The sequence below is a fragment of the Ictidomys tridecemlineatus genome, unplaced genomic scaffold (assembly GCF_052094955.1).
Source record: "Ictidomys tridecemlineatus isolate mIctTri1 unplaced genomic scaffold, mIctTri1.hap1 Scaffold_277, whole genome shotgun sequence".
Lineage (NCBI taxonomy): Eukaryota > Metazoa > Chordata > Mammalia > Rodentia > Sciuridae > Ictidomys > Ictidomys tridecemlineatus.
Genome location: NW_027522362.1, coordinates 189,741 through 261,829, shown reverse-complemented (window position 1 = coordinate 261,829; position 72,089 = coordinate 189,741). Strand labels below are relative to the sequence as shown.

The 72,089-nt window shown below is 35.8% G+C and overlaps 1 long non-coding RNA gene across 2 annotated transcripts; it reads left to right on the top strand.

Annotated features, from left to right (window-relative positions):
* The first annotated feature begins 28,598 nt into the window (after positions 1-28,598).
* Positions 28,599-64,575, top strand: LOC144373164 (uncharacterized). Of its 2 annotated transcripts, XR_013432912.1 has the most exons (4): positions 28,599-28,700; positions 55,616-55,746; positions 60,055-60,120; positions 64,167-64,575. It is a non-coding gene; the product is annotated as an uncharacterized LOC144373164 (long non-coding RNA). The 2 variants fall into 2 exon arrangements; XR_013432911.1 differs by lacking the exon at positions 28,599-28,700 and having other exon boundaries at positions 54,960-55,746.
* Positions 64,576-72,089: the final 7,514 nt, after the last annotated feature.

Sequence of the window (72,089 nt, the reverse complement as noted above, 5' to 3'; positions counted from 1 at the left end):
CCTCTCTCCTCCCTCCCTTCCTCCTTTCCTCCCTTCCCTCTCTCTCTCTCTCTCTCTCTCTTTAGAACTCTCTCTTTCTTTCATTTTTGGCACTGGGGAATGAACACAGGGGTGCTCTACCACTGAGCCATATCCCCAATCCTTTTTATTTCTCATTTTGAGACAGAATCTTGCTACATGTCCCAGTCCAGCCCCAAACTTGTGATCCTCCTGCCTGGACTTCCCAAGTGGCTTGTATCAGAGATGCATGCCCCTGTGCCCAGCTAGCTCATTTTTGTTATAAAGTTCCCAAACTTCAGTTATTTTATTAGAGTAGTAAAAAATGAACCAAAAAAATATAAAATCTTTTTTAAAGTATTTTTCTTATGATAAAAGTTACTTGTGGCAGGCTGTGCTGGCCACAGATATTCACTCTCGCCCCAGCCTTGACCAGGTGGGAGGCATATATATGCACAAACAGCTGTATTAAGGTTTGGTCATGAATTTGCTCTAATCCAAGGATTGCTAGTGGGCTTGCCTTACCACCTGCTCAGCCGGGTTTCCTAATGCAGTGCTGCCCCCAGCCTCTGCTGCCCCCCTGGTGTGACTATACAACACACATCGCATCACAAAGACACCTTTCCACTTGTGCTCCAGAGTTATGAGCACATGGAAAAGGATGAGAAAGAGCCAAGAATGGCCAAGCAGCCGCCCAGAGTGACAGCAGGTGAAAAGTGCAGAGGGGTGGGGTGTTGGGTGGGTTGCAGGGAACCAGCACACCGTGGGTGCCTGGAGATGCTCTGCCAGAGAATTCTGCACCTGGACCACATTATTTTGACATTTACCAAACAACTTTGGCAGTTTTCCATTGGTTTACAATGAGCAAACTTCCAAGAAAAGTCCTAGAACCCTCATTTCTTTCCTTCCAGAAAGATAAAGGCTATTAATGTTGCTTACAAGTCACTGGGTGTCTCCATAGGGACACATGGGGGTGACTTCATGCTATGCTTCTGAATAGCCAAATCATCTGCCCCTTCATCTGCCCCTTGTTCTGCCCCTTCATGAGCTTGCAGTGAATCAGGCAACTGAGAAGCTCTTTAACTCTTTCTTTCTCTTCTTGTTTTTTGGGGGATTGGAGGGGTACCAGGGATTGAACCCAGCAGCACTCAGCCACTGAGCCACAACCCCAGCTCTACTTTGTATTTTATTTAGAGACAGGGTCTCACTGATTTGCTTAACACCTCACTAAATTGCTGAGGCTGGCTTTGAACTCCCGATCTTCCTGCCTCAGACTCCGGAGCCCCTGGGATTACAGACAAATGTAAATATCAGCAATGCATTTTGGATACTAACTTACCAATATTTTTGCCCTGATTTTGCATTCACTTTTTCCTTAGGTCTGCTCATTTGCTCACTCTGGCCTTGATCTATTATTTTGGAAGCTAAATATTTCCATAAGCCTCTTTGAAAAAAAATATTAAAAATTGACAGATTACAAAGGAAGACTTACAGTGATCACATTTTCACTACAGAGAAGGAATAAGGGGAAAAGATGGCTCTCCGTTCACATAAGCCACTGCTCCATGATCTGCTACAACAGCCAGTCTGAAACTCTGGCTGCACCAGTGTCAGGTGAGAATCCTCGACCCCGCTCTGGGGCTGGCAGAGTCGGAACTACAGCCCATGCTGCGTGGTTCCCAGGCACAAGCCCACGTAGTGTGAAGCTTGTAGAAAGTGCCACCCAATCTACTCCAGTATTTCTCATGATAGAACCCAGGAAGCCAGCAAGGAACAAAACACGGTTGTCACTTGAAACCTATTTCAGACACAAAGACAAGGCTCTTTGAAGGAACAGAGGGTACACCAAAAATATCCAACTAGGTACAAAGGAAAATATAATAAACTTTAAGTAGCTGGTAACTACTTACAAAGTACAATGTTTTGTTTTTTTAATATGGTTTTTAGTTGTGAATGAACACAATTCCTTTATTTATTTATTTAATTTTATATGGTGCTGAGGATCAAACCCAATGCCTCACATGTGCAAGGCAAGTGTTCTACCACTGAGGCCCAGCCCCAGCCCAAAGTATAAGTGTTTTTTCCATTGGAGTTTTGCATAGGACATATTTTAGATTTCATAAATATTCCCCTCATTTATTTTTAAAAAGAAAAAAAATGATTCAGTGGCTTGTTAAGAGATCACACAATTTTTGGAAATTTTGATTCAAAGGAGCTGCAAACTTTACCCAAGCATGTGGATGACTTTGGGCCTCTTCTTAACTGATGAGGATAATGGGATTTTTATCAGTTACAGCTGCCTATTCCCCACTTATTCTGGGAGTCAGAATCTTAAGAGGAAGTATCATGTTAATTTAAAAGTGTGCACATTTTAGGAATTAAAAGCACATTATTTGGGCTGGGGATGTGGCTCAAGCTGTAGCGTGCTGGCCTGGCATGTGTGCAGCCCAGGTTCAATCCTCAGCACCACATACAAACAAAGATGTTGTGTCCGCCGAAAACTAAAAAATAAATATTAGAAAATTCTCTCTCTCTCTCTCTCTCTCTCTCTCTCTCTCTCTTAAAAAAAGCACATTATTTGCATATTTTGAGGTCAAGAAACTAAATTTCAGGACCCATTTATATCACACATTTGCTTTGCATATTTGGATCATGTCCTTCACATTTCTGGACTTGTGCTCAGCTGTTGGACTAGATATTATTATCCAGGAACCAGTCTCTACACATACCAGTCTCTATCCAATGCCTCTTAGTGAGGGTTCTGATGCTTTATATTCAGTGTATTCTGTGGTTCTCTCATTTTCACTTCACATGCAGCACGGTTTCCAAGTACTTTATTCACACTCAACCTCCAATTTTTTTTATCCTGTTTGTCATTTAAATTGAATTGTCACTATGACAAAAACTCTAGGTATCAAAATTTAGATTACATCTTTATTTATATTCTTGGGATTGGTTTCTCAAAGTGGAATTGCTATGTAAATGGTATATAAATATACAAATCTTCTAATTCCTTACCAAATCACCTTCCAGAAACATGACATGAGATGTCACTCCTACTAGAGTCTGTTTAAGAAATTTAGTCCACAAGCATTAGGAAGTGTTTTCATTTCAAGATTTTAAACAATTTGATGAAATAGAAAGTTATTTTATTTGAAATTTTCATTTCTTTGGTTTCTAAGGAGGCCCTTCTTGTAAACACACTTTGTGAACAATTTTATATCTCTTTAATTGTCTTTGGAGTTTTCAAAGCATATAATTTTAATTGATAGGTAGTTGATATGAGTCACTGACATATATACATACGTTCAGATGTATTGAAATATTTCCTGTTAGTCATTTGTCATCTTTGCTAATACAGCTTCATTTTTTACCTTTTATTTGATGCAGAACATAAACAGTATAAGTGGCACAAATATTAAGTACATAACCTGATAAATTCTCACCAAATAAAGATGTAAACCAAATTAGCACACCATTATAATCATTATTTGGTCCAGAAAATACAATGTTACCATCAATCCTGAGAGTACTGTCATTCTCCCCCCCACACACACACGGGATAACATCTATTCATTATTCTCAGGCCAATCAATATTACTAGTATTGCAGATTTTAAGTTTCCTATATAGAAAAATACACAGTGTGTGCTCATTTATGTTGAGAGCTTGTGCTCAGTGCTGTACCTGAAAGTCCACTGTTGTTGCAAGTAGCAGTGGCTGCAGCTTATCACACCTTATGATGGAGAGGACTGCAACACTGGAGAACTGTCACGTGCAGAAGAGGTGGCTACCTATTTCCTGCAAATGGTAGAATTTCACAGTTTTTAGCAGGCTCACTGAAGCACATCTTATGGAAGCACTATAATTTGAGCTTTTGCATTTGCATTTATGATCAGTCACAAGTTAATTTTCAGATACCCCATAAGGAGATACAATACAGGTAACACCACTTATTGACTAGCACATATTTTCCCCATTGAATCACATGATATGATCTCTTAAAATACAACCAAATTATTGACTAGCACATATTTTCCCCATTGAATCACATGATATGATCTCTTAAAATACAACCAAATAACCACGTAAGTCTGAGTCTTCCTCTGCACTCTCATTTGGTCCACTCATCTTTTCTCACACCAATGTTCTTAAACTGTTTTCATGCTAGAGATTCTTAAAATCCAGTGGGGTTTATCTGCCAAGTTTTCTCTTCCTCATGATGGTCTTGCTATTCCTGGACCACTACGTTGTTGGTTGTGAGCTGATTTTCAATGTATCACATACAGATGGATTGTCATGTGTGCATGAATCTGAGGCAATGCAGACGGAATGACCTAAATGAAGGAGAAACACTTTCAGCGGAGTGCTGAAGAGGGTGGTGCTTAGTGCAGAGAGGGTGGCCATGTCAATTTTTAAAAAGCTGTATGTTTAAGAAACATGCATTAAATTTGAAATAAAAATAGTTAAAAAAAAGCAACTACAATTCCTTTTCTAAGAATATACTCTCCAAGATGTAACTTTTATTTTAAAATTGCTATGTAGAAAGCTCTACTTTGTCTTCTCTATTTCTGGCATATAAGTTCCTATAAGTGATTAGCCCTATTTCACAGCATACAGGAATAGACCATAAATGACTACACAGTTGTGATTATGTACCAAACATGCCATGGTACTCTTTGGCAAGAGACACATAAATGTTAATCATCAGATTTAGTTTGCCAAGTGGACATTAAAATAGAATCACATATCTGTGGGTTAGATAGCATGGCCACAGTCTCCCTGGGGTGGTGGAGGTGAACGTGGCCGCCAGTCCCCTTTGCCAAGGTTTATTTATTTATCAGTTGCTGCTCTGGCAGTCAGCAAAGAAATTGGCATAAAATGAGCAAATGGAGATAAATATTCCAAATTTCAAGTCTCTTGCATTTTTAATGAAATTAAAACACCTGGGAAAAAAACACCCTGAAAGGAATAATGGGCAAACAGGCTGGCTGTGTTCCAGGAGAATGCGTGCCAGGACGCACAAGCCAGTTGGCCCACCTGTCCACGGAGCTGTCTCCTCTGTTCTTGCTGCCTGGCTGGCTGGCTTGGCACCCTCACCTCTTCCCGGAGCTGACTGATCTTGTCTGTTGGTCAAGCCCATCCAGAATGGAACCAACCAAAGAACACTTAAATATTCCTGGTTCTTGGTGAGTATGGGCGTTACACACATTTCAGTTTAAATAACTGTAAAATAGCTCAGAAAAAAAAATGCTAAAACTCTGCAATGAATTGGCCGTTCCAAGTAGAGGTGGAGAAGAAAGGGAGGCAGAGATGACAGTCAGATACGTCAATGAGATAAATAAGGCAGAGCTCTTCTGAAGGCACTTGAATGCTGAAAGCAAGTACGCCATTTAATTATTGCCTATGTGCCTGAATGGAAAACGATTATTTGGGGGCTTTAACAAATTTAGAAAACATAGCAGTTGGGAACCCTAAATGGAATACAATCAAGATAATGTAGCCTGGTAAAGCTCTGAAGCCGAGTTTCACCTCTGTATTTCACTGTTACATTGCTGATTCCCACAAACGACACTAACTGCATAAATATGTCCTCAGGACTCTGCAGTAAAGACTGAGATGTCTGGGAAGTGGACAGGTTATAGCTCACAAATGGAAACAAAGTGGGATCCTCTCCCATTCCGTTAGGCTATCCTTCCAGGACAGTTTGAATTCCCCAAATAAAGGAAGTGATTTCTTAAGACAAAAAGAAAAAACAACAAAGAACTATGTGAACCCTTTTCCAGAATTCTGGTTCTGCTCATTATCATTCTTGCCAGCATCTTTGACTTTTAGGAAATGAAGATGGGAAAAAGAATTTCACGAGCCTGCTCATACAGCTTTCTGTAGGAAGAGTATCGGACAGTAGATTGATGGCACCTAAACCAGGGACTTGCTTTGAAACGTGAAGCTGTGACTCTTCCCTTGGGCTTTTACAAAGAGGTTGAGAACTGGCAGATTTGTAACCAGGTGCATACAGTGACCCCTAGTTGGGTCCCTTCCTGCCATGTCCAGGATTATGGAATATCGTTCAGATCCCCTGTTTAAAAAATTGATGGACATTTCCAGACACACAGGGTTCTCAACAAGCAACACCTCTAGTTTCAAAGAAAATCCCTGCTACTTTTTAAGGAATAATCAATCCCTGAATTAAATCCTCTTGGCACAAGATTCTCAAAATCTGTTCTTCTTGACTAGTTTGGAGAGTCAATTGGTAAATAAATAAAAGAAGGTGATGAGTAAGAAGAAAACAATCTAATAACTGCCCCTGATATCACTGCAGTAAATTCCTTCTTTCTGGTCATTATATAGCAGGTAAACTGAAAAAATAAAATAAAATAAATTTAAGGTAATTAGGTACTTAAGAAATCAAAGCCTGGCTGGGGATATAGCAATGATAGAGCACTTGCCTGGCATGCACAAGGTCCTGGATTCTACCCCCAGTATTGCAAAAACAAACAAACAAACAAAGTCTTTCATGAACCTCTGCTACATAATATGAATAGAAGGAACTGATGAATTTGCCAGTGCTTCTCAAAGTCAATCAAGTAATTCATTTATAATACTTTTCTAATATTTGTGAATTTAAAAATAATGGGCAAAAATTGTTTGTAGACTGTAAAATATGATGTTTCAAGTATGTGTATGTTATGGAATGGCCAAACCAAACTAATAAACAGAAGTGGTGCCTCACGTACTTGTGATAGTCTTCTGTGGTGTAAACAGAAAAACTACTTTCTTAGCATTTTAAAAAATAAAATACCTTGTTATTGGCTGTAATTGTCATGTTGTACAACAGTTCTCTTGAACTTATTCTTCCTATCTGAAATGTGGTGTTCTTTGACCAACTTCTTCCTTACTGCAATCCTACCCTCAGTCCTGCTCACCAGTCTTGGAATCTAAGAGTTCAACTTTTCAGATTCCACATCTGAGTGAGATCCTGCACCTGGCGTCCTTAACCTGACACAAAGTCCTGCAGGTCCCTCCGCGTTATCACAAGACAGTCTTTCCTTCTGAAGGCTGAGGGTGTCATTCTGTGTGTGTGTGCGCGACTTTTTCTTACTCAGGCATCTGTATGTGCATGTCACAAACTGCATCCTTCTGCCTTCAGGCTCTACTCTGTCTTTGATGTTTGGCAGTTTGACTCTAAAGTGTTGGTACAGTTTTCTTGGGATCAAATCTGTGTTTCATCTTCCTGTGCCTGATTTTTACATCTTTGCCCAGATTCAGAAAATTTTCTTCTTTTATTTCTTTAGAGAAGCCTTTTATTATTTTGTTTTTTTTCTTTTTCATAGATTCCTATAATTTGAATATATTTTTTTTCATGTTGTTCCATAAATACCATTATTTATCATTCATTTATATGCAAACTTGTCTAGGCCAAAATTCATATATATTTGGCCATTTTTGTTTGGATGCTTCTGTGTAAGCATTTTCTAACATTTTAATTAGTAGAATTTAGGTGAAGAAGATGATCTCCCATAAGGTGAAAGGGACTTGAGCAATTAGTTGACACTCTTAAGAAAAAAACAAACTCTGAGGAAGCGGGAACTCGGATCGTAGATCAACTCTGTATTGCAACATCAGCAATGTCAGCTCACAAGCTTGCAGTCCTACCCCGAGAATTTCACACTTTACAGCTTCCAAAATTGAGTGGATTAATTATTTAAAACACTCTCTCTCTCTCTCTCTCTCTCTCTCTCTCTCTCTCTCTCTCTCTCTCTCTCTCTCTCCCCAAACTATTCTACAGATTTCGGTCCAGTTTTTGCAAAAATCTTGCCTAAACACATACATGCATATGCATAAATGGGATCCTATGCAAATTAACAATCTTACTTGAAGTTTAAGTAGAATAAGAATAAATAACAAGGAAAGGGTGTTTTTCTTTATTTGTATCAAGAATTAAGGTAATGGGATGATAGAACAGGGATAGGCAGATGGAGAAATAGAGTTTCAAAATCAATAAACCCTAAACTAAAATTAGACGATATAACATAGCTAAGATGGCAAATGAGTAGGGAAAAGTTGACAATTCACACAGAAAAAATAAAGTTGCACTGCAACTTATGCCAAAATTAACGTTTGGTACATTAAAAATCTACTTTCAAAAGAGCTTTGTAAAAATATTTTCAGTTGTAGATGGACACAATACCCTTATTACTATTTTTTTTAATGTGGCGTAGCCACCCAGTGCTTCTCTCTTGCTAGGCAAGCACTCTACCACCGAGCCACACCCCCAGCCCTAAAAAGAGCACTTTTAAGGACATTACAGATGTGTGCCTTCATGGCTGTGATAGAGAAGGATACCCTAAATAAAGATTGATAAAGTTATCATATGAAAAGTTTTGACCATAAATTGAACTGCAAACTATCTTTCAACGAGCCTGGTTTTTAACCAGGAAAAATGTCCAGTGTACCTGATAAATCATACACCAACCTGGAGGACCTGGAGCTGAAGCAGGAGGAACTGAAGAGCACAGGGAGGCAGAGCCCACACCCTCCTCAGGACGGGGAAGCCCTTCTTACCCGCAGCAGGCCTTTGGGGCGCAGCCAGGCCTGAGCTGGCTGAAGGGAACACGACTTTTAAAATAGAGGTAAGAGAGATGTTCTGTAACATAATGAGCCAGCTTTCAAAATCCTGACATTGAAAAGGAAGCTGTGTCCCTGCCCCTGCTGCCATTAAGAGCTTGTGAAGGAGACAGAAAGAGCAAGTTTAATGAGTGTGGCTATGGAGAAAGGCAGGTCTGCCCAGTTCCTGCAGTCCTCTTCCACCTGCTAATTGCTGAACCCTGTTGGGAACCTGATTCCCAGAGACAGGGCTTCCTCTGAGTTAGGAGAAAGGACTCTGTCATCACAAGGAGGTAACACACATCTCCACGCTTAGTGGTTCATAAGTCAACTGAAGGTACATTTGCTAATCAGCACAAGAGTCTATTCTTCTAAAAGCACATATTGATTGTGACAGAGTATTAGGAAATTCAGCAGCTGTCCCACTTAAAAAATCATAAATACAGGTTCAAGGGGATTCATTTTTTCAATGTTTGCTATCCATGTTTTTGGCTGTTAAGCTGATCCCAGGCTTATAGCAATGCACCTACATCCTAAAATTTTGGCTAAATCATTTTCTTTCCTTTCGTGCCATATCCCAGAAGCATCCCTGGGTTCTAAACCAGGTGCCAGATTGCAGAGCTGAGATGTGGAAGACAAGGCTGTTTAGACCTGATCAGTTCTGCTTTGTTAGGCACAGAATCTTCCCTTAGAGAATTTAGCAGAAGTAAACAGTGTGTTGGCAAAAAGCCAAAGGTAGACGTACCCAAAAGGGAATCGTTGAGACACATTTACATGGTTATGAGTTTAGTTGCTGTTTTATTGTTTTGGTTCAATTATAAGAAATTAATTGGAAATTATTGGAAGCTGTTACTAGAAACATTAATATTGTTCAGGAATTTGTTACATGCTACTCCTATTCTCTTCTGGTCTCCATTTGTGTAGAATATCTTTTTTTATCTTTATATATTCAATTTGTGCCTGTAAATTAAAGAGAGTGTCTTAGAGAGAGCCTATCATTATGTCTTACTTTTTAAATCCATTAGATCCCTTTATATCTGTTCAGCGAGAATTTAGTTCAGTTATATTTAAAGTAATTACTGAAAAGTAAAGATTCAACACTGACATTTTTAGTGGTTTGCTAATTATTTTCCAGTTCCTTTCTTCCCATCTTCTTTTGGCATATTCCTTTCTAATAACATGATTTTTTTTGTAGTAGTGTGCTTTGACAATTTTTTCTTTTACTTTTCTGTATTTTCTATAGATTTTGCTTTTGTGTCTACCATGGATTTTATATAAAATGTATTCTAGTGTAGGCAATGTATTTTAAGTTGATAAGAACTTTTCTTCAAAATTGTTTGCAAAATTTAGACTTTTGTTCTCCTCTCCATCTTTTATATTTTTGGTATCACAATTTACTTCTTTTTAATTGTATATTAATTGACAAATCATTTTAGCTAAAATTATTTTAATACTTTTATATTTTGACCTTTTTAATAAAGTTAAAAGTGATTTATAAATTACCATTATAGTATGAGAATATTCTGATTTTGAGAATATTCTCACAATGACTTGGGAGCATATCACTAATTACTGTCCTGTTTCAGACTGAATTTTTTCTTTATCATTTCTTTTAGTCAGGTTTAATGAACACAAACTTCCTCAGCTTTTGTTTGTCTAAAAGTCATTATCTTTCCTTTACTTTGAATGGACAACTTTTCAGGACAAAATATTTTTAGTTATATGTTTTTTTCTTTGACAGTTTGAGCATATTATTATCTTTCCTGGCCTATGAGGTTTCTATTAAAAAATACTTATATTCAAGTGATGGTTCCTCTTTTCCTTGTTGCTTTAAGAAATCTCTCATTGGTTTTGACTTTCAACAACTAGATTATAATTTATTTTACTGAAGTCTTCTTCCAGTTGGGCCTGTGTGGAAAGTTTTTAGCCTTAAATGTCTGAATATTTCCAGGATTTGGAAGTTTTCAATTTTAGTCAATGCTTTATTATAAGTTTTATTTTCTCTTCTTCTAAGATTCCCATAATGCATACATTATTTCTCTTGATGATATCCCATAAAAACTATACACTTTATTTGGTTTTTATCATTTTTTTTATCTTTGACTTGATAATTGCAAAAGACCTGCCTTCATGTTCACAAATTCTTTCTTCTGCTTGTTCAAATCTTTTGTTGAATCACTCTATTGAGATTTTTATTTCATTCACTATATATAGTATAGTTTAAGATCTGGTATTGTTATGCCTCTTCCTTCACTCTTCTTGCTAAGGATTGATTGCTTTGTCGATCCTGGTTCTCTTATTTTTACAAATGAATTTCATGATTATTTTTTTGATTTCTGTAAGGAATTAAATTTAGATTTTAATTGGAATCACATTGAAACTGTAGAGTACTTTGGGTAGTAATAGCCATTTTGACAATATTAACACTGTCTATACAAGAGTGGGAGATCTTGCCATCTTCTAATTCTTCTTCAATTTTTTTGTTAGTGTTCTGTAGTTTTCATTATAGAAGTCTTTCACTTTTTTGTTAAGTTGATTCCCAAGTATTTTACATATTTTTTGAGACTACTGCAAAAGGAATAGTTTTCCTAGTTTCTGTTTCAGGGGATTTGCCACTGATGTATAGAAATGCATTTGATTTATGGGTATTGATTTTGTATCTTTCTACTTTGTTGAATTCATTTATTAATTCTAGAAGTTTTGTGGTTGAATTTTTTGGATGCTCTAAGTATAGAATTATGTTGTGGGCAAATAATGATAGTTTGAGTTCTTTTTTTCCTATTCATACCCCTTAAATTTCCTTCATCTTTCCAATTGCTTTGGTTAGAGTTTTAAGGACTATATTGAATAGAAGTGGTGAAAGAGCATGCCCCTATTTTGTTTCAGTTTTTAGAGGGAATGCTTCTGATTTTTCCCCCATTTAAAATGAGGTTGGCCTTGGGTTTAGCATAGATAACTTTAAAAATGCTGAGGTATGTTCTGACTGTCCCTAGTTTTTCTAGTGTTTTGAACATAAAAGGGTGCTGTATTTTGTCAAATGCTGAATCTGAATCAATTGTTATAATTATATAATTCTTATTTTTAAGTCTATTGATGTGATGAATTATATTTATTGACTTTCATATGTTGAGTCAAGCTTACATCTTGGAATGAACCCCATTTGATCATAGTGCCATATTTTTTATTATATGCTTTTGTATGCCATTTGCCAAAGATTTGTTGAGAATTTTTGTAACTATGTTCATCAAGAATCAATAAATGGGCTAAGGAGCTGAACAGACACTTCGCAGAAGAAGATATACAATCAATCAACAAATATAGGAAAAATGCTCAACATCTCTAGTGATTAGACAAATGCAAATCAAAACTACTCTAAGATTTAATCTCACTCCAGTCAGAATGGCAGTTATTAAGAATATATGCATCAGTGAATGTTGGTGAGGATGTAGGGGAAAAGGCACACTCATACATTGCTGGTGGGACTGCAAATTGGCACAAACAATCTGGAAAGCAGTATGAAGATTCCTTGGAAATCTGGGAATGGAACCACCATTTTATCCAGCTGTCCCTCTCCTCAGTCTATCTCCAAAGGACTTAAAAACAGAATACTACAGTGACTCAGCCAGTGCAATGTTTATAGCAGCACAATTCACAATTGTTAAACTGTGGAATCAACCTAAATGCCCTTTAGCTGATTAATGGATACAAAAATTGTGATATATATGCACAACGGGATATTACTCAGCATTAGAAGAGAACAGAATCATGGCATTTGCAGGTAAATAGATGGAGTTGAGAATATCATGCTAAGCAAAATAAGCCAATCTAAAAAAAAAACCCAGGGATTAAATATTTTCTCTGATAAGTGGGTGCTAATCCATAGTGTGGGGGAGGACATGGGATGAGTGGAGGAATTTTGGATGGGGCAACAGGGAGGGAGAAGGGGTAAAGGGGTAATAAAGATGGTGAAATGAGATGGATATCATTACCTTAGGTACATATATGATTGAACAGAGTGACTCTATTTCATGTGTAACTAGAGAAGTGAAAAATTCTGCTCCATTTGTGAACAGTGAATCGAAGAGCTTTCTACTATTATGTATAACTGATTAGAACTAATTAAAAAAACCAGTTACCACAAATCAAATATAAGGAAATTTAGTGTATACAGATTAAGTAATAATATTCATCTTTGTCTGCCTGTTATCATTCTGTTCATAAGGCAGCACATTAGGAATTCAAGTCTGGATTTTAAATGTATATGGATGTTGTATTGATAGTAGCCAGCCATTTTTTTTTCTGAATCTATTCCCCATAAGATGCATTTCAGTACTCTGTATTATTTTTATTTTTTCTGAAAGACAAATATAATTTAGACTTTGTGACAGAGAAAAAAACACCAACATGACATAAGCAATTCCATGATTTTGAGAGGTCAGAGATTTCATGGTGTTTTCCTAGTAATCTAGATGTTTCCACGTGCACACACACACGTATACACACATGCACACAAATTTCAGTTAGGTAATAAAAATGTTTCAGAGAATAAACAATACAAACCAAGAAGTCCCTACTGAATGAATTAGATAAAAATACCTTAGGGAATATATTAAATTATATCTCTCTTCAAATAATATCTCTTAAATGAATAATATTAGCATAATTTTTAACAGTTTTAAATGCATTACCTAATTTAGTCTAATAAAATCACAATGAGAGGTTATTGGCTACATTAATTTCCCAACTATCTAGATAAGAAAACTGAAACTCTTCATGATAAGTATTTCTAGTAATAAAATTAGGGGTAGACTCAGGATTCAAATCCAGGCAGTGTGATTGTATAAGCTATGCTATTGTCCTCTCTATGCCTCTCAGTATACTTAATCATTTATATAACTTTACAGAAACTCTTGTACATTATTTCAGATGTATTTTAGGTGGCAGCAACTCTACTTTTTCTTTTTATGTTGCACTCCTAAAACATTATACAAATATCAAGGTCATGGAAAAAGTTTCTAAATTCTATAAAAAGAGCTGAAGTGTCCACTACAAAAAAAAAAAGTCTTAAAATTCTGTCTCATTTTTTTCTGCCATATGGACTCATTCATCTCTTCAATACATGTTCATGTTAAGAAAACATATTTTTTTCTCCAGTTTGCACACTACATTTCATAGAAATGGCATAAATATTGCTTTTCCTTAAAAATATCACATCAATAATTAAACAATTTGCCCCAAAAAAAGACATCTCGAATTTCTTTAGAACTTTCAAATCCTTCTAATAAAATATTGAATTATTGTTCCTGTGGAATCTTTTCCCAATGTTATGTAGTCTTTTTAAAATTTATTTTTAACGTTATCATAGAATTAACATTTATTCTCTTGGCAGCCAAGCTTCTTTAAAGATAGCTTTATTATTAGTTTGTTATTTAAGTCTCTCAGAACTTTGTGTTCAGGAATACTTATTTGGGTACTGTGAATGTGTCAGAAAAGTTGCTTTTATGCATAATAACCCTTTAATATTTTAAAAATTGTAGTCATGCATTGTTAATTCAATTTGTAAAATTTTAGTGAGATATAGCTTCCAAACCATATCATTTATCAACAAAACATGCACATTAGTATATTCTGAGTTTTTATCTGTCACTACAATAAATTTCAAAACATTTTAATTATACCAATAGGAAACTTTGCAACCTTTAGTCATCATTCCCTAAGTTCTTTCCCACTCAGCCTAGGACAATGATTAACCTCCTTTTTGTCTCTAAAGATTTGCTTAGACTAAATATTTTATATAATAAAAATCATACAATAAGTGGTCTTTTCCTACTGAGTTCTGTCACATAGCATAATGTTTTCAAGGTTCACCCATGTTGTAGTGTATATCAGTGCTTCATTTCTTTTCTTTTCATTCTGGAATTATATATATATATATATATATATATATATATATATATATATATATATAATTCTGCTTAGCCTTTTTCTGCATGATGGGCACTTAAGTTGTTTTCATTTTTGGCTACCATGGATAATACCCATCTTAACATCTATGAAAAAATCTTGTGAGGCTATATAGTTTATGTCATATATATGTACACACACACACATATGTATATATCGGGGGAAGGGGGGAGAGAAAAAGAGAGAGAGAGAGAGAGAGAGAGAGAGAGAGGAAAGTAGTATGGCTGGATCCTATGGTACTTCTAGTTTTAACCATTTAAGGAGATGCCAAATAGCTTTTAAAGCAGCTGACTGCTTTTACATTCCCATCAGCCATATATAAATATTCCAATTAGTCTACCTCCTTGTTAACACATATTATTTTCTGTCTGTTTTATTCTAACAATTTCAGCAGGTGTGAAATAATATCTTGTGGTTTAATTTGGATTCATCTGTTGTCTAACAAAAAAAATCTTTTTATTTTTTTAATTGGCCACAGATATCTTCTTTGGAGAATTATATATTCAGATATCTTGGTAATTTAAAAAATGGTATTATTTGTCTACTATTGAATTGTAATATTAACTACATATTCTACATATGTCTCTTATTAGGTAAAGGACATATAAAAGTTTTTCAATTTTATAAACTGTATTTTCATTTTATTTAGCATACCTTTTAAAGTGCAAAAATTTTAATTTTTTGTGGTGGGTATTGGAGATTGATTTTGGGGCACTAGACCACTGAGACACATCTCCAGCCCTATTTTGTAATTTTATTTACAGACAGAGTCTCACTGAGTTGCCTAGCACCTTGTTTTTACTGAGGCTGGCTTTGAACTTGCAATCCTCCTGTCTCACCCTCCAGAGCCACCGGGATTACAAGCGTGTGCCACTGCAAAGATTTTAAGTTTAATGTTATCAGTTTATGTTCTTTGCTGTTTGTCTTCTTTGGCCATTCTTAATTAAAACACCTGGACATTTACACCTATGTTTTGCTCTAAAATAGATTTAGCTTTTACATTTAAATGTTTGATCTATTTTGAGTTAAATTCTATATATGCTCTGAACAGTGTCCATCTTCATTCTTTTGCTGTAGGCATCAACTTGCCTCAGAAATTGATGAAAATACAATGTTTGTTGAAAATACAATTCTTTTTCCATTGAGTTACTTTGGTACTTTCTTAAAAATCAATTGATAATAAATGTAAAGGCTTATTTCTGAACTTTAAGCTAAATTCCATTGATTTTTTTTAATCTAAATTTCAGGCTGGAACCATACTGTCTTGAATACTGTAGCTTTGTAGAAATTTTTGAAAGAAAGTGTGTGTTTTCCAAATATTTGTCATATTTTTCAAGACTGACTTGGTATTCTGGGTCTGCTAAATTTCCTATGGATCTTAAGAATGTCTTTTTAATTTCTGCAAAGAACATGGGATTTTGATAAGTATTGTTATGGTTTGAAATGAGGTGTCCCCTGAAAATCTCACCTGTTAGACAAGCAGGAATGTTCAGAAGTTGGTTAAATTATGAGAATGTAGCTTAATCAGTGGATTAATCCATGTGATGCATTAATAATTTGAGTGAACTACCACTGTGTGGTAAATGTAGGCAGGTGGGACATGGGTGGAAAGAGTTGGTTGGGGGTGGGGCATGACCTGGGGGATCTGATCTTATTCCCAGATCAACTCTTTCTGTCCCCTGGCTGCTATGAGCTGAGCTGCTTTCCTCTGCCACACCCTTGTGCCATGATTTGCTGCCTCAGCTCACGCCTAGTGCACTGGAATGGGGTGAACTGAATCTTCAGAATTGAGAACCCCCATAAGACGCATTTCTCTTCTCTTAATTGTACATGTCAGGTATTTTGGTTATAAAGACAAATAGCTGACTAACCGAGATGTTGTGCTAAAGCTGTGGGACAATTTTGAGAGTAATGCCTTCTCGAAAATGTTAGTGTTCTGACCTTTCACATGGAGTGTCAATCTGTTTATTTAGGTTTCCTTTATTTCCCCAACTTCTATAATGATTGGAATATACGTTTTGCACTTATTTTGTTAATATTTTCAAGGCATACTAATTTTCATTCTATTGTAAGTGAAATTGTTTTCTTAATTTTCGGTTTGTGCATTCTTACTGCACAGAGATGCAATTTAATTTAGTGTATTGATCTGCATGCTGTAATTACAATGAACTCATTTATTAGCACTGATCATTTTTAAATTTCTTTTCTTTTGATTCCTTGTCTAATTGCCAAGCTAAAACTTTCATTACAGTTTTGAATGAAAATTAAGGAACTGAAATTTTTGGGTTTTTTTCTTGACATTGGAGGGAAAGGATTTAGTCTTTCATCATTAATTCTGGTATTGGATGTGATTTTTTCATAGATCCTCTTTGTAAGAGAAAACAAATTTCTACTCTTCCTAATTTGTTAAAAGTTTTTACTATGAATGAATGCTGAATTTTCTATAATAATATTTCTAAATCAATTGAAATGATAACATATTTTTCTGTTTATTTTATTGACATTGTATGTTATATCAGTTTGATTTTAGACACTAAATTAACATTGCATTTCTAAAATGAATCATAATTTAATTACATCTTTTAATTACATTGTTTATGATGTTTTATATTGTCCCTTTTATGTTGCAGCATTGAATTGGTTATTATTTTGTTGAAGGATTTTTACATCTTTATTTGTAAGATGTATTGCTCTACAATATTTTGCCTTTTGTGATGCTTTTTAAAATTTTGGTATCAAGGTAATTCTGACTTCATGAAATGAACTAGGAATTGTTTTATCCTCTTAAATTTTTTAAGAGTTTGTGAAGAATTACATTAATTTGTCTTTGTAATGTTTAATAGAATTTACAATGAAGTATAATTTATTTTACAAAAGCATTTTTTTGCAGATACTACCTTCAGTAAATGACCAAGTTTAATATTATCCATAACAAATACCAATATCTATTACCCCAAATGATAATAACATCACATTGGTGTTTTTGTACATGTATATGTATAAATATACATTTAAATGTATAAATAGAAGGTCATCGTAAGAAAACATTAAATATACCCAATCAGAAAAACATGTATAGTAGAACTGATTATTTTTCTTCATAATTGCCAAGATAATGGAGAAGACAAATTGGGAAGCACAGATGTGATATGACTCCTGTAATCCAAGTTACTTGGGAGGCCGAGGCCCAAGGACTGTAAGTTCCACCTAGCCTGAGCAAGTAGTGAGTCCCTGTCTCAAAATAAAACTAAAATCAACTTTGGATGGCTCTTAATATTTTTTCTATTCATTTTCAGTTTGTTTACATCTGTTTTGGTTTTGATTTAATTTACTTTTTTTAAACTGAATCTTTAAAAAAATACTTTTATTCTATTCATTCATTTGTATATGTTGCTGGGGATCCAACCCAGGGTCTCACATGTGCTAGGCAAGCACTCTACCCCTGAGCTAAAGCCCCAATCCCTAATTTACTTTGTTTTGATATGATTTATTTTGGTTTTGATGTACCATCTAGGAGGAATATGGATAGGCAGATTATTCAAGAAAATCAGAATAATGATCTATTTTTTTTCTATGGAATCTTTCTACTTACCCATCGACTTTATTTTTGTTACCTCTCATTGGATGAGTAGTATAAACTTGTTTCCTGAATCCCACAAAATATGTGATAGTCTTGTCCATGAAGCCTTTCCTCAATTATTTCCTCATATGTTAATTGCTACCAGTTCCATGATCTTTTGCACTTATATTTGAATCTTTCCCGTTTTCATTGTAATTAGTATTTCTACAGGCTATGAATTTCTGGGAAATGGAGATAAGCACTTTATTTCTCTCTCTTTTCATCCAATGTTCCTAGTCCCTAACACACTGCAGGGCACTTATTCAGAGGTACTAATTCCTGATTGATTTGCTATCTTAAAGGAATAATATGCTTGACTTTCTAGAAAGTTGGATTATTGATTTCTATGACTTCCAAGACAAAAAAATATATAATTCTAAATTCCAATTACAAAAATAAAATAATGTTCTTGTTTCTGTATAATACTGATAGATTCTACTCTTGGGAAATTGAATCAATACGTCATCACGTGTTTAGGTAAAAGTTTTTCTTTCCAAAATGCTTTTGTAGCTCAGACAAAAAGTACATACAAATCAAAAGTAGGAGGAATTAATAAGTTGAAGTATATTCATACAGTATAACATAATATGGCAATGGATATGTATGAATTACTTCTAAGAATGTATAAATATGGCTGAATCTAAAACAAAACACTGAGTGGAACAAAAATATTATAGGATATTTTTGGTATGATATGATTTACATATAGTAAATTATAAAACCATACACTAAAATTTATGCTTAATGTGTAAATATGCATTTGCAAATATGTTTTATATGTAATAAAAGCATGATGATACATAGCAATTTCTTGACTTTAATTATATTTAGAAGACAGGGAAATGAGATAAGTTATATTGAAGAGGAAGGAAAATAAATAGATTTTGTTGTTAAAAAGTCAAAGAAATGCATAAAATGCTTTGTGAAATCATTTGATTAATCTGTATCTTAGATGTGTGACATAAATTGTACTCTTTTCTGTATTCCTGGATATCTACAACAGCCTATACTTTAAAAATATATAAACAAATATGTACCAATACATATAACTATGTATATACATATGAAAAAATATGCATCTACACGTAGGGATATGTGCAAACACTCATATATTACTAAAAATTATATATAGTAAATTTGCCTTAAACTGAAGAAGTAAATAAGGACCCAGATTATGATATGGCTTAAAATGAATAATGTAAAAGATCATCTTAATATACTCATAAATGGAATTATATTTTCCAACTGGCCCTGTTAAGTCAGAATTTGTTTAAAAAATCACCATTCTTAGGTTCACCATGTAGATGTATATACTGTATAACAAATAATTTGGTTTTTTTATAATTCTAAGTTATATTAATAAACTGCTTTGTAGTTTTTTTTAATGATAGAGAAATATATTTCCCGATTACATGCCACCATATAAAAATACTTTGCTGGGATTTCAAACTAGGTCTTTATAAAATTTACATATATAAAATTAACCTAGGATTTTCTTTTTAAAAACTGAAAAGTCTTTCATTTAAAGACTGAAGAATATTTTATTCTGCATATATACCACATTTTTATAAGTTTGACTACTTAATGAGGGTATTGTGAATAATGCTGTGATAAACATGGGAGTGTGAATGTCCTTTCTGTTTTCTGGTATCATTTCTTCTGGTTATTTCCAGAAGTGGATCATATAGTTTATATGTTTTCAATATTTTCAGGAAATTTCATAGTATTTTCCATAGTAGTTGAACACATTTACATTACCACCTGCAGTGTGGGTTTCATTTTCTCTGCATTCTCACTAGCATGGGAAACATTTTTTATTTTTGATAATAGCCTCAGTTGATTATGAGGAAATATCTCTTTACAATTTTTATTTACATTTATTTGATGATTAGTATGTTTTTTTGTACATGGACTGAGATAAGAGTATACTTTTAGTCTTTCATATGTAGATATCTATTTTTCCTAACACTTTTATTAAATGTTTATTCCTTGTATCTTCTTTGCACATTTGTCCAAAAAAAGTTGACAATTGTTTTCTTCTATTTGCTCTGCATATTGTTCATTCGTTTCAACAATATTAACAAGGCAGATTTTTTAAAAATCCAATTTCTCTAGATGTATGGATTTATTTCTAGAATCCTGTTTCTATTTCATTTGTCTATATATTTATTCTCCTGCAAGTGTCATTTTATTTTGATATCTGTATGTAGAAAGATGTCTATGTAGAAAGATTTTAAATCAGTAAAAGAGTCTTTCAACAGTTTTTTCTTTTTAAGTATTATTTTGGCTATTCAAGTTCCCTCTCAATGCCATATTCATTTCCTATTTGTACAACTTTTATTTATTTTGCTTGACTAATTACTCTGACAAGATATTCCAGTAATGATAAAAGCAAGCATCCTTCTCTTTTTCATATTATTATAAAAAATATTTTTAGTGTCTCAAAGCTGAGCAAAATATTTACCTAGGATTTTCCTAAGTTTCTTTTTTGTCATTTTAAGAAACCCTTACTAGTTTTCTGAGTATTTTTAGCACAAAAAGAATTTGCTTTTGTTAAGTAAATTTTCTATGTCAATTACAATAATCATGGTGTGTGTGTGTGTGTGTGTGTGTGTGTGTGTGTCCTATCCTCTAATCAATTGATGTTCTTATGTTGACCACTGTTGTATTACTGAGATAAATTCTATTTGGACATAGAATGTATTACTTGTATATGATATGGGAAGAGGTTTTATGGTATTCTGTGTGAGGATGTTTGCATGTCTTTTAAAAGGGATATTTGACTATAATTTTATTTTCTTTCAATCCTTTGTTTTTAATATCAGATTAAATGATATTAAATTTAATGTCATTTCTTCTTTAGTCACTTTTGGTAATTTGTGTGTTTCTAGGATTTTATACATCTTATCAAAGGTGATCTTGTTTTGACTTAGAATTCCTCATATTTTTCTTCTTCTTTGTGAAGTAGATATTGTTGTTATTTACTTCACAGAGGAGGAAACAAGGAGAGGGAGGTGGTAAGTTACATGAAGTAATACAACTAACAAGTAGTAAAGATTCAGTTATAGCACCTGACTTTTCTTCTGGTTGTACACAAATTATATTTACACCATTCGTGTCTTCATACATGTACTTAGGGAAATGATATCCATCTCATTCTACCATCATTTTTTTATATCCTTTGTCTCCTCTCTTGCCCTGATATTATTTTTTAGTTGTAATTCTATTACTATTAGGTTAATAGTAAAATTTCCAATTTTATTTCTATTTTAGTTGTCTTCTTTCTTTTTTTTATCAGTCTAGCTAATTGCTTAGGGTTTTTCATCTTTCCAAAGAACTGACTTTTTTAAAAAAAAATATTTATTTATTAGTTATTGGCGGACACAACATCTTTGTTTGTATGTGGTGCTGGAGGATCGAACCCGGGCCGCATGCATGCCAGGCGAGCACGCTTCCACTTGAGCCACATCTCCAGCCCTTGTTTGTTTTTTAATAATAAATTTTTAATTTGTTTCTTTTTGCTTTGGTATACATATATATAGACATATCTTGTAGATATTGTTGGCTTGGTTCCAGACCACTGCAATAAAGGAAATAGTACAACAAAGCAAGTCACACAATATTTTTTTCCTGTGCATAGACGACTCATATTAGCAGTGTAATATTGTGTATTAAGTGTTCAAAAGCATTATTTCTAATAGAACAATGCACGTGCCTTATTTGAAAAGTACTTTATTGCAAAAAATGCTAAAGTTCATCTAAATCTTCATAGTCCAAAACCATTTTAATAGTGGACTGATAAAGTAAATGAGAAGCTGTTCCTCTTGTCCTTCTAATGTTTTTTTGTTTGTTTGTTTTTGTTTTTCCCCCCTCAGCTTTTGTGGATTGAAAGAATGCTTCAGCTTCACCCTTAGATTCTAGTATTTTCACAAAGCTCTTCTTGATTATGAATAGTTGTAGTTGGTCTTTCTGAAAAGGAGACAAACTGCAGAATCCATTTCCTCTATGTTTCTGACATGCAAAGAACTCATCTGTTAAGTCTTTCTGTCTTTGTATACGCTATTTATCTGTATTCTCTTCTTTAATATTGCCTTCTTTTTCTAGCTTTGAGCTTACTTTATTGTTCTGCTCTAATTCCTTCAGGTGTAAAGTTAAGTTATTGATTTTGATCTCTCTCTCTCTCTTTTTAATATGACATTTACTGTGACCCAGTTTTTCTTATCAATGCTTTGTTACATCCTCTAAATTATAAAACATTGTGTTTTACTTCCATCCCTTTGTAAGAATTGTATATTTTCCCTTTTGTTTTAATTTCTTTTTGGACTCATTGGTTGTTGAAAAGTGTTATGTTTAATATCCTCACATTCATGAATTTTATGGATTTTCTTCTGCTTTTTTTTGTTTCCCCTAGCTTTATTTCTTTGTGATTAGAGAAGCCATTTGGCATAATCTTCCTGTTTTTAAATGTATTGAGACTGCTTTTGTGGCCTAATGTATTGAGACTGCTTTTGTGTCCTTAGAAAATGTGCACTTGAAGAAAATAGGTTATTTTATTGTTGTGGTTAATTTATATATATTAGATCCTAGAGGTTCATTTGTGCTTCAAATCCTCTATTGCCTTAGTGATCTCCCATCAAGGTAATATCTCCATCATTGAACATGGATTAGTGAAGAAGTCACCAACAATTATTATTTTAGAATTATTTCTCTCTTTAAATTTGTCAATGTTTGCTTTACATATTTGGGGATTCTGTTGTTTGATACACATTTGTTCATCCTTGTTATATCTGCTTGATGAATTAACATTTTTTAATGAATATGTAATATTCTTCTTAGTATTTTAATGGTTTTCAATTAGTTTATGTTGTGTTATAATAAAATCATTTTCCTTCTCTCTCTCTCTCTCTCTCTCTCTCTCTCTCTCTCTGTGTGTGTGTGTGTGTGTGTGTGTGTACATATATATGTGTATATGGTTTTTGGTGTACCAGGCACTGAACCCAGGGAGGCAAATGCTACCATGTCCAGTTGTCCATTCTTCTAATTCTACCATCCTTTTCATATAGCCTTTTTTGTGTCTTTGGGTCCAAACTAAGTCTGTTATAGATAGATAATATTTGGATAATAGTTTTTGTGATTTTTGATTAACATGTTTTACTTAATAATATTAATGGGGATCAGTGTGATATCACATGAGCTACTTATCAAATCCAATCTGCCTTCATTGAACCACCTCCTCTTCCCATTCTCTAATAATTGTTATTCTAAATTTAGGTCTTTTTTTTCAGCTTTCACATGAACTTGATTTTTAAAAAGTGCAATGTGACTTTTGATTGGATAGCTTAAACCATTTATATTTGAGGAATTATTGATGAGAAAGTATTTATGCCATTTTTAAAATTTTGCTAGGTCTATATGATTTTGTCTCCCATTTTCTCCATTTTTTGCCTTCTTTAATGATTTGCTGATTTTTTAAAATATTGCTCCATTTTTACTCCTCTCCTTTCTTTTTGTGCGTATTTTTAGATGTTAGTAGTAGTCAGAGGGATTTCAGTTAAGTATATTAAATTCACAGAAAACCCAATTTGAATTGATTTTAGTTTGCATTCAAGGTATGTAAGCAATATGTTCCTATATAACTTCTAAGATTATAATTTATAATATGATTTACAATTTTGAGTTTTTAAAAATCATGTAAGACATAATTAAAAATTATGTTGCAGAACATAAATATAATGTTATTGACTTTGATTTTATCTGTGACCTTTATTGGTGGTATTTGTTCCTTATATGGCTTCAGGCTACTATCTAATGTCCCTTTATTTTAGCCTGAAAGATTCCCTGTAATTCTTATAAAATATTCTAGTGGGAACGAAATCTTTAAGGTTTTATCTGGAAATGTTTTAATTTCTCCTTCATTTTTAAACAAAAATTTGCCAGATATAAAATTCTTTGTTGATAACATTTTGTTTATATTTGTTGGTACATGTTTTCCTCCAAAACTTTAATGTGTTATCTTCTGTTTTCTTGTCTTTATTTATTCATTCATTTGATAAAAGTTTGTTGTTAAATCTTACTGAGGGGAGTGCCTTATCTACTCAGTTGCCTCTGTCTTGCTGCTTTTAAAATTCCATTTTTGGCTTTGTCTGTTGGATGTTTGATTATAAAATATCTGTCTGTGGACCATTTTATACTTTTTCTGTTTGGAGTTCATTGATATTTTTAGATCTATAGATCCATGTCTTTGATCCAATTTGGAATTAATTGGTGATTATTTTCAAATATTCTTTCTGCCATCTTTTCTTCTCCTTTTCCTTCTCCTTCGATTTCCATTACACAGATAGTGCTTTGCTTGATGGTGTCTCATAGGTCCCTCAGACTTTACTTTTTTTTTTAAATTTTTGTTTTCCTTCTGGTTCTCAGGCTGAGCAATTTTAATTGCCTTATTTGTAAATTTGTAAATTTATAGAAACAAAATAAAAAACAACGACAACAAAATTGAAAGACATTTTTCAGGGTTCTTAGATGCACACTGCTGAAATATTTCTTTAATATTTAGCCAGGCCATTTACAACAGATTCAGCCTTCACTTCCTACGTGCATTGAGCCTAGAGCTCAACATATTATGAAAGCTTAGTGTGTTCTCTAGTCTGTCATGAGAAACTGACCTGTCCTTGGCATGGACATGGCATTCTAAATTCTCCATTTGACATGGGAATTTTTAAATTCCTTAATGTTAAAAATGAACTCTCCCCCCACCTCCAGCTTTTTGATCAGGCTGCAGGGAGTTATTGAATGTCTCAATGATAATATTTTCCTCTCCTCAGGAATCTGTGGGATGTTCATTGTCATTACAATGTCCTTGAGCAAGGACTAGCTTTGTGTGTGTGTGTGTGTGTGTGTGTGTGTGTGTGTGCTCTGAGTGAATTCCAAGGAAGGCACAATAGAGATTGAGCACTTGCAACAGTCCTTTAGACAGCCACAGAACAATAGAATAAACATGCACAACATTTGCAGATAAGTCATCTAATTTCCTCCAGAAACATGGATGGTCTTCTTGCTAGAAACTCAGGTTGGCTTCTTCAATGTCATGACTGAGATGAGAAACATGTACATTGGATAAAGACAAGTAAAAATGCTTCAAAGATTTCTTATAATTTTCAAGTTGTCTTTTTCTTAATTCAATAGTGACTTTGTTCCTTTAAACTTTTGAGTACTTTCCAAAATTTTGACAAAATTGGCTTTTGTAGTGATTATTTTTTAATATTTCTATAGAAGAGAATGTGTGAAGAGTTGTGTATTCTGCAATTTTGCTCAGTAAATTACCTACTTACCGTTTTTTTTCCTCCAGTGTCATTCTGTATATTTCATGACTGCTTTAGGTTCATGTGCATTTGTATTATAATGTTTCAACTTGTTAGTGAGTTTTATCTTTTGGAGAATTTTAAAGAAATTTTAGGTTGATAGTCATAGTAAATCACTACTCTAGGTCCATACATGCATATTTTACCTCACCATTAACAACACCCATCAGAGTGATACATTTGCTAAACCCAAAGTCCATAATTTACATTAGGGTTCATTCTTTATAAAACATAGTCTAAGGGTTTTGACTAATACATGATAAGCTATCCACTATTATACTAACATATAGAGTAACACTATTGCCTAAAAATCTTGTGCTCCATCTGCTCTGTTTATACATTTTTTATAGACTACCTTTTACAAATAAAAAGTGTCTTGCTTTATGACCTTGTACATATAAAATATGGTTTCTCTAACTATATTGGGGTATCTGACTTTAAAGATAAAGTATCTTTGTTCCTACATGTATTACAATGACTCCCGATTTTTTTTCTTCTACTTTTGCAGGCGTTTTCTTTTAATATTTTTTAAGTTGTTGATAGATTATAATTTGAATTGGCATATTGATGAGCTCTGTAATCAGATTTGATACATAGTAAACAAGAATAAAATTATGTATATAAATAGATCATTGCAGGTGTTAAACTTCATGAGGTTGACTATAAAAGGCCAGATACATCTGTTTTGCACCAATGTTTTGTATTTTCCTTACATGAATTTTTTCATGTGGAATGAGAGACAACTAACTGTCTGCATAGCACGTTGGTTTTCAGAACACCTTAGAGAGAGGGAAAACTGGGTATAATATTCTTTCTGCTCCAAAGAGCTATGTCTGAGTCCTAGTTTGGCCACCAAGAAGTTCAGTTCCCTGATTTATCTCTGATATATTCAAGACACATGACATTGCAAGTAACCTATATCTTATGATCTATATCTTTGGAGGAGAGAAACTAATGATCACCTCTTCAAATTGTAATAAATAACAAATAAGATCCATGACAAAGTTCAATTATCTTTCATTCCATCATGAATGATAATTGCAAAAAGTTGAGTTTTCAGAAAACACCTTAAGCATACGCTTTAATTATCTACTTGCAAGGAATATTTTCTAGGAAGGGAGTACCCTGCTCTCAATTTCATCGATCCCAGTCATTTTCCATGTTTTAAGATCTGGTCTACATTTCTCTTACTGAAGAAATGTGACTTATTAGATTATTATCATCAGATGATGATGTTGGAAACATGATCATATTGTATGTAAGTATACACAATCCTGAACTTAGAGGTATATGAACAGTTGTGTTATTTCATCCTCTTAAACTTTCTAATGACGAAATTGAATTCCAAAGAGAATGAGAGTTATAAAATGAAACAATGCAGGACTAAATGAAAAATACAGGTTCAAAATAAAGGCTAGAGACCAAGTAAAATAATCCTTTGGGTGCCTTGTAGCCATTTTGCTGCCTTGGGGCTTTGTTTCTACCTCTTTTTATTCCTCACACGTTGAATTTGTTTATGCATAATTCTGAAACCATATAGGCTTAAGTTTCACAGTTTTGGAGGTAGCTTGAATAGACTCTTCAAACAGCCTTCTTCACTGTAGCTTCCAATGCTGCAAGTTTATTGGGGAGTTATTTTAACTACTAGAAAGGGTCTTTTGGGAAAAAAAAACTTTTTGAGGAATAATTTACAAACCATTAAAACTTGCCTAAGTTCTTGCATAGTTTAACGAATTGTAGATAAAAGGATATATTTCTCTAACCATCACCATAATCAATTTTTGGAACATTTACGTAAATCCCCCAAAGTTTCCTATGCCTGTTTCTATCAACTACTATGTGCTGTCCTCACCTCAGAACAAGGCATCTACTAATGTGCTTTCTGTTGCTACAGTTTCGCCTTTTCTAGAACTTTCTTTGCTGCCTTTCATTTGGCAAAATGATTTTGGGATTCATGCTGGGAACTGTTTATTAGCAGTTTGTTCTTTTTTATTGCTGAGTCTATTCCATTGGAAGGCATATTTATTTATTCTTTTTTCCAGTTGATAGTTGTTTGTCTCTCTTGGTAATTGTGGATGAAGCTTCCAATAACATTCATATATAAGTGTGTGTGAGAACACTTACCTTAATTTCTCTTAGGAATGCCTGGAAATGTCATTGCCGGGCCCTATGTGCATGCTTTACTTTTTAAGTGACTGAAAACTATATCTTTCCCTGAGTGGTTGTGCCATTTTGCATTCTCCCTCAGTTAGTTTGCCTGATTGGCCATAACAAAGTAGTACAGATACAGTAAATTGAACAACAGAAATCAAATCTTCCCCCAGTTCTTGCGGGGACAAGTCTAAGATCAAGGTGTCATCAGAGTTCGTTTCTTCTGAGGTCTGTCTTTTTGGCTTGTAGATGACAATTGTCTTCCTGTGGTCTCCTATGGGAATCCCCATGTGGTTTCCTATGGTTTCCTATGTATGGATGTACATGGGCTTGTGCACATGCAATGATCTTTAGAGATAATATAATATATAAATTAAAGTTCAAATTTGATGCCTGATTCTTAGTCAGGGCTCAGTCAATATATTTTTTTCATACACCTGCTCCTGACTTAATGAGTAAGGGATGAGGGATAGGTTTAGAAGAAAGATTTGGTCCCTTAATAAACGAAGTAGGTGCAAAGTTACTGACATTGCTGATAAGCAGACCTGGAATCCTGTATATTTCTGTCACTAGATAACTGAACAGCCTTAGGTGAGTGCACTCACCTTATGATCTGCAAGTCTGACATACTGGTTATATACCATCAGAGGTGAGTTTACCACAAGTGAATTTATTTTGTCAATGCTTGATACTGTAAGGGATTTAACAGGCATTAATGGAATCGGAAATACTTGAGGGCCTCAATCATTTATGTTTTGAAGGAATAAATCCTTGCTGCAGTGATTTCTTTCTCCCTTTCTTCTTCCCTTCCCTTCCTTTCTCCTCCCTCCCTACCCCCTGCTTACTTTCTACTTCCCTATCTCCCTCCCCTTTTCCTTTCTTCATTCCTAAAATATCTGAAGTATTGTCACTCCCTTCCTTTCTACTGTTTTTTACAGTTAAATAGAGACTCTATCCGCATTTCTCTCCAGATGGATACCCTGCAAAGCCTGGACCCTGAAGGTATTAAATTCTGTTTCATGTGACTCTTCCCTGCATGGGTGTTCTTTAAGTTATTTTACAAGCTGGGCACCTATGCATCCCTCATCTTCTCCTAGCATGCCCCTAGTTTAAGTGTCACTGGAAGGGACTCAGCCACACCTACCATTGCCACTCATTTTTACAGAATCCAGTTATTTTATTTCAAACATGGAATGTCACTTGTAATTTATCCTGTGTGTGTTCTTTAGGCCACTTATTATTATTATTTTTTTTGTTGTTAGCCATTCCTTAGATTGGCAACTCTGTGAGGACAGAGAGTATTTATCAATGCACTCTCATACCTGGCATTTCTCCTGTTGAATGCATAAAGAATGATCTTTAATACATATTTTTTTCTGTTGCATTTGGATTCAGCAAAAATAAAGCTATACAAAGACTGCAAAACATTAGTGGTCCAAGTTTGCATACATAAATTTAGGTCAAATATATCAAGTAATTTTTTTTTAATTTTTAAAAAATGAAGACATGCTAAAAATAAAATATTTATACTCTTTACCACTTACAAAGATATAGGGACAAAACATTTATTGGCTGGCCTTCTCAAATTGTTTTACTTTTCATCTTTTGGGTTTGGGTATAGGTATGGCGTTCTGATGTAGCTATGGGAAAGAACTTTGGTTTTCAAAGACTCTGCCGATCCAATGATGTCCTCAGTTCTACATGTCAGGGTTCTTGCCTCTGTGGAATCACAAGTATAAAAGGAGGCGATTTTTCTTTTCATTAACTTAGTAAATAGTTTTCCTAAAATTAGATCATACATATCTTGAGAGAGGCCTCTGTACCAGCTCTGATAGATTATTTAAAATTTCTTTCCCCCCTGCCTTTGTCTTGTAGTTACTCAAAACTAATTTTTTTTCTACAAATTTTAGCCTTAAAAATTAGTACTATTTCACTTTTTTTCCTCCTGGGAAGTAGATACCAGTGCATCACATCATGAATTCATGTCACTTCCATGAAGAGTTTACCTATGTCAGGAAGTATATGGAATTTGGGGCCTTGGAAAATTGCTTTTTCTACTGTTATCATTTCAGAATATTTGTGAAAGCTGACTGAAAAATAAACACAGCTTTGGTAAAGCAGTCACTGCAGAAACAATTGCTGCTTTCATTTATTTATTTTTATAGGGCATATTTTCATTTTATTTAAAGATACATATATTTATTGCAGAACCTGGCTTTGCATGTATTTTCACAGGTGGCATAAATTTCCCTCTTCTCTCCTGCTGCTAGTCTCTAGATGACTAAAACATGCTCATATTTATTGATTTAATGGAAAATAATTAAAGCTGGTTTCTTACTGTTCCTTCACAAATTAATGAATCTCTTTACTTATACCAGAGGGTCTCCTTCTGGGAAGCGCTTGTGTTTGTGTAAAAGTTTTACTTAGGAGGAAGTTCACACACTAATGCAAAAATCACTTTAAGAATTAAGAACTTGCTGCTGTAATGGTGAAGTGGGGGCTATATTTTAAGAGTTGGTTATTTGGCCTCCTTTTGTAAAATAAGGTAAGTGTGGGGATGGCATTCAACTGGATTCAGTTGAGAAGCATTGGACTTTGTTTTGGCTCTAACTTTCCTCCGGCTCATGGGGTCTTTGTGGAAAATACACAGAAAGGAGATAAGAAATCAAAAGACTACTTTATGATTAGTGGGTCATCTGCCCCAAACTGTCATGCAGAACTGATTTGGAGGATATGTTTTTGTATATAAGTTTAAAGTTTTAGAGAACATTTATCTTCAAAGTCACATTTAAAACTTTGAATATTAACAGCCTCTGGTTTGCATCAAGAACAGAAAATCGAATTGGCCATAATATCAAGATATGGAGTAGAAAAGACCCTGTCCCCAGTGACTCATGTCTTTTTGTAGTTATCCTCTGGCTTCACCAGAAGAGTAAAACCCAGTAATAGTTATGGCCTAACAAGAACTCTGGAAAGAGCCCCAGTTTATCTGGGAAGGATATGTGAGTAAGTGGGGAGGGAGAAGCTTTGTCATGCTTCTCTCCTCCCTTCTTTGAATTCTCAAAGTGTAAAATAATATTGAAGATTCAAGTCCATAATTTGTTAAGCACTGTAGCATATGCTTTAATCCCAGTTGCTCTGGAGGCTGAAGCAGGAGGACCACAATTTTGAGGCTAGTCTCAACAACTTCAAGAGACCCTGTCTTAGAAGATGAAAAGGGCTGTTTTAAAGTTCTCTTGGGTTCATCCCATGTACCAGGTGAAAAAAACACATAAATACAAAGCATCAGTTACTATTTTATTCGGCTATAGGCAGAGGACCAGGGTATTATTAAACACTGTTTTCACTAGACTCCAGAAAATTTTCTATGTCCCATTATAGAACAGAACCACAGCAAAAACATAACTGCCAAGTAGAAGTACAATATATTTGCTCCAGATAATTTTTTTGGAATAAATCACAACCCTGTTTATTTACCAAGTAGACCAAACTTATATCTCAGCAAGACTTTCCAAATACATCCTCCTAGCATAATTCAGGTGCCTGAACCTGTGCTGAAAGATACTCTCTATTGTCCTGCATGCCTTCAACTGGGAAATCAGGACTGGCAGTAGTTATTCAGGGAAATGATTAATTAAATCCCTTTCCTGGCAGTTCCATTAATATCAACACAACATGGCAGAGATATTGACATGTGAGAAAACATTGCTTTCAACAATAGGGCTTTGTTGACAAAACAGTGAAATGTCTAGACCATTAGCAACTATTCAGGAATCCATCTTCTCCATCAGTCCCGTTTAGCTTACGCATAGCACAAACACTCTCAAAACATGCAGCAGAAAGCAGAGGAAGTGAAGTGGAATTATCATTAAATATGAATGCAGGGTGGGTTAGAAACATACTAGACCAACTATTTTTTTCTTTCTCCCTCTCCCCCCCGCCTCTAGATTTTGAGGCTAGTCTCAGCATCTGGGGTCTCTCTCTGTCTCTCTGTCTCTCTCTCTCTCTCTCTCTCTCTCTCTCTCTCTCTCTCTCTCTCTCTCTCTCTCTCAGAGGGAACAGTGAATATTTTATAGTATTCTCTAATATTGACTAATAATATCACTTAATGTGTCAACAGATAATTATTTCCTTTACTGGCTGCTTGTTGTATGCATGACATTTTACTGATACTCTGATATCATCACAAAAGTTTTAATTCTTTTTTTTTTGCACAAGAGAAAACTGAAGCAAAAATGCACTCTCCTCATAACAATGTTCGGTTTCTGGAGTAGCTCTGCCTGATTCTTGTATGCATGCTCCTAGCAGCACCTGTGTTTTATTACACATGTGTGGAATGAATGAACATGAATGTTCCCAAAGGAATCATAAAAATAAAATTAGGGTGCAAAACATTCCACATTTCCCAGGATTTAGTTAATGAGTGCATTTATGATACACTACATATCTCTAACCTTGACTTTGACATCAAAATTTTCTAGAAATATCATCCTTATAAATTTTGAGAACTTTCTTCTAAATAGCCTGTTGATGAATCCATGTTTCCCTTCTTTCTCTCCATTTTTTTCTTTATTTTCTTCCATCATTCAAAAAGCTTATAGGGATAAGTATTTAGTGGTCAATTGCTTACAAATCCATAGTAAGTGGACAATCATATTGGTTTGGGCTTGGTTTAAAGTTAAAGGTATATACAGGATATAATAAAAGCACTGAAGACTTCCACGATTTTGGAAGTCGAGGAAAGACTACTTGGAAAATGTAATTAGGGAACCAAGTCTTAAAATTGAGGAAATAATCAGTCAGATGTTAATAGAATGCCAAGAGTGTCATGTTTTGAGATGAGAGATGGACAAACTTTAAGGATTTCTTTCAAAGTTTTGTAAAACTCTACATTTTTTACTAGCTTCTGATTCCAAGTCTAAGAAGAGCTGCAGAGGATTGTCTGCAGATATACTCCAACTTCTTTCTTTCAGATTATGCATTCAAATGATACAGGCACATATGAGGTATGAAAAGTTTTATTTTGAGCCTGCCAAAGTTCAAACACAAGATTATAGTGTTAATTCTCATTTTTCAAGGCTGGAGAGTCTGAAAATAAACTCTATTAATAGGGAAGCATCAAGCACAGAACAAGGGTCATGATACATTCACTGGGATCATGTTCCATCAATGGAGTTGGCAGAATCAGGTTCCAAGATTGTGTCCCTCATTGGTTATGAGACCTGGAGCAAGTTATCAAACCTTTCTGAGCCTCCGTTCCTGCACATATCAACCAAAATTATAAAATAACCAGGAATATTATAAATATTCTGTGAGACAATATTGTGTAAAATGTTTTGTACAAGTCTGGCATTCAATTTTCATTTAATAATATCTATTATTACTATAATAATTATTATTACTATTGACTAATTTTGTTGTTATCAACTCTTAGTACATGTAAGAATTACTTTAGGATTTTGGTGAACAATCAGAATCCTATATATCTTCCCACAATATACTTGTTCATAATACTTGGATAAGAAATCTGGAAATTTCTGTTTTGAAATGTATTATGGATGATTTTTACATTGAGTTAGGAGACTGCAAATATTTCAACAATCACACTTGCTTAAAACCCTGTATGGAGAGACTTGGAAAGAATGTAGTCAGTAACTGGGCACACTTTCTGTGGATGCTACAAAAATTGAAACAGTAATACTTACTCAGTGTTTTCCAAATTTTTTCCAAAATTATTTGCTTCCTACCTTCAAGTTGATTGGTAAAGGGATGAATAACAGTTATAGATTGATATTATTTTAAGCACTTTCTATGTGCCAGAGATACAAGAAGTACTAAGCATAGATCAATCATTCTTTCCATACAGCAAATCAATACATATTTCTTTATGGCTTCTGGGCTATTGATGAGGAAAACTATAACTAATGATATCAACTATTTTTCTGAGATCACACAGTCATTTTGTAGCAGAGGTAGGCTCAGGCTTTTTAGCATTCTACTGTGCTGCCTTTTGATAATATAAATTGGTGCAATTATAGTCAAACCTAAAGGCATTTTGTATGATATTTTATGTGACTATATATGGTATAAATTTCTAGCCCTGGAATATTAGGAGAAAAATACTCCAATTGTCATCTATTTGAATGGTCTCAAACTCCAGTCTAGCTGGAATAGTAATTGGTGGCTTAGCATTGCACCCAATTTATGTTCCTGTACCTAGAACCGAGCCACCCCTTTCCAAAGGACTCCTTTAGTTGTTTATTCGTTTCTGTATTAAATCTATTATTTCGGGATTCTTCCATGAGTTGTTCCTCTCCACTGAGCTGTTTCTCTGTGAACTCCAGGTGCTGTATCATTGTGACTGAAACCTACTTGACTTCCACAGTAAATACTAAAGGAAGGGGGCAGATGTGACTACTTGTCCATTCAGCATGACATGAAATGGCCGACGCCCATGTGTAATGAGGGAAAACCCTGAGCTTCAACTCCTGTTTTATGGGGAGAAGGAAGTGAATCCTCAAGTGGCTGTTGACAAGGCTGTGGTGAAATGCATGCACCAAGTGAGAAGTAGAAGTAAAAAGCCCCATACCAAGTCGTTAAGCCTCAAGCCTGATGAATTATTTATTTAATGGTTTCAAAGTTGGACTCAGAAAAATGTAAATAAAACACACAGAGAACTTTCTCGTTTCTGGAAATGATTTTATAGTCATAAACTAAATGCAAAGAGCACTTAAAGTGTCTAACTGCATTGTGTATTTTATGTAAATTAAGAATATTGAACAAATTCCCCATTTGGTACAAAAGGGAGAAAGAAAATCTCCCTCTCCTGATGATCAATGCCTCAGAGAAAATGAATTATCTTTATTTTCTCCATTATCTTTTATTGCCATTTTATATACTCTATAAAATATCGACCTGCAAGTTATTCAAATGAAATGTGATGTAATTTTTCTGATTCACGAGCCTTTTTTTTATACCCTTCAGGCATGACTGCGACCTTCTCTACATTCCTAAATATGCCTTTTAGCTTGACTCTGCCCTAGTAGAAAGTGCTCTAGTGATTGGCAGAACATAGTCTATTAAAGCAAATGTAGTTCTTGGAGTCCAAAGCTCAGGATTCAAATCCTGGTCCTACATTTAAATATGTGACTCTGGGTGTGTTAATTATAAGGGTGAATTAAAGGTGTTACACAGAGAGAGAGAAAGAGAGAGAGAGAGAGAGAGAGAGAGAGAGAGAGAGAGAGAGAATACCAATCCATCAATAACATTGATGGATTTCAGTGTTAGTTAATAAAATAAGTTCTGATGAAAATCTTTTAGTGACTGGTTCTTTTATCCTAAATTCCTAAACCTGAAATCTATCAGCTGTGTGTTGTAGTACATCACTCAGGCAAAACAGAAAAAGTCACTATTCTGGAAGTGAATGTGATTAACACATAAGATGACAGCATTTCAACATTGTCTGGAGAGCCAACACACGCAAAGACAACGTTCGATACCAATATATCAATAAGCTGTCCTGATCCAGCAAAGGTATTTTAGTCAGTTTTATATCACTGTGACTAATAGATCCAACAAGAACATGTTAGAATAGGAAAAGTTTATTTTCCTAAGACTTTAACTCCCATTGTTCTGGGTTCCACCAGCATAAATGTAAATGGAGTTTATTTTAATATTCCATGTGATGTTGTAGAATTTCCTGGATAGGAAGAAGAAATTCCTTGGCATTGCTCTATCAAAATTGCACCCAGATATAGCTGGAAATCCTGGCATATAACCATTGCCTTAATAATAGCTGAAATAAGAAATATCCAGTAGATTGTACTTTGCAACATTCAGCTTAGCTCATAACATTCATTAAGTTCAATCTGTCAAAGTACTCTTTGGAGTCACCATCACTTTGAAGACTTATTTTAGGAGGTTTAGTAGGACAAGTTACTAACATCACTGCTATGACTAGTAATAGAGATATTATTTGAAATTCATCATCTTTCTACTCTAGCGCAATTTTCTCTGAATTAGGTCAATTTAATAAAATCAGGTCAAATTTGGTCAAATAGAGTAAAGGTGATTCCACAATCTGTTTCCTGAAAAGATTCTACCTAGCGTTCTAATTGCTGCAGCCATCATATAAAAAAATAAAATAAAATAAGATAAAATAAAAATAAAAGGGGAAGTTCAGCAAATTTCCCATACACTGGTGTGTAGCATCTACATCCTACAGGGATTTGGAGCTGAGCTGATGATTTGGCTTAAGCTTAAAGGTTCATCATGAAATGGACTATTTCACTGTTCTTTGAGGTTGTCTATTTCTGTGTATTTGACCAGTGGGCTATAGCCACAGGTCTATTCTTCTGAAACTGTTGCCACACAATTGACCCATGGTCTGAGAAAATGTACAGAATATCATGCAAACAGATTAAGAATTCTGCATATATTTGGGTGGCTATGCTTGCAAAGGCACTGAAAGCAGGAAAGTTAACCTTCAGGTAGTTAACCTGCCATCAATGGTCCATTTAGGAGAGGCTACCATATTGGGAGCTCAATGTTGGTCTCTGTGATTTGTGCGTTAGGCATTATGAGTTCAGAGTATATGAGTCACAGGTGTCCATGCTGTTTGGCTCAGCCTGTAGCTTTCATTCTGGTCAGAATGACCATTCCATTCACAGAATGAGGATCAACACTGATGTGGCTGAAGAAAAATGGTGGTGAGTAGCCATAGATTCAGGTATCCATTTATTATGGGAGTTCCACATCCTTCGTGGATGCTCTCTGGCAGGTATTTGTGTCCCACATACACATTTTCACATTGCTCTTGATTCATTCCCATTTGCCACTCTTTCTCATCTGTCCTTATTCTGCTCTTCAATCTTGCCCCTTCTATCTTCTTCTACCTAGCAACCATTCACTCAGGGCTTTCTCCCTGTATAGGATTGTTTAAGGCCAATTTTCTCCACAAAGCAATGTGAATGAGGAGGCCGACTCTATGGAGGATTTTTATGAGCCCTCCAGTGTGGGGCTTGGTAGGTGCCTGCTCATCTGAGAAGCACAAACATATGATACTGACAAATCTGTGAAATAAGTTCAAGATTTCTTTTCCTCCTCCATCAGGTGAATAGCAAGAAACAAACTATAAAATTGAGGTATTTGTTCAGGGAGTAAGATGAGAGGGAGGCACTGGTGAGACACAGGAGTTATACACCATCTGCACATGTATCCTGCTCAACCAGCTTGACCTCATCCCGGATCTAACATTCCCATTGCCTGCCCTGGTTTGCAGCTGTGACAAGAATGAAAAGCAGCTGGATGACTATGAACAGTTGCTGTCCCCCTATGCACAGCCATATAAAGTCCCTATTAAGACTCAAGAGCAGGCCAAAATGTCCCTTTCAGATTCTGAGTTCTCAGCTACAGAAGGCAAGGATTTTCTCCAAACCCTGGAAATTTCCACCAGGACTCTTACTGGAAGTTTCCAGAGACTCCTCAAATCAACCTTATCCAGGATGAATTGTTCTAACATTATTGAAAGCGCCAGGGCCGGTAGAGTCACAGGTGCACATCATCACCTGGACCTCCTAGACAACTCTTTCTGTTCTAGGACCTATTGGAAATCAGTGAGATTCTGGCTGTGTCATCTGAGTGTTGAGTCAGTTCATAATAAATTCCTGAGCTTCTGTGTCAGAAAAGTCCCGAGACAGGAGAGAAGGGATAGGAGATGAAGCACTCAGGGAGTACTTCTGAGCTTATCCAGCAGAATGGGTGTCCTAGTAATGACTGGGGGTGGGAGCAGGGAGAAAGGAAGTGGTCTACAAGAGGTGTCCATCTCATTGTGATGTTGAATACATATCTTTATTCATTTTAAGTATCTGCTTTTTCTTTTACATTATTACCTTTTCAATCTTTTAGTGTTAAAAAAATTTTATTTTGTGTTGGTATTTTAAAAGAGCAAAATACATAAATGCTTCCCATTGCATATTAGTTATTTTTCTCAATTGACATGTGCACAACATATATGTATACCACAAAATCACAAATAAGCAGGCACACATGTACCAATTTCAAATTAAAATTGTGGGTACAAATATATGAGAGAGAAATGCAGTTACATCAAGTAATTTGAAATTTATACCAACTTCATTCATTAGATGTCCTGGATATGTTAAATAATACATTTTTAAAATTTTCTTTTTTTGTAAGATATAGATGATAAAACTAATATGTATAGTTTACTGCAAAGAATAGCTTGGAGCACACTCATGCACCAAAAAGTAGAGATGAAATCTGTGGAAAATTTTTTAACTAACGAAATTGAGTATAAAATTTTATGTGCATTTTTAGTAGGCCTCAGTTTGAATGATTATAACAGAGAATACTAAACTTATTTTAGTATCTTTCCTCCCTTTTTTAATTTTTTTTTCTCTCATTTATTAATCTTCCATAAGGTACATACAAACAGATTTGCCTAGAAAACAGGAACTCTTAAATCCCTTTCCTCTACATCCGATTTCCTTACCAGGGTGTTGTTTTTTTTTTTTTTCATATTAAATCTGGTTTCCCCTGTTATTTGTTTGTTTATTGCCTTCAGTTACATCTGCTGCAAAAGGAAAAGTTGAAGTTTCAAAAGATGATGATAAATTTCCAGTAAAAGAAAAAAAAATCTGTGTTTTATATTTTACAAAAAGAAGGCAGACATTGGGGAGAAAAAAAGGATAAGTGTTTAAGAGGTATCATTTTCTTGTTGCTGGGTAGGAAACATCTCAGGAAGGCAAAGTTGATTCAAAACCTTTAAAATTCCAAGGCAGTTACATTTTGCAAAAATCATCTTTCAGCTCTTCCATCTGAACCAATAATCAGATGTCGAGGTTTCATAGGTTAGCCTTCATGGCCACATTGCATATTGCAGATGAAAAATGTATTTTGTAGCACAATCAAAATGATAAATTTTTTTCAATATGCTTCTTGAAGCTGCCTTTGTTGCAAAAGACAATGGTTTATACAAACTGTGTTGTGCTGAACCTATATTAGTCAAGAAAAGAGACAGAATTCATTCTTTTGAGCATTTTAAACCTTTGTTTTTCTCATATTCCTAGATTTCCATGCCTTTGTTGGATTCCAGTGAAGCAGTCAAATCTCTGAGATAGAACTATAGCACAGTAATTTAACAATTTTAGTACAGTATTCAACTTTCTGATGGTAAATTTAAAAATATACCAGAGATAAAGAAGATCTAGCTTTCAATTTTAATTTTCTGTGGAAATAATACATAATTTAGAATTTCAAGATATTAGGGTCTTGGACAAGGTAATTTAATAAGAGGTTCCATTTCTCATGGGTTAATTCAAGCTCATGATATCACTGGAAACTGTGTTTGAGGGGTTTGAATAACATGAAGTATGTAAAACAATTTGAATAGGTGCTCATGGGGAAAAATGAAAATGGATATTGCTATTATTTATTAATGTTGGTATTGTTATTAAAATGGTAATAATTCTTTTCTTTCTTTCTTGAAAACAAATAAAATTTCCAAGACACATCATTGCAGCTAAAATTGGTTACTAGAGACATACCAAAAACATTTCCCACAGATAGTGCAATCAAAGGACAAAGGGACCAGATATTATGATAAAGAGCTGGTGGAATAGTCTGGAAATAGATGTGATTAAGATGAACAAAGATTTAAAATGTCATTATTGGAAGAGAGAGGAAATTTAAATTCTATGATTCCGTATGGCATAACATGGACCTACAGGTACAGAGACTGAAAGGTCTCTGTGGATGGGAAAGGCTTTACCAATGCAAATTACACAAAGAGCCAAGTTGATTTTTCCTTTGTGTATTAATAATGCAGGTCTAGAGTAACTTTTACCTTGGGAGAAAGGAACTACTGCAAACAACCTGTAGATTACAAGAGAGGTGAAGCAATATTTTATTTCTCCCCATTGGCATACCCTCTTGAGCTCAACTGCAAGGGAGAAAATAAAAGAAATTTGTTTGTTTTTATGTTCAATTTCCTGCTTGGTAGGTGTCAAGAACAATAATTCTACACCTCAGAAGGTTTGTCTCTTCATTCGGCCATTCAGCATGATTTATCCCAGGTCTCACGCTTGCTTTGGATACACAAAGGTGAGTCAGTCATGGAACTTGATCCTGAGTGCAGTCAGGAGGGAAAGATGGAGTTGTAAACCCATAATTACAACATGGGAAAAATGTTAAGAGAAATGTGCGCCAAGTTCCATCTGGTCTGAAAAAGAAAATCAGAAACAGGACTAGCCACAGGCACTGGGGATTCATTCAGGAAATGTTCTAAAGCAAAGATATTCATTATATAGTATGCTGAATGACATACAGTTTTTCTAGAATGGCCAGAGTGGCATACATTTCAAAGTGGAATTGCTGAGAAACAATATGGAAAGATGAAAAAGAACTGGAATATTCATGTATAGCAAGCAGTTTGTCAGCTGCTGGGCCAAGGGGCTCTTTGGTGAAAGACTAGGAGATTTTCTTACAGAACAAGACAGTTCCCTGACAGGAAAGGCCTTGAAAATCAAAGCAAATAGAGCAAATAGTTTGGATTACCCTGCATGCTCTGAGAACTTAACTTTTTAATCCTGGAATGTGGCCATAGCATAGGGAGGTCGAGAAAGAAGGCTGGGGAAAGAATTTGGAGCAAGTCAATATAGTACAGGTAACTGGTGATGAAGTGGCAGTCAAGGTAGCACAGGAAGGAACTAGAAAATGGGACTCCTGATTTTTACAACCTATTTGCTCACAGGTAAGACTGCAAGATTTAGGGGGTGAAAGAAAAAACTTAGAGTGAGATGAAACCAGATTAAATTTGGTCTTTCTACTACCTCACTGTGTTATCTTACACTGGGATGGTTTCTATGGGTCATTTTTGCTTTCATATTCTTTGATTCAAATTTTTCTGATGAAGGATGTTTTTACTTCCTAATTATTAGCTAAATTTATTCCTTAACTCCTTGAATTTAGGCGACCACTACAAAAGACATTTTTTTTAAAGTGCATGATTTAAAAACGTTTGTCATTTTGATCTTTCTTAGCATGCCTAATTTAGCCCTTTCTAGTAGATTCCTTAAACCATTTTTGCTTTCAAAGGATACATTTTTATTCTCTCTCTGTAACCCTTCCTAAATGGCTGTTAAGAAAGCGTATTTCTTGACTGTAATTATTAAAGTACAACTATTCAATTAACAGAATATATTTAAAACCAAAAACTTGTACCACTTTCAAAGCAAAAGCCTGCTGTACGCAATCTCAGCCCTCCTCCAGGAATTAGCAACTGAAGGGCTGACACTGTACACCCATATTTACTTTTGTTATCCCCCCAAAATGCATTGTTACCATGGTAACTCATGTAGTGCTGCTGCTACCAAGAAACAGAAGTTCTGAGTAGCTAAAAACAAGGAAAAAAAGAAGAGAGAAAAAGAGGAAGAAACAAAGAAAAATAATGGGAAATTACTGTAAACACAAAGCCATATTAACATACCACCATGTAACTACTGAAAATTACTTCAGGAGGATAAGGAGAAGAGAGAACACTCTTCAGGGAGGTCTTCAATTCAACATGCTGCTCCTAATTGTCCCTTAATCAGAGGAAACATAGCAAACAGGCTTATTGGTCATCCCACAAATTGTTCAGTTTACTTTATATTCCAAGAGATGATGCCTTGAATATTTGGCTTAATATTTTATGGTCCTCAAAATAGATATTAAAAATTGTGAAATAAATAAGTACATGAATGGAAGTAATTTTAGGATGATACCTATATAAACAGAGGTGAAAAGAGACTCTTTTGGAGTTAAAAAAAATGTTCTTCCTAATTTTTAACATATGCTGAGAAGAATATGGGAATCTAGTAAAATGAAAAATCCTGGGCTCTCCCCTAAATTCTTTTGATGCAGTAAATCTGAGATTGGACTGAGGACACTTTATAGCATGTGTTACTATGAATTTAATGTGAGCCTGATGTGTTCTATCTGTAGACACATTCAGGGAGAGCACCAGAGTAAAAATTGGACATTCTAAATTTGCTCTATTTTGCTGTAGGATTCTTTGGAATCATACAGAATTTCTTAGTGTTCTTGTCTCCCAGAGCGGGGGAGGGGGGGAGTGGAATTTCAATCATTTTTAAAGTAGAGAACTCCAAGATCTTTATCCCTATTTCAGTTAAAATAGCTCTGGTTTCGTTTTTAACATTTGGATTTTACATAAAGTATTTTTTCTCCAAAGGAGGTTTCTGTTTCTGACAATAATTTGTCAGTGATGAACTGAAATGTAAAACAAAACAACTTTGACAATTTCAGAAATATGTTTCCAAAAGAAGCATCTATGTTGTAGAAATTATTCGATTGATGTAATTAATGCAGGCAGTCTTTCAAAACTTTCTAGACAAAAAATAAATTATATTGGAGGATGATCAATAAACTTTCTTTACAAATTACATTTATCAAATAATAGGCAAGTCACTACATGTTGCTTGTTTTAGAAAGTGCAGATAAGCATATTATCAAATTTATTGCCCCCTGGTCCCCCCCAGTAAATAGCATTTCATTCCTCATCTTATTACTAAATAGGAAAAGCAAAATTTTATTGTTGGATACATTGAAATATTCTAGGGTACTAAGGAGAAAGATTGAAAGAGAGTTTCATTTCTTATTACCTAGATTAAAAAATGGAAAGGAAGGAAGGAAAGATGAAAAGAAGAAAGAAAGAAAAAACACTGAGCAAGTTAATCAGGGTATCATTGCAGTGACAAAAATACCTGAGATAAACAGCTTATAAGGAAGAAAGGTTTTATTTTGGGGGGGAGCGGCGGTGATTTTGGGGATTCAATTCAGAGGCACTCGACCACTGAGCCACATCTCTGGCCCTATTTTGCTTTGAACTAAAAAATCTTTCTGCCTCAGCCTCTCAGGCTGCTGGGATTGTAAGTGTGCACCACTGTGTCTGGCCAAGAAAGGTTTTATTTAGTTCATGGTTTCAGAGTTTTCAGTCCATGGTCACTTGACCTCATTGCTTCTGGGCCTTTGATGAAGCAGTAAGCCATGATATGAAATGCATGGTAAAACAAAGCCTATCATCTCTAGTGGTGTCTAGGCAAAGAGGGTAAAAGTAGGAGCTAGGACCCAGGACTCAATATGTCCTCCAAGGACACACTCCAAATGACCTAACTTACTCCCACTAAGCCCCACCTCCTACAAGTTCCACCACCTCCCAGTGATGCCACAGGGGGACAAAGCCTTCAATACATGGACCTTTGGGAGACTTCCATATCCAAACTGCAACATTGAGTATAAGAGAAGAAATGCAGCCAGGAGTGGTGGTACACACCCGAAACCCTAGACATTTGGGAGGCTGAGGTAGGAGGATTGCAAATTCAAAGCCAGCCTCAACAACTTAGCCAACTTAGCGAGACTGTGGCTCCAAAACAGGGCTGGGAATGTGGCTCAGTGGTTAAGTGCTTCTGGGTTCAATTGTCAGTACCAAAAAAGAAGGGAAGGAAAAGAAAGAAATGCCAGTGAGGCTCAGTCATTTTGTGTTGCATTAAAAGAAAAAAAAATGACTGGAAATCAGCATCACCACCAAAACTCAAATCAGTGGCTATTTGGTAATCTGCTTTTGCTTGCAAAGTAATTGCTAATTTTGCAACAAAGTAAGGTCTAAATGTACTCAGGGATAAAAGTTGTCAAAATTGGATCAAGGTCCATACAAATGGAGCTAATTTCTTCTTTGCACCAACTATGGGTTTGATTTTTATTTTATTGTTTGATTGTCTACCCTTCTGTCTCCTCTCTTCTCTTCCTGTTCTCACCAACTACAGTTTCCTTATTTGGCCCTTCATAATCATGATCTTTCCTACAGGTTTTGTCCATTGCTCATGTAGTCAATGACCTAGTCAAATGGATTGATCCAAAGATTAAAGTAGGTTTTCTTACTTACAAGAACTTCAAGCAGTCAGTGGGCATCAAGAATGAATAGCAAGTGGACAACGAACCATGTTTGAGTGACACTCATTCTTCACGACTGTTATGTCTTTTTCATTTTTAAAGATATCACATTTATAAAAAATCAATAGTGTAAAGATCATTTATAAGAATAAAGCACTTACCATCATGTTAAACGAAAAGTAGATTTATTTTAAAATTTAAGTGATAATAGATCAACAAATGGATTTTTAGAATTTCATCATTTTATTTAAAGGCATGCACTTGTAAATAAGGTGCACTACCTCTGTCCCTCCTAGGGTTACTCTGTTTAGTTTCACACACTGCTATGGTTTGGATAAGGGCCTCCCCAAACTCCGTGTTAAAGACTTAGTCCCCAGGTGGTGGTGCTGTTGGGACATGGTGGATCTTAAAGTGGTAGGGCCTAGTAGGAAGTCTCTCAGTCATATCCTTATAAAGGATATTGGGACCTGGAACCTCCTCTTTAACTCTTTGCTTCCTGGTGGCCAAGAAGTTAGCAGCTTCCTCAGCCCCATGTTCGTGCCATGATATGCTATGCTGCCACAGGCACAAAAGGAATGTAGCTAACTGACCATGGACTGAAATTAGGAGCCAAAATAAATATTTTTCTCTGTTTATGTTGATTATCTTGGCTAAATTTGATATAGTAACAGAAAGCTGACTAAAACACACTTTTTTTTTTTTAACATGTAGTCCTAAAAATACAGAGGCAATACAAGGGGATCGCAACCAGGCCTAAGATAAAGAAACATGTTCAGAGAGAATAAACCACTTTCCATGGCTGAAGTAAAAGAGTTGATTAGATGACCACTCAAATCTAATTATTATTGGTTGTATCAACTATCAGCTACATAAAATAGAATACTAAATTTATATATTATATAGGAAATGTAGTACTGGCTCACAATAGATTGATTTCATTCAGACTTTGAAAGATGTGTGTTGAATAACATAAAATAAAGAAAAAACATGTTATAATTAAGATATGAGGTGTCCCCCAAAAGCTTGTGTAAGAAAATGCATGAACAAAAATTTAAAGGTGAAATGATTGGATTATGAGAGTTTTAACACAATTGATGCATTAATCCCCTGATGGGGAATAACTGGGTAGAACTAGAGACAAGTGGGTGGTGGCTGGAGTAGGTGGAGAAGATGAGGAGTACGTGGAGAATATGAGGAGTAGGTGGGTCTTTGGGGTATGCTTTTGGGGTATATATTTTGTCCTTGGTGAGAGAAGTCTCTCTGCTTCCTGGTGGCCATGTCCTGAGCCACTCTTCTCTGCTTTACTCTTTTGCCATGATGTTCTGCCTTGCCTTGGGCCAGAGCAATGGAGGGAGTCATGTGTCTACGGATGGAGACCTCTGAAACCCTGAGAGGCCCTAATGAACTTTTCCTCATCTAAAATTTTTTATCAGGTCTTTTGATTAAAATGGAAAAATAGCTCACTCAATTAGAGCATGAACAAAGAAGTGACAGTGAGTGTTTCAGAAACTTTTGGTGGAATCATGAGGACGGGACAGACATTAAATGTTAGATGAGGGTTTGCATGTGGGTAGACAGTTACCAAATTCACAGTGAAGCTTTCAGAAAAGCTGTATCCATGAATAGCTTTGGGGGTTGGGGGTGGGAAACTATAGCTAGCAATAATAGTAATGACTAACAAAAGTCACAAGAGCCTCTGTGGGTTTGTGGGGTTTTTTTTATTGATCTGTTGAATCCTTCATTTGTTTGCCTATTAATTTGCCAAGGCATTATCCAGTATTTATCTAGGTCAAAATAATTATGGTAATGAGAAATAGGATGAGAATGTAGTGTAGGAATGTAAATGGAGGCACCTGCTGTTGCATTAGAGGTAAGTGATTTAGAAAACTGTGGTGATAAAGAAAATGGGCATCTGCTTACACCTGAGGTAAATTGAAAGAAGAGTAGAAATTGACTGATGAGCAAGGCGTGGATACAAGAGTAAAAATGGGAATAAGAAGACACATTTTAAACAAACACCCGACAAAAGAAGTAGGGTGATTCAGATACTCAAGGACCTCCAAAGAATCTAGTTAAAAGGAACAGGAGGCCAGAGTCAAATTGAGTAACTTCTGTTTTATTATAAAAGCAATGGGAATCAAGCAGTGATATGGAGCTGGGAGAAACTGGGTTTTCATTGTGAAAACAGTTAGGATACCAGAGCCAGGGAAGGTGGGCAGGGATGTAGGTACTGTAATGAGGTCAAGGATGGGAAGGAAGCAGGAATGCACCCTCCGCCTACAGATACTTAAATACATGTTTACTTCTTTTGTGAAATGCCACATGTAAGTTCAAAATAAACTTTCAGGGGCCCACAAGAATATAAATGATCTTTTTTTTTTTTTTTTTTGGTTCTCCTTTCCCAAAATGGTGCCCTGCACACTGTTGAACAAAATGGCGTGGGACATTTTTCCATCAACTCCATTCACACCACAGAAAAATTAGAAGGCTTTTTTCTTTTGTCTGTTTCTGCTTCTGGAAAGATATTTCCTTTTCACCTGGCCTGGAGGGAACTGGCCCTCTTCGAAAAGGAAAAGTGACCCTGGCCTCTGGGGAGGCAGGACCTTTGACCTTGACACTGCTGCAGCCTTTGAAGGACTGCCAAGATGCAGCTGGAGTACCCTGCGGAGACTCTGCTGGACAGAGAGAAGATGAGGAGGGATTCTTTTAAATGAATGCAGAACTATTTATCAGTGCAAAAACGGAGAAGTCAGCAACCATGGCAGTGACCATTAACTTCAGCCATGAAGCTAATGACGGCTATCCTCTTACTGAGGACTTTTCATAGTGGAGGGCCTTCATCCCAATACTTTTTGGAGACTTTCTTATTTTTATTCTGATAACTCGTGACATGCCCTATCAGAGCCCAAGTGAGAAATACTTAAGACACTTAAATCAGAGTCATTCGAGCAGAGAGAAACCAAAGCACATTATACCTCAGATATAGGGTCGGAGAAATATATAATGCGGGAATCCCATTGTATACACAGATGGACACAGATGCCTGCATTGAGTCAGAGCCCCAGAACACAAACAGGCTGCAGTAATTCTTCAGAGAAGCAAAATTAATAGGCGATGCCTCTCTGTATCTCCCAATATATAAAACATTATATTATATATTACAGTAGAAAGAGAGATTTATAAGATTCATTTAAGAAATTTGTAAGACATGTAAATATAGACAGCTATAGAGATAGATATAGATGAGATATATAAAGAAATTTATTTTGAGGAATTGGTTCATGCAACTGTGGGGGCTGGCAAGTCTGAAATATGCAGGGGAGCTCAGCAGGTTGGAAACTCAGACAGGAGTGGATGTTAGAGTCTTGAGTGTGAAATTTGTAGGGCAAGCTGGCAGGCTGGAAGCTCAGGTACTATTTCTGTCATATCACAGAATTCCTTTTCTAAGAGGCCTCAATTTGGGCTCTTGAGGCCTTCAACTGATTGAATGAGGCCCACCCTCTCCAAAACGGTTAATCTTGACTAAGCTCCCAGTGATGTTATGTATTTATTCCATCTCCAACTACCTTCATAGCTACATCTAGACTAATGGTGCATAAAACAACTAGGCACGGTATCTTAACAAAGTTGACACATGAAATTTAATCATTTCAATTACCTGGACCCCTCTCTCCTTCCTCCTTTTGGTCTCCTGCTAGAGCCTCCTATTATTCAACAGGAATATCACCCATCAGTCAAGGGTTAAGAAAATCCCCCGATATAATCCAGAAAGGCTAGGATTTTTAGGACATACAGACTCATCCCTTCCTCTCTGCTACCACTGATTCCATCCACCCATACACAGGGAGGAAAATTTTTTTGAAAATAGTGTTTGTTATTGATAGCACTTTACATCATTTTTTTCTCGTAGTTTTATATTCCAAATTTTTAAATTTTGTTTCGTTTTGTTTTGAACATCAGGCCCTGTTAAAGCTCTATGGTAGATACAAATACATAGCTTAAATGGGTGACATTAGATAATTTACTAGAGTTAAAAAGCCAGAGAGTGGTAGAGGGTAAGATTTGTTCCCGGGTCTTCAAGCATTCATTTCCTTGGTGTGTCATCTCCTTCCTATCAAAGAATCATGCACATGACTCTAGGGTATCAACAGAATGAATTGGACTTAGCGCCCCTGAGCACATTTGGAATCAGCACATTAGGAATCAGCAGGAATGAGAAATTGCCTCAGAATCCAAAGCTTTAATTCTCTATTTCAACAATGTCTGTTATTAATGAGTAATAAAATATGAAGTAGGTGTTGACACCTGGATTTCATTTGTACAACCTATTATGTTTCTTCACAATAAAGTGGTATATCAGTATGTGTTCACTGATAGCAAATGAGGATTTTTTTGAAGAAGGTGTTCTCTTGATTAGTATGATTATCTGCCACACTTATCTTAGCTATTTCAGACCTAGCTTGCTTTATTTTTTTTTTCCAGGTCATTCCTAAGTCTGGTGCTAAACAGTGGTATATATATATATATATATTTTTTTTTTTTTAACAGAAAGTAACTCTTCACATCCAAACTCTGTTACTTGTCTGAATACAGATGCCTACTGTTCCAAGGCTTTATATTTCTCTGCTCGCTTTGTTTTATTTTGAAAGATATGCTATGTTGACTTTATTTCTGTTTGAAAATCCATTAGCTTATCAACTTCATTTTATGGTAATGGAGAATGGCATTTGATACTTTCTAATTTCTTACTTTCTTCATACAGTGAGCACAGGATGAGCTAAGTGTTTTGCATAGCGATTTCTAGAGTATAAATCAGTTTTATCTCAAACACCTTTAGATCAGGGGTCACCACAGTTATTCTATAAAGAAGGTAAGAGTAAACATTTTAGGTTTTGAAGGCTTTGTGATCTCTTTCACAACGATTATACTCTGTCACTGTAGCACTCACGGAGCAATAGAAAACAGAGAGGAAAATGTTCATGGCTTCTTCAAAAAAAAAAACTTTATTTAGATACACTAATTTGAATTTCATATAATTATCCCTTTTAAAAAATTTTAAAAATCATATAAAAAGTAGAAACTATTGCTCTTTCATAATTGCTCTTTCTATTAATTTTGGGTGGACTTGACCCCTCACTGTTTTGCTGACTCATGCTTTTGAAAAATCCCAAAGCACTCCTCTAACAGAGATGCATAGCACATCTATCTCACAATTTCTGAATGCAAACATTAGAGAGGTATAACTATTGTGCAGTTTTCTACGGGGTATTTTCTGAGCTTCCTCAGTCTTCCCAGATGACTGAGAGCACTAAGTATCTCCCTCTCCTTTACATATTCCTTGTGGTTTCATTGTGGATCTGGGTATGTAACTTAGAAGACTGATGAGAGCTTGTGAGCAGAGCTTTTCATCTGCTGTGTGGAATACCCTGAAGTTGGCTTCCACCTCCTACTTACTCTTGAAGAGTTTGGAATCTGGAGACTTCTTGGTCACAACCTTTATTTCTTAAGGAATACAAAAGTTCAACATGAACAGCTATAAGGAAGTTATAAACTTTTTTTTCCAAGGATTTCCAAATAGAAAACCCTAAAGCAGTGGTTCTCAACTTTAGCAACATGATAGTATCACCCAGAGAGACTTTAAAATTCCTAACACTGAAACTGCAAGCCAAGATGATTAAATTGAAATCTTTGAAGGTAGGTTTCAAGCATCAGTAATTTTTAAGACACCAAAGGACAATTGTATATATAAGCTTAGTTGAGAATTCTTTTCTAAAACAAGGGTGCTGTGTTTGAAAGGACAGAATTGTAGCTACCAACACACACAGTGTAGGAGGTATAACAGGTTGCATACATGTGTGAATACACACACACACACACACACACACACACACACACACACACATACAAAGAAAAACTCAAAGACCCAAGGATTTTCATGTTTTATAATGCAGAACAATTTCTCTTGATTTTCCAGTCTTTTATTTAAAAGTTAACATCTTTAGAAATTATTTACATGGCCACTATCATCTCCCCCAGAAATAGTTCCCAAATATACATTTCTGAATCCAGAGAATAAGGAAACATATTATGTTATGTTTATTATCTATCAACTAATGCAAGCAAAGGAAAACCTGGCTTTTGATTTCTTCATGACTCCATATTAGAACATTTTGAAAGTGAAAATGTGTTAGTAAAATTGATATTTATTGACATAAATTGAAAAGTCATCTAATGTCATGGTTTGGGGGTCACAAAATGGATTGTATTAGTTTGGTTTTTGTTGCCATAGAAAAATACCAAGGCTAGGTAAATTATATAGGAAAAATGTTTAGTTATCTTATAATTTTAGATGCTGGAAGTCTTAGTCTGGGAGGCCCCATCTGTCCAGCCATTAGTGAAGGCCTCTAATTATAACACCACATCTCAGATGGCATCAGGTGGGAACCCATGTACGTGGAAATGAGTCACATGGACTTAAGAAGGCAGGACAGAAAGCAGGAGAGTGAGGAGGGATCAGTCCTACTGTTTTATTACTATTTACTCTAGTGGAACTAATTAATTATTGTGTGACTTGCATTAACCCATTCACGAAGGTAGCAACCCCTTGACCAAAGTACCTTCCAATAGACCCCACCTCTCAAAGGTTCCATATCCTCGAAACTACACTGGGGAAGAATCAAGATTCTTAGCACATGAGCCACTGAGGAATAGATTCTATGCAATTTATTGCACTAGAGAGTAGGGTGGTCAGATCTCCGCTTGAGAAGGAACATTATTCACTCATGAGAAGGATGGATTTAAGGTGGGTAAAGTCAAGGACAAAGCAGAAGTCAGGAGGAAATTATAATTTGTGCACTATGGAGCAGATGAGGAGTACATTAGGAAGCTCAAGGAGAAATGAAGTAGCAAATCAAATTTCAGTGAGAATTGATGAGCAGCTAAATATGAAAAAAATAGAAATTCCCAAGCCCCTTGGAAAATATATATGTATATTTAAACTTGAAAAATTGAGGCATATAATTTAATCATGTGATGTATACTAGAATGTTCTCTGCAGGCTCTAGTTTTGTTGACAGCAATTGAAAATCTACAGAGAAAGTGCTTCAATAATTCAATCATAAAATTAAGAAACTTGATCCTAAATGAATCAGAATCAATATTCAAACTTATTTTGCAAAATGGTTGGACACTCCAAGCTATGTTAGCAGCTTATTATTTAAGATGATTCATTTAGATAGCTTTAAGTTACAAGAAAGTTCACATGAATGTCAAGAATCTGTCTAGAAGATGCCAAGCAATTTGTTGTGCCTCCTCCTGAAACTCACTTTAAATATGAAGTAATGTTTATTATTTGTTATTGTCGTAAGTATATGTCTTAGGTTTTATGTTTTTTTAGATCCCTTGGATCTCCTTTAGATGGTGAGCTTGAGCTTTTGAAGCTGGGTAGTACGAGGGTAATTAGAATTGTGGATTTCCCCAAGAGGCAAAATTGGAAGCTTCCAGGTCTTGATAAGCCTCAGGCATGGGACTGAAGCCTTCACTTCATCCCTACTTCATCCTGGTAGGGAAGGCAGATATCGTTTTTAACCCAGAAACAAAGGTAAGGGTCTCTACACAAGGAGAGATGCTAGAATACACGGTTCACTGGAGTCCATTCATGTAATACACCACCAAAGTTTCTATTACAAATACAAATTGGTTACATAAGAGAATTAAAATATGTGGCACTATTTATTACTCATGGAAAAAAATTTGTAGAAAAGAACATTTAAATGAAACAATAATATCAGTTTATGTTGATAATTACTTCATGATGAATAAAAAATAATAGTTAAATTTTACATGTCAAATAACATGATGACTTTATGTAAAGCAAGATGTTTTAATGGTTTAAAGAAAAATTGTCTAAAATTGCAAGTATGATGGAGTTGGGGGTGTACCTCCGTGGTAGAGCACTTGCTGGGTAGGAACATCCCGTATCTTGGGATTCATCTCCAGCACCACACACAAAATGTGAAATTATCAAAACCTACTTTCCTGGGCCCAAAGGAAGCATTTAGGACTCCATTACATTTTTAACATAGTAACAATATGAAACGAACAAAATGCTCTCATACTATAGCACATTTGAATAATTTTGGGGTGTTTGATCACTATTACAAAAAAATTCAAGATATTCCCTTTAGGCCACCTCTCTGTTCCTGGGTTCTGTTAATATCTTATTTCTTTTAAGGTGAGTAGTTCCTTTCCCTGATTTCTGCCAAAGATTTGGTATTGAACTGTGATCTCTCTCTACTGTTAGGAGAGATTTTATTGTTCCCATTGCCTTATGAGTTTAACACGAAGAAAACATCCATTCCTAAAGAACTGTCAGTAATCTGCAGGATCTCTTTGAAAGATCACCACACAATAAACTATGAAATCCAATGGTACTGCTTCATGGTAGGATACATTCTCATTCCAGCCTGGCCCTGCCCACCATCTACTGCCCAGGTTATGAGAACTCTTGTCTTGAAACAGATATGGGAATTGGGGCCATAATTGTGTACTTGTGGAAAACAAAATGGCTCTGGAAATCAAGAAGCAGAACTCTTACAAATGGAGATGTATCCAGGATTTCTAATGGACAATGTATGCTTTTGGTGAAGAATGAGAGCTCAATAACAATGTACTGTCCCTTCCTCTCTCCTGCATCCCTCTCTTGCACCCCTCACTTGCCTCTAGACCTCCTGGTGCTTTGTTTTTACGGTGATTTGTTTGGATTTCTGTCTCCTCCTGGTTTGTAGACTTTTTGAGGCAGAGGCCATAATTTATTCATCATTCTCCACCTGATGTACAGGTTTCAGTTCTTGGTGTATTGGAGGCAAACAATGAATATGTATGTGCCAGTCCCCATTTTCTTCATCAGAAACAAAACAAAATAAAACGGAGACCTATATCCTATTGTAGCAGAATAGGATCCTCATAAAGAAGTTTACTAAAATCCAAAGACATGAAAATACTTTCCAAATGAAAGGCGGCAAGTGAATAAAGGAACAGCAGAGGTCAAACTTAGAGAGCTATAATGATAGGGTTGAAAATCAATGAAACTTTAGCCAAAAAAGGTCCCACAGCTGGAAAGATAAAGGCTCAGTTGCACACAAACATGACAAATTGAAAGCAGGGCCTCATTCATGGGCTTATGACCCGTGCAGTCATGCAGAAGTCTGGGCCTGGTTTAATCCTCTGCTTTCTCTGTGTTGAAGTTCATAGTATTTGGTGTGTGTGTGGGGGGGCGGAGACAGGGGAACTGGGAGTTGAACTCAGGTGCATTCGAACACTGACACACATCCCCAGCTCTATTTTGTATTTATTTAGAGACAGGGTCTCACTAAGTTGCTTAGTGCCTTGATGTTGCTGAGGCTGGCTTTGAACTCTGATCCTCCTGTCTCAGCCTCCTGAGATGCTGGGATTAGAGGCATCCACCACCATGCCTGGCTTATGATACTTTTTGAATAAGAAAACCCAAAATTTCTTTTTGTGTTATAAGGTCATGTGTGTGCTGCTACAAAACTAAGTTTTGAGAGAAATAAAAGTCCCTTAATTTCCCCAAAGTTCAATGCTTAGGATTCTGTGTCATATTAACATCCTGTATATATGCACACATGCATGAATTCACACATGTTATGGATTGAACCCATGCAAGGGTTCAATTCATGCAAGGTGTGTGTTCTAGTTCTGAACTACAACCTTATCCACAATGTAGCAATGTTCTTGATATACTTATCATGTCTACCTTCTGTGTGCTTTCTTTGAAAAGTTAAAAAAAAAAACAACCTTGCAAACACAGTTTTTCAGTCCCTCTTATTTGGCCTTTTATCATAATTGTTTAATTTTACAACATCATATATAAATGACTAAATGGTAATCCAATTTAATAAATGTATTTCTAACTTTGTCATTCAGCATTTTCAACAATTCTTTTGTTCTTATTATTTTTCTGCCCCAGTGATAAAGCCTGCTTTTGGAAGCAACTGAGATTTAGAAAAACAATACAGTGGAGAAAATGGGACCTTTTTTTCTCACAGAATTAAAGTTCATTTACTCCCCACATAGTGAGAGTAATATTTGTAAAATAGCAAATAATGTACTTTCCATCAGACACTTACTCAGTATAAATTATTCGATTGTTTTTCAAATGACTTTGATGTCTGTGTCAGTCTCAATGGCATTTTAAAATCAGGTCTCCATAGGTTCCTGTGAGTTCCTAACCTACTTTGATCAGAAACATCTAGGAAATTGCTTTAGCAACTATTTTGTCATGTTTTTTTGAGACCTGGATTTGTTTTCTTCCAAAGCTGTCAGGAGGCACAGACAGGTTTATAAATAGAAATATCATGACAACTGCCTATTCACTGAAAGAAATGTATTCTGTGTGCCTTAGCTGTAGCATACATCCTCTGTAACATTTCACACGCTGGCCACAGAGAAGGGAGCCACTTTTTGTTTTAAGAAATAGAATGCCAATCAAAGTCCAACCAGTTTTTTTGGGAAGTTGATCCTCTTGTTTTCAAATTTGGTGTTATAATTTACTGGTAATTCTCAGGTCAGATTAAAACAATTTCTGGATGGTAGCATAAAATTATAGCAAAATGGGAACAGTCCAATAGATTGTTCAAAGACATTGAAGAACTAATCATTTCTAAGGTATATCAGGCAGATGACTTCCTGTACAAATGTAGTTATATTATCAGTATTGTATTCTAACACCAATTGCACATATACCATTTCAAAGATCTGATATTTCTTAAAAATAATCTGGAAGATCCAATTGGCAGAGTGTGTATCAGTTATATTTCAAAAAGAATCATTCTGCAGGGAGCATATTAGTTGATTCTTGATTCCAACCTCATCATTATACTAAGCAATCTACAGAAATATTCATTGAGTTCTTGCTGTGCACCAAGGGTTATGTTATACTCTCTGTATTTATTATTTCATTTAATTCTCACAAACTTCCTGAGAAATGAATGCTATTTCCATACCAATTTTAGAAGTAAAGGGTTCTGATTTAGAAATAAAAAGAATCTTTCTCTCCAGCACTAACAATAACAACAACAACAAGCATGAAATGATAATGCTTGCTGATTTCTCTTGCTTAGATACTTTGCCTATGGCCAATTTCAAGCAATCTACATGATGTTACTGAATGTAGGAAGGGTAAGTGGTGTCCACATTCATCTCCTGCAAGCTGTTATCATCAGCTCCAGCACAGGACTAGCTGTGTAGTTATCAATCACACAACATTTCACTTTCCTGCTAATAATATTGGAGCTGGGTCCTATAAACATTTCTCCTTTCCTATTTAACTCTGTTAGTCTTTGGTGACAGACAGCATTAGAGGGACAGACAAGGATAGGAGGATTGGTCTTTATTCCCTGGTACCCATATGGAAGCCAGTAAATTGACAAGCAAAAGATTAGCAGCTCTGGCAGAAAGTCCTCTGCCTGTTGGTGAATAGTTCCTATAAACCAGCTCTGACCCATGCCTTTAGTCTTCAAAATTCTCAGTTCTTTTTTTTGTTTCATAGCTTACACATATTTTCTGTTTCCTGCATTTGCAATTTTTGATCTTCTTAGTTTCTTCTTTACCCTCTTATAATAATAAGCCATATAGTAAATTCATCACATCATCACATCATTTATATTACTAACGTGGTTTCTGTTTCCTCTCTGGACATTGATTGACATATGACCTTCATAAAATAACCAAAGATATAAATTAAAACAGGATGCTAACCTCTGACCTTTGATCACAAGTGTCTTAACATCCTATCCAAGGATGAAATGAAGCCATTTTTTGTGCTTTGCCTCATTGCTCATAGAATGAAAGATTAGTTCAAATCTGAAATTAATAATAAAATAAAAATAACAATAATAATCTTACATTGCTTATTTCATATGAGAAAGGTGTCAAGATCTTTGCTGTGGGGAAAAAAATCATCCTCAATCTTCTCCTTTGAAGTAGACAGTCATTTTAAAGTTAAAGAATACAAAGCCAAGGTATGTGCCCCTAACAGACAACAGAGATGGACCTCTAGGTAAGTACTTTACAATTTATTCCCTTGATAATTGCATTTCACTGCTTTAACAAAACATCTTTTGCTATAATTTTATTCTTTGTTTTCAAAATTTGGGGTTGAGCCCAAAGTCACTCTATCACTGTGCGATATCCTCAGCACTTTTTTTTACTTTAATTTGGGACAAGGTCTTACTAAGCTGAAGAGACTGGTCTTGAACTTGTGATCTTCCTGCCTTGGTCTTCAAAGTAGCTGGGATTACAGGCGTGCATAACTGTGCTCTACTCACTACTGTCTGTAAGATCTTCATTTCAAAGAAATAAATGTCTGCTAGAAAAAGGAAATAACTAGATGATAAATTCATAACATTTTGATTTGTTCCAAAATTATTTTATGTCCTTACATTAGATGTTCAGAATATTCTGGAATAAAAAAAAAATGCAGATAGTTTTTCAGTCACTTTTTCCACTTGAAAAAAAAATGACTTGGAAACTAGAAAACTTGCTACATTTGGTGAACACTGGAATTTTCCCAGCTAATGCTAAGAATAAAAGAGTTGCCAAATTCTTTAATTATCCTTAATATTCAATTCTCAAGTATAATGAATTCCACTTTCACACATATCTGAGAAAATTACATGGGAAAGTTAATATATTGCCTTTCACTAGGTTTCAGTGAATACCTCAATGTGAGAGCAGGATTGTCTGAAATCATTGGCAGACTCACATTTATTCTCACAGCATTTGGATCAGATGTCAACCTTGCTCACGTCCACTGCTCTGATTCTTTCATACCATAAATTAAAGAGACGGGCTTCTAATGGCACTATATATTTACAGTATGATCCTGTTTTTAGATCATGGAAATCCTCGTATGCCTTATAAAACATGTCATCTACTTCACCATATTTTCCAAAATTCTTGCATTTAAGCAGAGGCACATGACTCTGACAGTGGCAGACAGAGTGATTTATTTTGTTTCCAAAACGAAGCACTGAGGCAAGGTGGCAAACACCTATAATCCTAGTGGCTCAGGAGGCTGAAGCAGGAGAATTGCAAGTTCAAAGCCAGCTCAGTTAACTTAGTGAGGATCTATACAACACAGGGAGACCTTGTCTTTGCATAAAATATAAATAAGATCTAGGGATGTTGCTCAGTGGTTAATCTGGGTATAGCTACCAGTACCAAAAAAAAAAAAAAAAAAGAACCCAGCAGTTTTCTTCCCCATGGTGCCATCAAAGTGTGTGCTCTTGGTACAGATACCACAGGTCTTCTCAGCCTTCATGCTATTGATATTGTGAGCTAGGAAAATCTGATTGGGGGTGGAGCAGGATGGTTTTGCCTATTGTAGGATGTTCAGGAGCATCTCTGACCAGTACCCTCTATAACCCTCTAACATTTTCTCCAGTTGTGACAATAAGGAAATATATTCTAACATTGCCAACCATTCTCTGGGGGACAATTGCCCCAATGTGAGTTACCCTAAACTACAAGATGGGGCTTCTATCCACCTGGTTCTCTGAGAGACTAAGTGGAGTGAAATTTCTCAATCATCTGTAATTTGTAACATTATTCAAAGTAAAACACCCACACATATATACATACATTCAAGTAAATAAGAAAAACAAAAATAGGAAAGTAAAAATTTTGTTAAGCCAATGCAATTTAGGAGTTGTTTCTAAATGCTATAGAACATATGCTAATTAAGGCATATTCTGTACATTTTTTTCCATTCATTGATGTCCATGGCTTTAATTGATCCTTAATGATTGACTTTTTATATTTTATACACAATTTCTTCTCTAACATCTATGAGCATTATCCATCTTCCAGATTGACATCACCCATTAGTGATTATAAAAACCATGAACTAATGTATATTCTCTTGTGATGTGAGCTAACTTAGAAAACTAGGGATCATCTTATCATCTTTCTTTGCCTAATCTGTCAATAATTCCCATGACTTTTCCTTCAAAAGTATAACAAAATTCTCCTTCTCTTCTCTCTACTTCCTACTAACCAAGAATTATTGTATCTGGTCTGGATTAGCACACAATATTGTCACTTCCTAAATCATTCATGTGATATGTTTTCCACAAAACAGATAGAACAATTGATTAAAAATGAAAATCTGTCTACAACATTTCTAACTATAACTCTTAAATATTTTTAATTTTTTTAGGCTAAAGATCAAAATGCATGACTTCTGGGGAGTGCTCTGACTCTATAGGCTTATCCTTCATCTTTTCCCCTAGAAGTCTCTAATAGTCACCTTGAGGACTACTTTTCTATCCTCAAATTTGCTAAGCCTTTTGTCATTTGAGGTCACTGTGCAGGTCTTTTCAAATACCAGGAGTGCCCTTAGCCCAACACAGCTTTCTAGCCAGCCCCTAAACATTCCTCAGATTACAGTGCCAAGGTTACCTCTTCAGGTGAATCTTCTCTGAAATTCTCACCTCCAATGGTTAACACTACTGATCAATGACTCCTCTCAAAACTGGATCATTTTCCTCAAAAGTAATTATATCACTGAATTTATTCATCAACACCTGCTTATCACTAGATTATAGACTCTCCAAGGAAGGAAACCCCTCTCATTAGCCATTTCTTTGACTTCCTGACACATTATACCTGTAATCTAGGTATACTGCCTAGATTACAATAGTCTCTAATCATTTTTTGATGGGAGCAAGTAAGTAACTTAGTTCATTATGGTAACAAGCAAAATTTTATTCTGTAAAGGCAGGAAAAAATCTGAGATTTCAATCCATGTTTCCTCACTTCTGTCACCCATAGGAAAAAGTAAGATTTTCAGCATTAAAGGAATTTCAGTTATTGAATATTATGTGGTATATTCAGCTGATGTTTGCTACAAAGACAAAATTTAACAGAATTCTTGAAAAACCATTTATGTAAAATCCTAAAGAACATACTTATAGATAACAAATCATAATTCTGCATTAATATGTTATATACTTTCAGTTTTGTCAGCCCATGTTTCTTTGAATTTTCAGTTTTATTTGTGTGGGTGGATGGGCAGGTGTGTGGCATCATGTGCACATCAGCATTGGTACAAACAATACATCCATGCTGAGTAACTATGCATATCTAACACTAGCAAGGCACTTAACACCAAATTAATTTCCTGCCAAAGCCCCTGCATCTGTGTTTCGATTACTAAAATTCTAAATTTAGTGGAAAATATAAGAACATTTTCTTATTATTATTGCATTAGTATTTCCAGGGCAAACAAGAATAACAACTAAAATGGTTATTAGGGAAATGGCATTTCAGTGTGAATTTATGCTTACCAAATATAAGTGTCTTATTCCGATGGCATTCATGTGATTGGCTCTATTTTGGGGACAAGCATTCCAAGATATAAATGTTCCCTTCAAACACAAATATACAGCAATAGCTTCCACTTAGAATCAGTCTCTTTGTCTTCAACTAGACTACAAATTTCTTAGAATTTAACATTCAGGCATTTTTATGAAACATGCTATTCTCATATGGATGTTTATCTTAAATATGCATGAATGAAGATATTTATGGTTAACACTACTGATCTCAACAGACCTCCCAAGACCCTTTCTGGCCACCTCTTGGTCCATAATAGGCATGCCCTCCACCTGGCCATCCACACTAATAAGCTGGGTCACTAATGCTCCTTTTTTAATGAGGCCCTCCTTTGTCAGCCCAATAAGTAATTTATGTATTGATTTCAAGTAAGACTTTCTCCAAGACTGATAACAAAGTTGCTTGTAAATGAATTCTTCTCTTAACTCTGCAAAAATTCATTTTGATCTTTTAATGAAGGATTAGAGAATTTCCAAATGCTTTTGAAATGTGAGGGAAAACATACATAAATACGGGCATTCAAGATGCTTGTGGTTTTTAGAAGTATCTTTTTTATTAGTACTATATGACTTTCCGATCTTGTATTATCTCCACAGAAGGCAGAATGGTATCATGAGAGGTAATGCACTTCTTATTCTGTTTCTATCTTGCATTTTTAATGCTTTGCCTCTGCATCATCAGATTCTGATACTACTGTATCTTGTTGAAGTAGATTAGCAACCTTGAGTGCCTCTTACTAAGCACACCTAGAGTTGAAAGGGTATTGATCTCAAAGCAATTCCATTAAGTCAGTATGCAAGTTAAACCTGAATTTAGATGTTCTTATTTAAAAAAATCAATTTTGTTCTGAATGCAAAACAGAACAAAAATATCTACATTCTATGTTATTATAAACTAAACATACACACACAATACCCAGAGCCTAAATACATATGATTTTCCCCCAAATTAATTGATACTCATTATTTAGGTTTTGGCTCTAATGTCACATTTCAAGGAACCATCTCAGATGTACCAACGAAAAGACAAAAGTAAGGTAAGATTGTCTGCATGCCTGCCTGCCTCCCTCCCTCTCTCCCGTGCTTCATTTCTCCTTCCCTTCTTCTCTTTTACTCTCTCCCTTTCTCATTCTAACTTTGGCCTTTTGCATTCATAGTGTCACCGATGCTGTCATTCCTAGCAAATGATCTCAGTATGTACATTTGTTTATACATTTATTTTTATTAATCCTTTCACATGAACATTTCATGAATGCTCTCTTTCTTTAACCTGCTCCCTGTGAGCAGGTATTATATGCGTTTCCTCCCCCATTGTATTCTCACAGCCAAGGAGAGGGCCAGGCATGCCATAAGATTTGATTGAAAGGTTTCAATAGATGACTGAATAATGGAAGCATCCGATTTTCAGCAGAAGATAATTTGTCATCTCAGTGCTCCTTGAATTAGAATGAGTTGGGACTAGTTTAAGTTCTGCTTTAATTTCTTCCTTCATAAAAACCCTACAGGTGACCCTTGCTATGTAAGAGAACAGTGTTTACGGCTACATGAAACAAAGCAAAACAAAACAGAAACAATACAATCATAAAAATACTCCCTCTGCACATTGCTAACAGTAACAGGCTGCTAATCCAATTAGCATGCATGCAGTTGTGGTTTATAAGCAGCTCTTAAATGAAAAACTTATTTGAAGGGTAGAATCTAAAAGGTAAGATGGAGAAAATCACTATTTTATTAGCATGAGAGTAACTGGATATGCAGTGTCACTTTTGTTGTTTGCTTTCTTTTTTGTCTGCCTCCTAAACCCTGGCATACCTGTGCCTTTGTTTTTGTTGTTGTTGTTTTTGTTGTTGTTTTTTCCTCCTCCTCCTCCTCCTCCTCCTCCTCCTCCTCCTCCTCCTCCTCCTCTTCTTCTTCTTCTTCTTCTTCTTCTTCTTCTTCTTCTTCTTCTTCTTCTTCTTCTTCAGTAACCTTCAAGGGTATTTCTTTGACTTGAAACTAAATGACCTCTGTGAAACTGACTTCTGCTTATCATTAGAACTTGTTGACTAACATGTCTCTTTTTTAGCAAAAATATACATAGTTTTAAGACACTGATACCTTCAGTCTAGTCCTGGGTTTCCCCCCTTAAAAAGGAAGGATATAGATGACCCCAAACGTTTCTTCAAGCACTGATATTCTGTGAAATAGCTTTATGCAATAAGACAGAAACCCATGTGTAAGAGTTTGCAATAAAACGGCATTATATATTAGAACAGCCTAAGTGTATTCAACAAGTATCTATTGAAAACCTACGGATGCTACGCATGGTGCTAGGCATAATTAGCAACCAGCAAAGGAGGGAATGCAGAAGAGGAAATAAAAAAGTTTGCAGGGATTAAATAATTTCATTGTGGTCAAAGATTTTCTGTTGGGGTTGGCAAAGATACTAACCACTTTGTTCAAATACCAAGTCTCCTTTAATGATCAATTCCAGTCCCGTTTTCTCTGAGAAATCCATTGACCCCATGGTCTCTCATTACCAAGAAGTCTGGTTGTCTTTATAAATGGCAATGGATTCATTATTTCTGCTGTTTCTGAGAATCCAAGGATTTAAGCACTGCCTTCTTTCTTTTAAATTAAAATATTTTTTAGCCCTAAATACTATGTTTATCTTCGAGTTAGCAGAGTAGGGAAAAGGAGAAGAAATATACAAACAAACAACTAAACAACTCTGTAAAGTTTTAGATGTGATACTGATTTAGAACCCTGTGACCATCCTCAAATAAACTTTACCTGCTATGTGAGTTTTCCCGTGACATATTTGTAACAAGCTCAAATGCACAATGAGATATGCTTTGAGGGTTCTTGAAAGGGGTGTAAGTAAGAGCAGTGGGTAGGATATATAGTACATGCTGGACTCCTAGGTGGAGATAACTAGAAACTAAAACATTACTTCCCAGTGCAAAAGTGGGTTAGTCTTTATTTATGGTTCAACTTTGAGCCAAATGTGTTTAAGAAGTCTTGGAATAGAAAACTTTCAAAAGGAAGTTGCTGGTTTTAGAAAGGATGGAGATAGGAAAGTGAGAAAGAAAAAAAAGGGATAAAAGACATGTATAAAGAGCTGGCAGGATCTGCACTGCTTCAACCATGAGACCTGGTGATCTCCCGAGAGGCCCATTCCCCAGGAGTTGCTTGGGCAATGGCAGGAGCAACACAGAGATAGCAAGATGGGTGGCTCAAGTAAGGGAAAGGCTGGAGGTTCAGCCTTGTCTTCTTACAAGTATGAGATGGGAATCTGTGGACAGGAGAAAAAGCTACTCAAGTGGTCGCTGACATGTTGGTTGAAATTAGAGGGACTGGAGCGTCACCCTCAGTCCTGGGAAGGGAACACCACTCATCTCCAGGGGCGGTTTTAAGAAGACCCCAGAGGTGGAAAGTCAGGGAGTGATGTGGGAGACTATTGCCTTGGAGTTGACTTTGCAGAGAAATCTAAAAAATGAAAGCCACTATTTAATTTTTTTTCCATTCCACTGAATATTCCTACAGGTAATATTTGAACATCTCATACAGTTATCATCCAAATAGCGATGGAATTCAAGGCCCACATATGCGTACCTTTAATTCTGTTGAATTCATGTGGGTCTGATTTTCATAAAATTGTCTCCATTTAATTCAATCCTGATCACTGCCTGGCCCTTGAGGAGAAAAGAATACAATATATCACTTTATGACCATGAGGCATAAAAACCTAGAGCCTGTTTTTCAAGATCCCACGTTCATTATCCTCTGGGGGAAAAAACTGAGGTTTTTATTGCCAAATTCCCCATCTTCCCTAGAGAAATGAAGAGTGCATGCCTTTTGAACTTAAATTTGTGACCATATGAATCTGGCCAGGTATTATGTATCAGGTATTTGTTCAATAATTTATGTATTTATTCAACTACATGTTAGATGTATAAAGACAGAAGAACTAATCCAGAAATTTACCCAGTTTCAAATCCCTCCCACCTCCTACCTCCCACCAAATTTATATCTTTTTTTTTTTTTTAGTGCCACACAAAATCCTTCTTTAGGAAGTAAGTCAGTTAATTAGCTTACTAACCTCTACTTTGAAAGTAAAATTATCTCATTATGCCAGCCATAAGATGCTCCAATAAATTCGCCAACGAGACGTTATAAAGTAACACTGCTGGTGTTTTCTGTGCATAAACACAGAAGTTATTGACCTTTCCAACTGAACATTTTTAAAATTTGGTATTCTGGAAAATTTCTTCATATAAAATGGGTTTCTGTCTACATACTATTACTTCCTATTCTTTGAATGAAATTTGTATCAGCTAAATTAAGCTATCTATAAGGCAAATATTGATCACACACTTCAATGATATATTTCATTTTTAATATTTATGTATAGATATGTATATTAGATATGAGGGAATATTTTAGTACAGAGTTATGTGTAGGTCTATTTTACTTTTATGCATGAGAGCATTTAAAGTAAGCTCATTAACTCCCCAGAAGAGAATTAATTGCAAGAGCATTTAGAAAATAGTAGAAAGGTGATTCTGTATAAGCATATAGAGGGTTAATTTCTCGTGAGTGAATATGCTTTTATTCAAGTTAATAGAGGCTACATGGATGTGTCAATAATACAATTTGACTCAATGTTTCCTCAAGTATAAGGTTACATTTTGCACATTTCAATTATAATAAAAACATGAAAATTGCCAACAAATAAGACCTATTAGGTTCTCTAACTTTTTCTTGGAATAATGTAAAATCATTTATGTTTTGTCCCCATAAGGATTTTCTTAAGTAAACTCTTTTATTCAAAAGTTACAATATAAGGAAAAGTGTCTTGGGGACAATATTGTGAAACCCACAGGCTTTTTTTTTTCTTTCTTGAAATCCAGTCTAAGTTTCAGATTTTTACTTTCCAAACCACTCCTAACTATTATCTTCTGCCACTCATTTTACAATACCTTATGTCTGAAGAGGGTTAATGGTCCAGAGAGGCACAGTAGCTATGAAGATTTTAAGCATCAATTTGCTTACCAGAGACAATAATGCTCTGTGATTTGCATAAAATGGTTTTATCCCTCAGAACAACATTCCCATCTGCTTTTGTAAAGATGAAGAAACCGGGGTTCAGGAGCTCAGAAGTTATCATGCTATTGAACAACAGCAAAAAGAAAGCAAAGATCAAAGAAGTGGCATAGCCAAGAACCTCTCCAGAACTACTCAACTTTCTGCAGAGCTCTTCCATGATGCGTCTCCTGGAAACTACAAGTGAGGTTTTGCCGCAGAGGTACTGAAGATAGAAATAAAACCCCACAACACCTCAAGTCATAGTTTCACTATAGAAGCTATAAACAAAAACTCACCTTGTGCTGTCTTCTACAGTGGTAAATCAAGCAAGAGGGTCCAGGTATACCTCTATGCAAACAGTTCTCAAATGGATTTATTGTGAAGTTATCAAAACATATGCCTCCTAGATAAGAGAAGAGGTGAAACTGGCCAAGAAGTCTAAAGACTGAACATAGAGAGCAGTGGAAATGTGGTGAAATGTTTTCCTGAATGTCCCAAGAATAATGGGGTCAAAATGGACAGGGAACCCAAAAGATGCAAGTGCTGCCACTAGACCAAGATGAGAAGTGATGATTGTCATCAGAGTTAACAAAAGGAAAGTCATTGTTGGTTCCTATGGTTTGAATGTTTGTGTCCCCTAGAAATTGTTAGGATGGCATTCTAACTCCCAAGATGGTGGTATTAAAAAGTTGAGCCTTATAGAAGTCACTAGTCACACAGCAGAGCCCATATATTGATACACTATAAACCTTAGGGAGCTAGCTTAACCCTCTCCACTATGTGACAATACAGCAGGAAGGCACTTTTCCATAAAGCAGAAAGTAGGCCCTTAGCAGATATTGAATCCACTGTGATGTTGATCTTGGACTTCTCAGCCTGTAGAACTGTAAGAATTAAATTTGCATTCTTTATAAGATACACAGCCTATGATATTTTGTCACAGCAGCTCTATGGACTAAGAAAGTGATCTTGGTAAGAGGAGGTTGGTAGAGTGACTGGAAGGAAGACACCTAGTTACAATGAGTTACAGAGATAATGGAAGAAGAAAACTGGGAGCAATGAATTTAAATAGGGTTTTACTTTTTCCTTGTGAGATTTGGTATGAAAGAAAGGAGAGAGATGAGGATGTTAATGAGAGGAAAATGAGCCCATATTTTTAAGATAGGCGAAATTTATGTAAATAAAAATGATTCAATTAAAAAGAAAAAAACACTCAGGAAGGAGAAGGGAAAATTATTTGTGCAACATTATTGAGTAGGCAATAGGGGACAGGCTAAAGTAAATATATACATTGAAGGGTTGGCCTAGTTAGAAATGAATTCTTCATCTTTTCTCAAATTCATATGTGTCTTGAGAGAAAAGTATCATATTTCTCTTTTGTTCTGGACTATTTTTTCAAGGATGTTTGCACAGAAAGTTAAAATATGTTTTCTTACTGTTCAGTATAATACAGATAATGTCTCCCTATGGGTACAGGTCAAGAGAAGTTGTTCACATCCCATTATAAAATATTCAGGTTCCCTAAACTCAAAATTCCTTTCCTGTAATGCAACCCATTGCATATACAGATGTTGCTTATTCTCAATACAAAGCCCTGTGGAAATCAGGGCCAAGGGAACTATATTAGTCAGGGTATAAAAAAAAACAGAGGGCTGGGGATGTGGCTGGAGTGGTGGCGTGCTCGCCTGGCATGCGTGCGGCCTGGGTTCGATCCTCAGCACCACATACCAACAAGGATGTTGTGTCCGCCGAGAACTGAAAGATAAATGTTGAAAATTCTCTCTCTCTCTCTCTCTCTCTCTCTCTCTCTCTCTCTCTCTCTCTTCTCTCTCCTCACTATCTCTAAAAAAACCAGAATTGATAGATTAATTTATTTATTATAACAAATTGGTTCACACAATGATGGAGGCCGAATAGTACAAGATCTGCAGTTGACAAGTTAGAGACCTAAGAAAGTTGATGGTGTAGTTGTAGATAGTAAATTGGGAAAAAAAAGAGAATTCTTTTTGACTCAGACTTTTATTCTATTCAGGCATTCAACAGATTGGGCAAGACTCACCTACTTTGGGGTGGGCAATCTGCTTTCATCAGTCTGCAATTGAAATTACTATATTCACCAGAAAACCAGAAACACCCCAAAATAATTTTAGACAAACATGTGGGGCCCCTATGGCCTGATTAGGATGACACATCACAAGAAAATGTATGTATAGTCGGTGCTTCATTTTCTTTTTTAAATAAAATGTGTTCTTTTTAGTTGTAGATGATAGTAGAATGTATTTTGACATATATACGTGGGGTATAAGTTCCTATTTTTGTGATTGTATATGATGTGGAGTTATACAGGTCATGTAATCATTATGAACATGGAAATGTTATGTCCAATTCATGATACTCTCTCTTTTATTCCCATTCCCCTTCCCACCACTCCCTTCCCCCCATCCAATCTGGTGAACCTCCATTCCTGGCCCGGCCTCCTGATTGTATTGTGAGTTAGTATCTGCATATCAGAGAGAACATTAGGCCTTAGGTTTTTGGGGGGATTGGCTTATTTCACTTAGCATGATAGTCTCCGGTTCCATTCATTTACTAGCAAATGCTATCATTTCATCCTTCTTTATGGCTAAGAAATATAACATTCTGTATATGTGCTATGTTTTTTCTTTATCCATTTATCTATTGAAAGGCACCTAGATTGGTTCCGAAGTTAGCTATTGTGAGTTGAGCTGCTAACAACATTGATGTGACCACATTGCTATAGTATGTTGATTTTAAGTCTTTTGCATAAATGTGGATGAGTGGGAAAACTGGGTCATATAGTGGTTCCATTCCAAGTTTTCTAAGGAATCTCCATACTGCTTTCAAGAGTGTTTGCACCAATTTGAGGTCCTACCAGCAATGTATTAATGAGGTACTGAAATTTCTAAGAGTACTAAACTGAGCTTTGTATAAAAACCAAGACTCTCATGGCTTTTGGTAAGCTAACATTTCAGGCTCAAAGTAAAATAAATAATTAAACTTAAATATATTAAAATTAAAACAATAAATTTAATAAAAAATAATAAAATAATTATAATAAATAAATAAACTTCATAATTCTTGACAGGTAACATCTAGGATCTGGGCAATTTTCTATGTTAACAGAAGGGTAAGTAGGATTTATGATCATAGATGTGAATAGATGTGATAACTCCAGGTATCTCAATTCAATTGGAGGCAAATTTATTAAAACATAGCAAGGATGGAAGAAAACCTATTGATGACTGGAAAGGACAAAAATATCTAAAACTCTTATTAAAGAGAGTGAGAATGTTAACAAACAAGAATTTGTACAAATATTGTGATCTTTTGTGGTACTAAAGAATATGTGTTCATGAATTTAAAGTGATACTGGATATATGATTGAGACTAGCTCAGTTGTAGCCTTGTTAAGATTCAATCATAGATGTCGGTGTAGAGGGTGGAAGTTCAGTAGAGAAATCCAGCAAGAGCCAAAGGAGCTAAGGACCTAGTAATTGGTACCTTAGGATTTCTTCAGGATATATACTTCATAGGATATATCCTTTCATCCACAAGTTCACATATTTTTATGAATATGATTCAGATTCAATTGCTTCCTGCGTTAGAACACATGTATTCCTCCATGTTTCTTTACTTGCTTTTTCATGAGACTTCTTTCATAACCCATAGTTTTCTATTTCGATAATCTTTTTCAAAGCAAAATTCACACACACTTCAGTATAAATAGTAACCCTAATACTAGCACAAGATGTATAAATAGTTGGAATGAATGTATGTATGTGAATACCAGATTTCATGTATATTTTAAAATACCAATTCAATCCATTATTTAATATTGGAACCAGTTATATTATTTATTCCCAGTATGGTCTATTCATGCATCATGTCTACTATATTCATAGACACAGGGTATACCTATTTGTATCCCCAAATACTAACTTAAGAGTTTCAAAACATGCTCCTACACATGGTGGAAGAAATACTCATGTCACCTGATCTACATATCTCTTTCATCACAGTAATATTCTGGATACAAAATGCAAAGCTCACACTTATCATCTGATTCTACCAAAGCCTAATTTTAATGAGAGCCTGGATAACTAAAACATCCATGTCTACATTGCCTAATGTGTTCCAATTTTAATCCTATTTGTTACTATATATTGAATTCCTTCTAAGATTATATATTCAACTGCCCGAATTTAAAAATATTTCTAATCCTATCACTTACTTTACAACACGTTGCCTTATCTCCTAACTTCTATATTGATATCTATTTTTCTACATATTTTCCCAAGTCCATTCTTGTGACTGACTCTTCAAGTGTGCTGACAATCACACTCTCTCTCTAACAGAAACGCTATTGCAATAGGACTTTTTGTCCAAATCCTAAACTCACTCATCCTCCTAAACCTACACTGCAATCCTACCTACTAACTATATTTCTCGGGATTTCTCTTCTACATTCAATAATCCGAGGTACTAGATTCTATGCTATTGTATATTTATTAATATGATACATCTGTGCAGAACCTAATTCAAAACTATGTATCCAGGTCAAGGGCCCAATATCCTTCTGTGCTTCAAATCTTACCTAGATTTTTGTTTTCATACTTATATTTCACCATACATTCTTATAAACATCAAAGTTTTTCAATACCAGTATTCATCCAGCAGAATGACTCCTAACCCAAATCGAACATGACATTAACCCTAACCATACTCTGTTCCCTGTATCTCATTTCATATAAAACCAGGTACAGAGTTTATCTTGAAACTCAGGTATGTAGAAGATTCTACACCTGCTGAAAACCTCACAGATAGATGCAGAAATGATCCCTGGAGAAGATGTAGGCAACTATGTAGGATCTGAGAGGCCTAAAGTCATCTTCCATGGCAAAAAACCTATCATCCTGATTCATCTGTCTGAATCAGCCTCTCTCTTCTCAATGCAGGCAAGATGGACCAAACCAGGCCTGTGTGGATAGCTGATCCCGGGCACCTATAGTATGTATACCTTTCTAACTTGTGAAAAGGTTACAGGAAGATGGGGTAGCCACCATCTCATGGAACCCTTAGAAACCTCTGTTAGGACAAACTGGTTGCCAAGGCAGTGACCTCATTTACTTCCTTGAAGGAAGTGACCTCACCTCACTTCCACTCTAACTTTGGATCCAGGTATCCAGGTACCCAGAGCCAGCCCCACTCCCAGTGGGCTCACTGTTTTGGATTTACCAAGGACAGAGTCATTCTTCCTTGGCACCTACTGATGTGGTGAAGGCCAAATGCCAGGAAAGCTCTGAAGAGGGGTCTCTTCTGATAAATAAGGTACTGGCTCATTGTTGGTTCCTGACAACTTCACAGTGTTGTCCAAAGAGACCAGAGCTGAGACAGGACAGGCCACTCCTGGGGAACACAGTGTCCCCCACGAGTTAGAGGACAGTTTGGATAGACGCAGACCAACTCAAGATGGGTGTGTGTGTGTGTGTGTGTGTGTGTGTGTGTGTGTGTGTGTCCTTGTGGTTTTGTCTCATGTTCTAAGAATATGGAGGAAATATGAATTGTTCAGTTTGGATTGGACTGCTTATTAGTGAGTCCTTTTGCTCAAGGCAAGTGTTTCTAGGTTGATGTATCCAAGTGTGTCTGTGGTCAAAGAAAGCAGAAAAAAGAATGTATCAGTGGATGTGTCCTATGTAGTGGAAAGCTTTCCAGCACTCATCCTGGCCAATTTAGGAATGGACTGCTGCTTGCCTTGCAGATAGGCAACACCTACTATGGTCCTTAATTCCTGTAATCTTCCTGAATTTTGGCCACTCTCCAGAAGGGGCTTGTGGTTTTGCATACAAGATATGTACCACCTTCAAGCTCTGTGACATGGCAATGAACTTGATTGCTAAAGAGAATGCCAAGAATCTCAGAAAACTCAGAAATTGGTGTGAGCAGTAAGGCTCTGAGTGGAGAAACCCTGCTTGGCTAGATAGCAACACAAGTAGCATGATCAAGAGCTGTCAGTGCCCTAGTGTTAACCTTGTGGAAAAGTCTGCCCCAGGGCTTTTATCTTACCTATTGTTCTGTTCCCCTGAACGTCAGGAAAGTGTTTGCCTCAGGCAATCCCTTTGTGAAGCCTCAAGAAAACAGTTTCAAAATGAAAATAAAGGGGCCTCACTGTGGCTCTTTGGTAAAGTGCTTTGTAAAGGGATGTGTCTGAATCAAACTCTTGGCCCTGTGTGAGGCTGTGCCTTAGATTCTCAGCACCCCATGAAACTAAATAGAGATCTCATGAGTCTATCTAAAACTAAAATGACCAAAATAACAGTAATTTTAGATGAAGTCTCTCGCCTTCCTCTGGTAAGGCTCCTGACCTCCATGAAGTGAGAACAGGGATTCTTTGGGTTAAATGAGTTGTTCCAAGCCCTGCAGTAGCTAGCACAGGGGTGGTTGGGTTTTTTCATGACTCCGGGAGACATAAAGAATCTACCCCCGGCAGTCAGTAGGCCTCTAATGTGAGAAGCAGAGCAGTATTAACTGCAGGCCCATTTTATCTATCCTGGTTCTCAGGAAGGGTGTCCAGGCCACCATGACATTAGGCAAATGAGGGGCATGGGAGCTTACTTTGGACACCATCTAGGATTGCTCCCATATGGGAACTTCCAGAGAGAAGGTTATGATGAGTTTCTATATGGAAGAAGACGAGGGCCATGTAGGAGTGTTTTTGTTGGAATTGTGGTCATTTGTGAGGTGGTTGAAAGAGATAACTGGGTCAATCTCAGAATGAACTCTGGTGTGATTCCCATTAGAGACTGAGTTCTGGAAATGACCTCAGGAAGTATTGCCATGAAGACTGTTGGTATTTGAGGAGGCCAAGCATGAGAGGTGCCCTTGGAAACTGAGATCTAGGACCAGGGTGGCTTTCTCCACTACACTGAGAATCTCAGCCATGATCTCACATGATTTTCTTTGAAAGCCTTGTCAGCCATAGTTGAGAGCCAAAACACATGGACCTCACATTTTGCACCCCAATGGGCCTGGCTTCCTGTGACCTTTTGGCCACTCTTTCAAAAGACTTCCCTGTGTGAGTTGTCCAGAGCTTTCTTTGAAAGGATATTCCTCACCACTTAATGGTTACTGAAAGAATCAAAACCCACAGTGCCACCTACTTCATTCTTGAGTGATTGATAGACCAATAGCATGAAATATTTGAAATTCCCATGACCAGAAACCACTGGAGAAACTTGTTGGATCTCTTGTTGCTCATCATGGCTGAACCAGAAAGTGCCTTTATTGACTAGAATTCATGAAAAGGTTTAGAACAGAGATTTAGTTGAGTTGGATTCTGCTGGGAACTGGGTCTGGAGCAGTGGAGTGCAGGTATTTGATAAAACATCTGTGGTAGGGCCATGTGGATCTGCCATTGGCTTCCAAATAACATGTGACTGACATGGGGCAGCCATCAGACCCTTATATGTAATGGCATCTTGTTGTGGGGAGATGTTTTGGGGTAATGCTCAGAATCAGGTTGCTATGCTCAAGTGGGCAAAATGTATGGGATAGCAGCCCAGTTGGTGTTTTCTCTTGCAGACCCTGACTCACCACATGTGACAGAACCCCTTCCAGCAATATGTCCCAGTTTGTTGTAGGGACAAACAAGGCATGGCACTGAACATAGCAGGAAACAGTTTTATTTGACTGCAGCCAAGTTCAGAGGGCACAATGTTTGTTTGTAATCAATCAATTTCCTGAACCCTGGGTTTAGGGAGTTTCAGATATTTATACCCAGCATGTAAGGGGAGAGGCTTAGAAGCTCACAGTCTGCAGAAATTCACATAAAACCAGCTTTTTGTTTCACTGTTTTGGGCAAGTTAACCCTTCAAGTACAACACCTGAGAATAGGAGAGCTTCTTCTCCTCTTGCTTTTCTC